Raw genomic sequence first — 60,948 nt, forward strand, 5'->3', positions numbered from 1 at the left:
GAATAGCATGTTGCTAAGGGCATTTGAGCCTGTTTATGTCAACTATAAAGTGCAATGATAATATCAACCACGTGGAATCACTAAGAATTACAACTTAGTGTGTGAAAATCATGTAACATGGTTGCTGTTAAATTGCATTGGGTACAAAATGATAGATATTAAATCGCTAACATAGTATTAGTAGCATATTTGTTGATAATAAAATAGAAAAAGAAATAGTAAAGTTGAAACTTAACAATATTATTTTGCAGAAAGCAGAAATTTGGAAATCGAAATGGATTTTAAAGAGAAGTTGACCACTCATGAATAAGATTGTTAGAGGTGGATAAAAAACCTACAATGGAATATGAAAGGGAAGTAGGGAGCAAGACATTCATAACATAGGCTCCTTACTTCTACTTTATCACAGAAAGCTGTTTCTGAGAAAGAAACATTAAATAAACTCATTTTTCTTCTGGCCAATAGATAACATGTTTGGGCTAGATAAGATTAACCAAATAGGGCCCGGTGAATGTGGAAACAGAATGTGCCTAAATTCATTTGCACCAATCAATGACATGGAAATAAGGGGTGCCAGTCTTTTGCATAGTATTACTTTGGAAGTAATCTTTATAAAATATTTATTTATTTATTTATTTATTTATTTATTTATTTAGTTAGTTAGTTAGTTAGTTAGTTAGTTAGTCATTTGGCACAAATTTGGTTAAACCTATTAGTAGGTTTTAAAGACACAAATATTTGATATTTAATTTAGACAATAACAGGATGACTGATGCTTAATTGAGTAAACCATCCTTCAAATTTTTCTTTAAATTATGGATCAAAAAGAAAATAATAACCTTGTTCTTTGCTCATCTAGACCTTACTCAGTGTTTTCCACACTTTATTGCATATTGGAATCACCTAGGGATCTCTTAAAAATATTAAATTTTGGTATAAACACCAGAAATTCCACTTTTGTTTGCATGGGAAATGGGCATTGGTATTGTTAAAGTTCTCAAGGTGGTTTCAATATGCAGCAAAATTTGGAAACTATTACCTTAACCATTTGACACACAAAAAACTCATTTTATATCACTATCTTCTATCTATCTATCTATCTATCTATCTATCTATCTATCTATCTATCTATCTATCTGTCGTCTATCTATCTTAGAAATGTAAATCCTTCTGCTTTCCCCACTGATAACATACGAAAACAATAATCTATCATTAAAAAGCCTCTCCATCACTCTTCCCTTCTCTCTTCACCATGGTGTTTAGAACTCTGTGATGGGAACTTGAGTCTAGGAGCTCCCTACAGGAAAGAGAGAACCAACATAGGCAGAATCCTGGTGCCAGAGGAGGTGGTAAGGACAGAATATACAACAAGGTCAGGTGGATTCTAATTTCAGCTGGTTTCAAAATGCAATACCAGATTAAAGGGCAAGGAGAAGCTGTTGAGCAACAGGTAGCCAGCCTCAGAGACCAGAGAGAACCCCAGAGTGTATGCAAGCTCTGCCCCAGGGATGGCCACCGACCTCTCAAAGTACCTTAGTCATTGCATTCTAGAGAACAGACTGGATGTAGAGCAAACATAAACAGTAAAAGTCAAAATACACATTAATATGAATAATTAAAATTAAAACAAATATTAGTTAACAAATTTATTTGCATTTTTAGGCACATGCACACACTAGAAGAAATACTTACATTTTTCCTTTATATAGTTATTTTTAAATTGGAGGTAGTTTGTATATATGCCGTATTAAAATGTATAAAAATGTATAAAAATTTCAATTTTCAGCAAGTCAATTGATGCCACTTACCAGCTTAATACCTCAAATACTAAAATTAAAATTTAAAGTGGATATGTCATTAAGATTATAAGAGAGTAAACAAACTAAAAATTTTAATATATTTGTTAAACTAAGGTAAAAATGATGACAATATGAATATTTAAAGCGGGAATTTACATTCATAAATATTTAATATACCATATTCTGGCCAAGCAGGTCTTCTAATATCTTAAATCCTTAGAATGAAAGTAATTATTCGATGAATTTACATTTCTAGAAGATAGAGACTAGAAAACAATATAATGATCTTACTTTTAGAGTGAATATTTATTTTCTTCATAGTAAATTATACCTTTGATTATAAATAGTGATTAGAGATTAGTAATTTTTAAATTGATGAATTGACATTTAAATTCAAATTTATCCAATGTACTGTTAACTAAACCTTTCATAAAATTAGTACAGTAATTTTTCTAAATTTCTTATGGTTACTTTTTCTAAAATAATCTTTTTACCTTTAACGTGTTGTTGACATTTTTCTCTCCCTGAGAAAAGACTGATTCCCTTTATTGTTTGAAGGTGGAAGCAGGTATAGGGCATGCAAGAAATATTGGTACCCTAAAAGCAGAAATGTAGGCCAGCATTATCTAGAAGAACTCTATGAAAATAAAGTAAATCTTTCTTAGAAAGATTTGGCCTTATCACTGTCATGTCAATTCATGTTCTAATCCCAGTAATACTGGGCATGTAGAAGGGCTCATTTTTATTAATAAAGGAAAATCATTGTTTCTCATAACAAGCTATTCTTTTGGGATACTTGCCTGATTTGTATGGTCTGTCACGATTTGTGAATTTTGTTCTTCTGAGATCCCTTCATCCATTAAATTTAGCCCATATTTGGTGCACTCCCCAGGAATCAGCATATCACTGAAGGTTAGATAGTGAAAATAATGATATCCTTAATAGAACATTTTAGTTATGATGCCCCTGTATCAAGAGAGTGAGAGGAAGAGGGTAAAGACATGTGGGACTTCTAGATTTCTGTCTTTCATGTGATGTTGACTTTATCTGTATAATTAGTAGAAAGAGTCTGCATTTCACCTTTTTCCGAGACAGGTTTATTAGTCACTTTACTGAACATTTCAAATGTTACTGTGAGAAGCGTTGTGAACAATTGTGGGAGTAGGCTCCTAGTGAGTATAGCATGGGAGATTACACTGTTTGGAAAATATTTTTTTCCTGCTGTTTTCAAAGTACTGGATTCTATATACAGATTGTACTCAAAAGAAAATATTATTCATTGAAAGAAAATTCTTTGATTAGCTGATTCTTTCTCCTTAATAGAAAAATAAGAGACACTTTTTGATAATCATTTTTACTTGAAAGTAAGAGGAATACCTATTTATTTATAACAGAATGAAAGGATTAGACATTGTGGACTGTCTGAAGTGTTGGATTCCAAAGATTCCACTTTCTTTTCGTTTAGGGTCTCCCTGTTTTATGGCATCAAGGAGATACAAGAGTTGGTGTGACTCTTGTACCTGAAATAAATTCATTAAGTATAACAGAACACATATTGAGAAAGTTAGACATTGGATATTTTGTCATCAGATTGCTCAACTTCCACAGCTGTAAAGTCACATATCTTCACCTCACTGGTCAAAGATGAGAGAAGGGATCAGGGGTCACATCTCTGCTTCTTGTGTAACATGTGGTACTTATTCTCCAAACGAGCAACTCCAAAGAGAGATACAAAGACTTCTACTTTGCAGTTTCTCCTGTAGTGGTATTTGTCATTCTATGGCCTGTGTAAGTGCTTTATTGGATTTTCCAAAGGCCAAGTGGTAGAAAACAGGTAGTTACAACCTAAGGAAAAACCAAATCTCAATATGGATTGCAGTTAGGAAGATGGAAAAGGAAGGTGTTATGAATGAGTTTTAAAAATGAGGAGTTTATTGTTGACTAAAGTTCTCAGGATTATCCTGAGGAGACCAGGATTGCATTGACATTTTAGGGAAACAATGGGAAAAATGTAATTATTACCTCCTTACCGAAATGTTATAAACTTTCCTATAAATACAGCTATCTTTTCTTTCTCTGCCCCAATTACACGAATGAAGTATCCTTAACCCCTGTTAAGACAATCAATTTATTTTTATTAGTTTCAGTTGTACAAAGCAGCATAACAGTTAGACATTTACACTCCTCACAAAGTGATAACTCCCCTTCCCCAAGCTACTATCCCTCTGACATCTTTTATATCTTGTATAACTGTTACAATACCATTGACTATCTTCCTTATCCTATATTCCAGCTCCTGTGAATGAATATATATAGACATATAAATATATTTTATAGTTGACATATACATAATTTATAGTTGACATGCAATATTATTCTACTTCAGCTTCAGTTGTAGAGCACATTGAAAACCAATCAATTTGAAGAATATTGATGATCCTTTTTTATATCTTTATTGGCTCTTTTACAGTAAGAGGTATACGTTCATGAGGTATATATAATGTAATTTTTAACAATATTTACTCTGATCTCTGTCTGCTTATGGTCTCTCTAGTCCACCCTTCAAAACAATTTTAGAAGTCTTTTTCTGGATTGGTCATCAGAGCTGTCGTCGTATTGCCCTTGATGTCCTCCCCCAACCACTAGCCAGTAATATGCCATTGGGAAAATTATTTAAGTTATTTGTATGTCAGTTTCCTTATATGCAAAACATGTATATTAATAATGATTGCTGTAAGAATTATTTGAATATATTTAGAGTACTTAGAATTATGTCAAATATTTCACACTTAATGTTATGAAGTAAAATACATATGTGGACATATACATGTGATCTTGATGGCATACATTCCTGAGGCTCCATGTTACCTCCCTTTCCCATTCACCCTCAAACAGTTTACTTCCTAACCTGAATGCTACTTTATGAGAGTTGTCTACACGTTTTGTCTTATTTTCTTGTCTCCCATGTTGTAATCTAGTTTCTGCCCCACCATTTCCCTGAAATAGATTATACTAAGTTTAGCAACAGTATCTCAAATCAGATAAAAATGCATCAGTAGTTTTGTTTACATAGCCTAGACTTTATTACTATTTTACTTCATCTATTACACTTATTACTGTGGTTCCTAACTCATTATACCCTACCTTCTATTTGCTCTACTCAGTGTTTCTTTTTCCTTTTTCTGTTATAGTGACCTCTGTCTGTCTAGTAAATATAAGCACTCATTATTCATTCAGTAATTCAATTAATAATAATCAAGTTCATTTATCTTTCCTATCAACTATGGAAAATAAAACATCAAGTAGATATATGATTGAGAGTATGAGAGGGCAAACTTACTGCAATGTTTCACATGTTTGTTAAAGTAATGTATAGCTGATTAAAATATGAATATTAACCTTACATTAGATAAAATGATAAATTACATTGATAAATATTTAATATGCCATATGTTGGTGAGGCAGGTCTTCTAATACCTTATATTATTAAATAACAACTAATTGATGAATTTACGTTTGTAGGAGGTACAAATGATCTTACATTTAAAGTATATGGCTTTTCTGTAGGAAATTATTTCTTTGATTATATGGAATTATTTAAATTAAGAATACTACAGATTTTTAAATATAATGAATTAACATTTAACTTTAAGATTATCAATTGTACTGGTCTTTAAAAATTTCATTAGAATTAGTGAAATAATTTTTCAATGATTCTTTATTTCTCCTAAAGTAACCTGTTTACCTTTAAAACAGTACTGACATCCTCATATGCTCAAAAAAAAAATCATTCCATTGATTATCTTTATTATTTTAAGGAAATTCTCAGAATTGTCCCTTGTACATAAAAGTCACACAATAAATATTTGTTGATTAAAGGCAGAAACATAGGCCATGATTTCTTGGTAAAGCTTATTATGCACTGAATTGTGTCCCCACCCCTTTCAAATTTATATGTTGAAGCCTTAACCCCCAATGTGACTATATTTGGTGATAAGGCCTTTAACAAAGTATTTAAGATGAAATCAGGTCATAAGAGTAGGACTCTAATCCCACAGGACTTGCATCCTTGTAAGAAGAGGAAGAGACACAAGGCATCTTTTTCTCACTATGAGAGCACAGAGGAAAGGCCACGAGTGGAAATTTTGTAAACCTTCCGAAGCATAATATCTCATCATCATTATTTTCAATTTTGGCCTAATACCAGTAACATTGGGCAAGTAAAGAGGCATGCTTTTATTAAAAAAGGAAATCATATTTTTCAAAGCAAAGTAATTTTTGAGGATACTTTCCTGATTCATATGATCTGTTGCAACTTGTAAAATGTACCATTCTAAGCTTCCTATATCCATGAAATTCTGCTCATGTTTTATTCTTTCCAGCAATCGCCATATCACTTAAGGTTATACAATTAAAATAGTGTTAATATAAATAGAACTTTTAGAATTATTAATGTCACTGTGTCAGAAATTGGGTAAAGCAGAAGAGGGTAAGAACAGCTGGGACTAGAAAAAGGAAGAATGGGACATGCTCACTAGTTAATGGTCTAATAGAATTCTTGGCTTTTTCTTTTGGCTAAAATAGAGAAATGGAAAAATTTGAAAACAGGAAGGAGGGGTGGTGTTTTCATTAAATAATTTGTGGCTGAGTTGAACAGGATTGTCCACTCAGGACTTTGCCAAACATGGAAGGATCTATTTCTTCTTTTTCTTCTTTCCTGTTTTACCCAATTTTCTATAAGAAAACAGACAACATTTGGTGACTAAGAATATAGCAGATGCTGCAGAGGCCAGTAGAAATCCAATCACATCCAAAGAGTGGTACTGAAACCAGGTGAGGTCGTGGATGGCTGGCCGCAGGTGTTTGGCTCCTTTGTGGCGCATGACAAACTCGATCCAGAAGATTGCTCTATCCAGGGGCTTTACAGGTTGATCATGGTGAATCCTTGATAACCTCATAGCATTCCTTTTATAACTGGAAGGAAAATACAAAGGAAAAATTAGTGAAGTTTTGTTTTTGTTAGTTATATGATACATGCTATAAAAATTAAACAATCTAAGGGCCCTAGAAATTGTTGTTATAACTCTGCTCTTTATATAGAATTTTAATAGGTGTAGTAGGGAGATTGTAAAAAAATATATATTCTTAACAGAATGTGGTTAAATGCAGATATAGGAAATAAACCAGTTAAACCAGTTGTTAATTCAAGAATAAACCAGTTGTTAATTCAAGACTAATTTTACCAAGAAGGACATGTGACATTGTCTGAACTATACTTTTCAGGAGTTTTCCAAGACCAAGATGGTGAATGACTCAAGATTGGGAAAGTGTCTGATATTAGGTTCATAAGCATGGTCTTTAACATTTTCTTGTGTGGGGCCCAACACAACCAATGGGGCCCAACACAACACAATCCTTTAGAAACTAATTGTACTTACGAAGGATCATTAATGACTGTTCTCAAGGCGCTGAGCAAATCTGCACTGGTCATTGTGTTCATGTTCAACTCCACAGCCACTCCTTTGGCCTTCATGTGAATGATGTTATCGTGCTGATCACTAAATATGGGGATGCCCACCATAGGGACTCCATGATAAATAGCTTCATAGATCCCATTTATTCCACCATGAGTAAGAAAAGCTTTGGTTTTTGGATGACCTAGTTTGGGAATAGAATGTGAAGCAGGTGAAAATGTCATTATAGCACATTAACACAATGTGTCACTGAAGAAGGCAGTATTTTCTACTGAAGCTGAGCATATGGGGCACTGCCACCACAGAAAATTGCTATCCTAGGAAAAGGAGGCACTAATTTTACTATGTTGCCTGAAATTCTTATCTGAATCATAGCAAGTATGAATCTATAAATGTAATGGTCAAATCTGTAATTATATCTTTTAAAACTTAAGGTAAAATGAGAAACATTTACAATTGTTAAATATTTGTTGATATTAATTATAGTACATTAACTGTTAATTAATCAACTGTTAATTAAGAATTAATCAACTTCTTCATGAACTTCTACACAGCGTTTTTTCCCCATAGTCTTACCAAGAAGATCATTCTGGGGTATCCAGTCATAGAGCCGAGTATTGGCTCCTAATGTGGCCGGTTTCTTTCCTGTGTATCTCCATAAAACCTGTGGAAGACAACAAATATATTTCACAAGTAAAACCACAGTGTAGTGACATTTTCAGGTTGTAGAATTACTTGTAAATCATGCATCCACCTTACTCTATGTGATGGTTGAAAAGGGACTGTAAAGATATACTTTGTAAACACTGAAAGAAATAGTGGGACTGTTTACAACCACCATTTTTAAAGAGCTTATCGTAGTTGCCCATTAAGTATACTATTATTTTGTCTATTACCACTTAAAAGCTTGTGGGAATGAGACCATAAATGAAGAAGAAGAAAATTCATCAGTATTGGCCTATTCACTCAGAATGTGTAAAATTTTTATGACCACATTGCTTCTGTGTAAATTTATGTCCCTTACCATCATAGCTCTATCTTTAAATTAGTGCTTCTAACAAATACTATTGCTTTAGATTTTATCTACTTGTTTACTTGGATGTTTGGTTATCCTACCATCCTCCTTTCTATCTTCATGTTCCTCCCACAAATTCTTTTTCTTTCTTTTAATTAAGAATGAAATATTACATTTGCTTATATTCCATTGTCCAATTATGTATCTTGTTTGTTTTTTATAATTAGCATATTTGCCTTTATATAGAATTTTATATAGTTTCACAGAATTTAACCAAATATAAAAATAAAAGGACTCTTGAATGTTTAATAAGCACAATATAATAAGAGATGAAGTATAGAATTGTGGTGATAACATAAATTAATTGAATAGCATAAATTAGAACATTCAAATTGACAGAGTATAACATTAAAATTTCTAGGGCCTTTTAATACTAGAAAAAGCAAATTAAAAAGACTGAATGGAGGGTGATTGGTTAGCTCAGTTTGTTGAAGCGTTGGGCTAAAAACACCAAGGTTGCCATTTAGACCCCACATGAGCTATGAGCTGCACCTCCCCCCCCCAAAAAAAAAAAGAACAACTGAATGGATCTAACCTTCTACTTCTATGCACAGCTATAATGAATCAAGTTCTAATACAACCAAAGATGTGGAGAAAATTCTTGAGTGTGTTTCATCTTTATCTCTGTCATTTCAATTCTCCCTTCTCCTGGTCCTTAGAGTGATTATACTTCAGATCTATTTTGGGAGTAGTCAGTACAGGCTTTAAGATTTCAAATACTAAAAAAATGAGCAATGGACTTAAAGTTTTCATCTCTATTTTATTAAAATAAATTATTCCAAAGACATGTGTTTCCATAGTAACAGCAAAACTCAGAAGTCAAGGCTCAAATGTGCCAAAACTCATTTTTGTGATGGTCTACAAATTTTTACTTGATATTAGTACCTGATATATTAACTGTAAAATGAGATTCAACTTTCACCAGGAAAGACACCATTAACCCCACTCTCTCTCCAGTTGGTAAATAGCTGCCCAGAAGGACCAAAGTTTGTACTAACCTTCTGTGGAATCTGGGCTAGGGCTGAGGCAATAAGATTGGCCTTCTCTTCTGGGAGATTTTGGATGATTGAACCCAGAGAAAATACCACAATACCATGTTGGCCTGATTTCTGGACAAATTCTTCTATTTCCTGGAGAGAAAACATTCCTGGTTTATAAAGGTACAGCATCACAGGGAATAAAAAAAAGTTCACTTATACTTCTAACATGAAGATTCAAGGGGATTGCCAGAGGCATGTTTAGACTGCTTTTATCTTTTGACACCTAGAGCCACTTAGTCTCTTTAGGAAGAAGTATGTGTTGAAAACCTATGCCTTAAATATATAATAATTGATTTGTGAATAGCCATGGAACCAAACCATTACACAAAAAGATTAGATGATAAGAACATAGTATTTTTCATGGTTGATGGGCACTGTTACTCACCCAGTTTAATTTTATGAAAGTGATTAGTGATGTCAGACACATGGCAGTGTGAGGGGTCCACCTTGATCTCTCCCCTTGAAGTTGAACAGCTATAATTCAACAGAGGATTCCTGTGCACTCAGATACACATCTGACAGATATGGACATTAAAAATGGGCAAACTGGGGTGATCATGGGAGGAAGGAAGGGCAAAGATCAGAGACAGGTGTGCAGATACAGCCCAGAGCTCACTGCTGCAGACACAGCTCCGAGCTCACTGTGGGTCGAGGAGAGAGGAGGACTCAGTCTGCAGGTGCCTTTTCTGTGGCCCTGAGCATTTCTCCTGGAGTGGTCAGCATATAATACAGCTGAAGCCAGCAATTGGGGCAGAGACCTTCGGGAAGAGGTCAAATACAGAAGTGTGACAGCTGTGATGCAGTGGCCTTCACTGCCAGTCCCCAAAAAGCCATTGAGCCTGGCTGCCTCTCTCTACCCTCCCAGAGCTTGCCTTCCTGTACCCTCCCAGAGCTATCAGCAGGCCCCAGAACAACATGTATCAGTGAGTATAGCGTTAAAGAGCAGAATATCTATAATCCTGAGAACTAGAGAGATAGCTCCTGAGTGGCAGACACACTGCAGCTAATCCCAGTGACAAAAGTGGAGATATAGAAGTGAGGCAGCTGTTGTCTGGGAGTCACCATTACTCTAAGGAGAACAAAGCGAGAAACACATCAGCAGCCTCTCCCAGCCCACCATGATTCCAACTTTCATAGCTGATCCCAGTGGGGGTACCTAGGACTGCTCAGACAGCACAGCTCAGCTTGTGGCTACAGGGGCGGTACTGGGACTTCAGGGGTTCAGAACACCATTGCCCACCACATTCTCCCATGGCCCTGAGATGGAGATGACCTGGTCATGGAGGAGACGCGAACCTCCCCAGGGAATCTTGCAACACGAGCAAGTACAGGGCAAGATAAAATAAAACACTCCAGCACCACCTACTGGAAAACAAAAGAAAAAACTTTTGTATCAATCTGCAGCACAGCTCATTTCCGTAAATGCCTAGGAGAAATAAACCCTCGAACACCATGAACAACCAAGGTAACAAGGCAACTCAGAAAAAAATGAAAAGTCTGTAGAAAGTAAACTTAAAGAAATGCAAATGTGTGACTTAAATTACAGAGAATTCAAGATTGCAGTTCTGAAAAAAACTTAACGAGATGAAGAAAAACTCAGATAGGCATTTTAATGAACTGAGAAAATCAATGAAGAGAATACCAAAGAGATTGAAATTTTAAAAAAGAACTGAGTAGAAATTCTGGAGCTGAAGAACTCAATAAAAAAAGATGGAGAATGAAATATCAAGCTTAGGATATAGAGCTGACCAGATGGAGGAAAGACTTAGTGATATTGAAGATAGAAATCTGGAAATGATGCAGATGGAACAAAAGAGAGACTTGAGTGTTAAAGAAAGAATGAAAGAACTCTACAAGAACTATCTGACTCTATCAGAAGGAGCAATGTAGAAGATATGGAGAAGTTATCAGAAGGAGAAGAGAGAGGGAATCGCACAGAGAGCCCATTCAAACACATAGTTAATGAGAACATCCCTAACCTATGGAAAGAACTAGATCCTAAAATCCAAGAAAAACAGAACATCTAACTATCTCAATCCTGAAAAGCCTTCTCCAAACCACATTATGTTGAAACTGTCAAAAATTAATGACAAAGAATTCTCAAGGCAGCCAGGGAAAAGAACATGGTAACCTACAGATGAAAGTGCATTAGATTACCATCAGGTTTTTCAGCTGAAATTCTACAAGCTAGGAGGAAGTGGAATCAAATATTCAGAATATTGAAAAAGAGAAAATACTAGGCAAGAGTAATATACCTAGCAAATTTATCCATAGGTATGAAGGGATAATAAAGATCTCTCCAGAAATACAGAAGCTGAGGGAATTTTCCACCCCAAGGTCTGCATTACAGGAAGGGGCTTATTCTACCTGAAACAAAGACAGAAGAATACAAAATTATGAGAAAGATGCATAACAGTCTGACAGAAGCAGGGATGGCAATGCTTATTCAGAATAAGGCACTATACACTTAAATATAACATAAAGAATAAAGCAGATAAAAACATAAAAAAAAGAACACACTTTGCCAATGCAACTCAGAAATGAACTCAACAGCATAAGTAGATACTTTGTGACAACAAAAACATAAAAGAGTAGGGGTAAAGGTTTGATTTTAAAAGACCAATGGAGATCAAATGCATGCTGAAGAAAATGAACTGCTATGTGTATGAAACTTTATTTACATAAACTTAAAGGCACTCAACAACAACAACAACAAAATCCAGAACTGCAACACATAATATATATAAAAAAAGGAGGAAACAGAGGAAAAGAATCATAAAATATGACCGAACTAAAATAACAGTCAGAAACACAAAGACAGGAGAAACAATGGAGATTTCAAGCTACTGGAAAAGAAAAGATGAAATGGCCATAGGAATTCCTCATCTATCAATAATCACCCTAAATGTAAATGGACTGAATTCACCAATATAAAGGCACATAGTGACAGATTGGATAAAAAAAAAAAAAAGCAAAAAACCCAAAAAACCCAACCATATATTGCCTTCGAGAGACACATCTCAGCTGCAAGGACAAATATAGATTCAAAGTGAAAGGGTGGAAAATGATACTTCAAACAAATGGCACCCAGAGAAGAGTGGGTGTAGCTATACTTATATCTGATGATATGGACTTGAAGATAAAGAAAATAAGAGACAAAGATGGACATTTCATAGTGATAGAGGGGACAATATATCAAGAAGACATAACACTTATCAATATATATGCTCCCAATCAGAGAGCACCAAAATATATAAAGCAACTACAAATAGACCTAAAGGGAGAAACTGACAGAAAAATAATTATAGTAGGGGAAATAAACACCCCATTGACAGCTGTAGATAGATAATCCAAACAGAAAATCAATAAGGAAATATCAGCTTTAAATGACACATTAGGTGAAATGGACATAATTGACATTTACAAATGCTTTCATCCCAGAACATCAGATTATACATTCTTTTCTAGTGCACATGGAACATTCTCAAGGAGAGACCATATTTTGGGACACGAAACTAGCCTCAATAAATTTAAGAAGATTGAAATCATACAAACATATTCTCCAATCACAGTGCTTTGAACTTGGAGATGAACTGCAAAAAGAAAGCAAGAAAAATGTATGGAGATTAAACAATATGGTCCTAAAGAACTACTGGGTCAAGGAAGAAATAAAATGAGAGATCAAAAGATGCATAGAAACAAATGAGAATGAAAATACAACATATCAAAATTGTTAGGATGCTGCAAAAACAGTAGTAAGAGGGAAATTTATATCATCACAGGCCTATCTCAAGAAACAAGAAGAACCCCAAGTAATCAACATTTCATCTTAAGGAAGTAGAAAAAGAACAAGAAGTAAAACTCATAGTCAGCAGAAGGAAGAAAATAAAAATTAGAGCAGAATTAAATGAAATAGAGACAATAGAAAAAAGACAATAGAAAAAATTGCTGCAACAAAGAGCTTGGTTCTTTGAAAAGATTAATAAAATTGACAACCCCTGGCTAAACTCACTAAGGTAAAAAGAGAAAAGACAAACAAAATCTGAAATGGAAGAGGAAAAGTTATGACAGTTACCATAGAGACACAAAGGATCATGCAAGAATACTATGAAAGTATGCCACCGAATTTAATAATCTAGAAGAAATGGACAAGTTCTTAGAAATACATAATCTTCCTAGACTGAATCCTGAAGAACTGCGTAATCTAAATAGACTGATCAACAGTAAGGAAATTGAAGCAATCATACATACAAAACCTCCTCAAAAGAAAAACTCCATGACCAGATGGCTTCACTAGTGAATTCTACCAAAAATTCAAATGGTTTAATACTTGCCCTCCTCAAAGTCTTCAGACAAATGGAAGAAGAAGCAATATTTCCTAATACATTTTATGAAGCCAACATTACTCTGATACCAAGTAACAATAACACCAAAAAGGAAAACTATAGACCAATATCTCTGACGGATATAGATGCAAAATAAACTAAACGTTAGCAAATCAAATAGAAAAATACATCGAAAAGATTATGCATCACGATCAAGTGGGGTTCTTTCCAGGGGTGCAAGAATGATTCAATTTATGCAAATTAATAATTGTAATACACCACATAAAATACAGGATATATGCAGGAAAAACATTTGAGAAGCTACAACAACTATTTATAAATAAAACACTTAATAAAATGGGCATAGAAACAAAGTACCTCAACATAATAAAGGCCATATATGACTAGCCCTTGGCCAATGTCATACTTAATGGTGACAAACTGAATCCTTTTCCTGTACGATAAGGAACAAGACATGGATGCTCCCGCTCACTCCTGTTATTCAACATAGTACTGGAAGTTCTAGCCAGAGCACTCAGGCAAGAGAGAGAAATAAATGGATCTAAATTGGGAATGAAGAAATCAAATTGTCCCTTTTTGTAGATGATATGATTATTTACATAGAAAACCCTAAAAACTCTACCAAAAAACTATTAGAAGTAATAAACAGATACAATAAAGTTGCAGGATAGAAAATCAACTCACAAGCTTCCATTGTGTTCCTATATAGTGACAATAAAATTTCAGAAAAAGAAATTAAAAAAAAAGCAACACTTCCTTTTGCATTGGAAATGAAAAAAAAATAAAAATACCTAGTAAAAATCTTTAAAAAAGGTGTGAAGGACATATACACTGAAAACTATAAGAGATTATTAGAAGAAGTTGAAGAACACACAAAGAAATGGAAAGATATTCCATGTTCAAGTATTGGAAGAATCAATATTTTTTTTAAATGGCCATATTACCCAAAGCAATATACAGACTTAATGCAATCCCCATCAAAATCCCAATGGCATTTTTTTCAAGAAGTAGAACAAAAAATCATCAGATTTGTATGCAATCACAAAAGATCATAAATAGCCAAAGCTAAGAAAATCCTAAGAAAAAAGGACAAAGCTGGAGGTCTCATACTCCCTGACTTCAATTTATATTACAAATCGACAATAATCAAAACATTGTGGTATTGGCAGAGAAACAGACACACAGGCCAATAGAACAGAATTGAGAACCCAGAAATAAATGCACATCTATATGGACAGATCATTTTTGACAAAGGAGACAAAAACATACATGGAGAAAAGAGCCTCTTTAATAAACGGTTCTGGGAAAATTGGATAGCCAAATGCAAAAGAATGAAACTAGATTGCTACATGTCACCAAATATGAAAATTAACTCAAAGTGCATCATAGACCTAAACATAAGACCTGAAACAATAAATCGCATAGAAGAAAGCATAGATACTAAACTTATGGACCTTGGGTTTGTAGAGAATTTTAGGAATCCCAAAGGCAAGGAATGTAAAAGCAAAAATAAATGAATGGGACTATATCAAACTAAGAAGCTTCTGCACAGCAAAAGGAATCATCAACAAAGCGAAGAGGCAGCCAACCTAATGGGAGAATATATTTGCAAACAACACCTCTGATAGGGGGGCTAATATCCAAAATATATAAAGAACTCATGTAACTTAACAGTAGAAATCAAACAGCCAATTAAAAAATGGTCAGAGTACCTTAACAGACACCTCTCCCAAGAAGACATACTAACAGCAAACAGATTTATGAAAAAATGTTCAAATTCACTAGCTATTATGAAAATGCAAATCAAAACCCCAATGAGATTCACTGCACACCTGTTAGAATGGCTATTATCAACAAGATAAGTAATAACAAATGTTGGAGAGTCTGTGAAGAAAAGGAAACCTCATACACTGTGGGTGGGAATGTAAATTTGCATAGTCACTATGGAAAACAGTATCGAGGTTCTTCAAAAATTAAGAACAAAATTACAGTATGACCCAGTAATTCATCTTCTTGGTATCTACCCCAAAATTCTGAAAACATTTATTTGTAAAGCTTTATGTACCACTATGTTCACTGCAGCATTATTTATGGTGGACAAGACAGGAAACAACCAAAGTGTCCTTTGATAGATGATTAGATAGAGAAGGTGTGGTGCATATATAAAATGGAATAACCCCGGGACATTAAGAAAAGATGAAGTGCTGCCATTTGTGACAACATGGATGGATCTTGAGATTATCATGCTAAGCAAAATAAGTCATACAGTGTTCAGAACCATATGATTCATTCATATATGGCATATAAAACTAAAAGGAACAATCGAGCAAGACAAAAAATCATAGACACAGACAACACTTTAGTGGTTACCAGAGGGTAAGAGGGGGATGGGAAAGGTAGAAAAGGGTAAGGGGGATCAAATATATGGTGATGGAAGAAGAATTGATTTTGTGTAATGAATACACAATGCAATATATAGATGATGTGTTATGGAATTGTACATTTGAAACCTATTTAATTTTACTAACCACTGTCGCTCCAATAAATGTATTAAAAATTGAAAAAACAACAACAAAAAGCCCCCAAAATAGTAACAACAACAACAACAACAAATACCTGAGTGGTTTGCAAGCTCATGAAAATATTCCTCAAATGTAAGTTTTTAAATGGGTCTGAATTAGGTGTCTAACAGTTGACAACAAATAAATCATCACTGTGTTGATCTGCCTGTTTTTTACACATAACTTCTATGGTAATTTTCTTGTGATTAACTTTTCTCTTAAGAGGGCTAAGAAGATATTTGTTAGAATTGTGACACATAGTGATGTATTGTAAAAGGAGATAACATATTTAAACTACTCTATAATCATAAATTATTTTAGGAGACAGTGATTGCCTGTCTTCCTGGTGTATAAAACTTGAATCTCAGTGGACACAAGCTGCATGTTCTTAATTTGAGCCTTAGCACACAATTGATATGTGGTTACTTCTGTAAATTAAACCCCTGCTTCACCATTTAGAGTTGTGCAAGTTGTCCATGGACTCTGGGGTTGGTCGCAATCAAATCATATTCTGTGAGAATGGCATCATCTAGATTTGTCATGTATTTCTTGTGAAATCTTTTGTGGCAGCTCTGGAATCACTATGTTCCCCAATTAAAGGCTGTTAAATGATTAGACAAGAGATGATGTCAAAGTTGAAAGTAACTGAATTTTCAGCTTCATTAATGTTAGAACATATCTGACATCACACAAATTATTGTGTTATTATTGTTATTCGTCTTCCCAAACACATGGAATTTGAATAAACTTTTGAAAATATATATATATATATGTATTTATATGTGTGTATGTGTGTATATATACACATGTGTGTGAATGTATGCATATATGTTTTATATATAATATACTATGTGTATATACACATACACACACACTAAATTCTTTGACTTTTTGATTGGAGGACCTATAATCGCTATTTTTTTCTTTAAGTATAAATTTTTTATTTTATTTTATCTTCATATTTTATTAAATTTATTGGGGGTAACACTGATTAATAACATTACATACCTATCAGTTGTGTAAGATTATGAATTCAATATCTGTGTACCTGATTGCATGCCCCTACCTGAAGTCTAGTTTTGTTTTGTTACCATGTATTTGACCCCCTTTACTCACTGTTTATTTATGTGTTTATTTATGCATTTATTTATTTACTTATATTAGTTGCAGTTGCCATGGGGATATGAAAGACAATTTGGGGAATATAATCAATAATGTTGTAAAGATTTGGTAGGGTGTTAGATGGACACTTGTCTTATTAGGGAGACCACTTCATGTACGGTGTAGATGCCTGATCACTGCACTGTACACCCTTTACTCACTTTAACCCTCCTTCCACTCTTTTTATCCTCTGTTAGCCACCATTTGTGTCCGTATGTGTGAGTTTTTTTTATTTTCTTAGTTTGTTACTTTTTTTTTAATATTCCACCTAAGATTGAAATCATGTTCTTTGTGCTTTTCTGTCTGACTTACTACTTAGCATAACACTCTCAAGATCTATGTTGTTGGAAATGGCAACATTTCATTTTTTTATGGCTGAAAGTATATATATGTACACACACACACATGCACACACACACACAGACACACACACACACACTGAGATGCCAAAAAATGTATACACATTTTAAGAGATATTATCTATGTATTACTTTTTGAAGTTGAGTTGAATTGTGGTAGGAATATTCAAAAGATGGCATTAATCAAATGAATGCTAGCGTTACCGTGCAACAGCCAGGACAGTCAAATAAAATGGCGGAAGCATGATTGTTGTTTGGAAGTGCAAGACCATTTTGAAGTGGTATTTGAAATTCCAGAACGTTGTGGAAGTACAGTGACAATGGAGGTGTGAGTATGCAACAGAAACTCCAACACACCTAACAATTACAGGCATTCGTGATAAGTTTGAGATGCATGGTACTGTGTATGATGTACACAAGGGAAGATCCAGGAGGCCTCGCATAGCAACAAGTCCTGCTGCTTCTGCTATGTTGTTGGAACAGTTTACACACTCGCCACAGAAGTCTACCAAACAATGTCTGTAATCAGAAGTGTCTGAATACTGTTGGTAACCACTTTGAGCACCTGTTGTAATTACAGCAGTCAATTGTGACTTATATTCATCTTTTGTTTTTGGTATATATTTAGTATCACAATTTTAATGCACTTTTTTCTTTCTTAAAATGTCTATACATTTTATTGGCACCCTCTGTATTCAGTCATCTTCTTTCTCCAATCATCTGTCAATGTGGATACATTGTTTGTTTCCATGTCTTGGCTATTGTAGTTAATGCTACAATGAGCATAGTGGTACATATATCTTTATGAACAAGCATTTTTGTATTTTTTTTTTGGTAAATACACAGAGGAGGAATAGCTGGGACAATGCTAGTTACAGAGTTAATTTTTTGAGGAACTTTCATACTGTTTTGCCTAGTGGCTACACTAAATTACATTCCCATCAACAGAGTATGTGTGTTCCCTTTACTCCACATTTGTTTGGAGAACAAAATACAAAGGATCATCCAAGAATACTATGAAGGACTATATGCCACCAAATTCAATATCCTAGAAGAAATGGACAAGTTCTTAGAAACATATAGCCTTCCTAGGCTGAACCATGAAGAAGTGGAAAATCTAAACAGACCAATCACCAGTAATGAAATTGAATCAGTCATCTTTTTGATAATAGCCATTCTAATGCGTGTGAGGTGGTATCTCGTGATTTTGATTTGCATTTCTCTAATAACCATTAATGTTGAATATCTTTACATATGTCTGTTGGCAATCTGTATGTCTTCTGTGGGAAAATGTTCAGATCCTCTATCCATTTTTAAATTGGATTGTTTGGGGTTTTTGTTGTTGTTATATAGTTGTGTGAATTCTTCATATATTTCAGATATTAGCCCCTTATCAGAGATATTGTTTAAATATCTTCTCTCATTCTTTTGGTTGCCTTTTTGTTTTGTTGATGGTTTCCTTTGCTGTGCAGAAGCTTTTTAGTTTGATGTTGTTTCATTCATTTATTTTTGCTTTTGCTTTTCTTTAGGTCAAATTCACTAAATCTCTGAGACTAAGGTCCATAAGTTTCATGCCTATGTTTTCTTCTATATATTTCATTGTTTTGGGTATCACATTCAAGTTTTTAATCCATTTTGAATTAATATTTATGTATTGTGTAAGATGCTAGTCTAGTTTCATTCTTTTGGAAGAGGCTGTCCAATTTTTTCAACTTCATTTATTGAAGAGACTTCTTTCTCCATTGTATATTCTTTGTTTAAAAGCAGTTTCCCATGTACATGTAGGCTTATTTGTGGGCTCTAAATTCAGTTCCATTGGTCTATGTGTCTATTTTTCTGACAATACCATGCTGTTTTGATTACGGTTACAAGTCAGGGATTGTGTACTTCCTGCTCTGTTCTTTTTGTCTCGGGATTGCTTTGCCTATTCAGGGTCTTCAGTGGTTTGTACAAAATTTAGGATTTTTTGTTTAATTTCTGTGAAAAATGCCACTAGGATTGTGATAGGGATTGCATTGAATCTGTTTTCTTTAGGTAATATGGACATTTTAACAATGCTAATTCTTCCAATCCATGAAGATGAAATATCTTTGTATTTCTTTCTGTTTTCCTCAATTTCTGTCAACAGTGTCATGTAGTTTTCAGTGTACAGTTTCTTCACCTCCTATGTTAAGTTTATTCCTAGGTATTTTATTTATTTTGTTGGGATTGTAGATGGGGTTGTTTTCTTCATTTCCCTTTAAGATATTTTGTTAGTATATACAAATGCAACAGATTTTTGTATATTGATTTTGTGTCCTGCAACTTTACTGTACTTGTTTATTGTTTCTAACAGTGTTTTGATGGCATCTTTAGGATGTTGTATTATAGAATTGTGTCATCTCAAAGTACTGGTAGTTTTACTTCTTCACTCCCATTTTGAATGCCTTTTATTTATTTTTCTTGACTAATTGCTTTAGCTATGACTTCTAGTACTATGTTAAATAACAATGATGAGAGTAGGCATCCTTTTTCCTGATCCTGATCTTAGAGGAAAAGCTTTCAGTTTTTTGCCATTGAGTATGATGTTAGCTGAGGATTTTTATGTGTGGCCTTTATTGCATTGAGATATTTTATTTCTATATCATTTTATTGGATGTTTTCATCTTAAATGGATGTTAATATATTGTCACATACTTTTTCTGCATCTATTGAGTGAATTGTATAATTTTTATATTATATTTTATTTTGTTGATATGGTAGATTATATGATTGATTTTTGTATGGTCAGTTATCTTTGCATCCCTTAAATGAATCCTACTTGGTCATAATGTATTTTAAGGTATTGTTGTATTGTATTTTCTAGTATTTTGATTAGGACTTTTGTATTTATGTTCAGTAAAGAGATTGGCCTATATTTTTCTTTTTTTCCCCTGTGATTTCTTGACCTGGTGTTGGTGTCATTTTGAGTGGTTTGACCAAGGTAATGTTGGTCTCAAAATGAGTTAGGAAGTATTCCCTCCCCTTCCATTTTTCATTAGAGGTTCAGAAGAATTTGTATTAAATCTTTTAGATATTTGATAGAATTCACTAGTGAAGCCATTTGGTCCTGGATTTTTGTTTTTTGGGTAGATTTGATTGCTGTTTCAATTTCCCTACTAGTGAGGAGTCTATTTAGTTGTTTCAGTTTATCATGATTCAGTCTAACAGGTATATGCTTAAAAAAACTAGTCCATTTTCTAGGTTATATAATTTTGTGGCATATAGCCTGTTATAGTATTGTTGTATAATCATTTATATTTCTGTGGTGTCCTAGTGACTTCTCGTCTTTCATTTTTGAATGTAGTTATTTGAATGTTGTCTTTTTTTTTTTTTCTCTTAGTGAGTCTAGCTCAAAGTTTGTCGGTTTTGTTTATCTTTTCAAAGAACAAGCTCTTCTTAAGTTTTTTTCTGGTACTTTTTTGTTCTCTATTTCATTAATTTCCACTCTGATTTTTATTATTTTCAATTCCTACTGACTTTGGATTTCATTTGTTCTTCTTTTTATCATTCTTTAAGGTGTAATGTTAGATTTTTTATTTGATCCTCTTCTTGTTTCTTGAGGTAACCTGTATTAGTATAAGCTTTTCTCTTAGTACTGCTGCTACATCCCCAAAACTTTGGTATATCGTATTTCATTTCTGTTGATTTCTATGTATCTTTTGATCCGTTTTTCAATTTGTTCTTTGACCCAGTAGTTGTTAAATAGCATGTTGTTTAATCTTTACATATGTTTCAGTTTTCTTCTTGGAGTTGATTTCCAGTTTCATACTATTGTGGTAAAAAAAAAAAAAATGCTTGGTATCATTTCAGTCCTCTTTAGTTCGTTGAGACTAGTTTCTTGTTTCAACATATCCTCAATGGTTGAGAATGTTCCAGGTATACTTGAAAAGAATGTGTATCTGTCATTTTGTGATGGAAGTAGTATTAATATTAATTAAGTCCATTTGATTTAATGTTTCATTTAAGACTAAAATTTTCTTATGGACTTTCTGTCTGAATGATTTATCCATTGCTGTAACTGACATATTGAAGTCTTCTACTGTAATTGTATTTTTGTTGGTTTTTCCCTCTAGGTCTTGTAATAATTGCTTTGTATATTTAGATACTTCCAGGTTTGGTACACATGTATGGATAAGTATTATATCTTCTTGATGAATAGGTCCTTTATCATTATAAAATGTCCACCTTTGTCTCTTTTACTTTTTGGTCTTGAAATCTATTTTGTGTGATATAAGTATAGCTACATCTGATTCTCACTGGATGCCATTTGCTTAGAATATCATCTCCCACCCCTTTACTTTGAGCCTATGTTTGTCTTTGGAATGGAGATGGGTCTCCTGAAGGCAACATATAGTTGGATCTTGCTTCTTAATTCATCCCACTACTCTTGTCTTTTGATTGGTGAATTCCATTTACATTTGGGGTGATTATTGATACATTAAGACTTACTATAGCCCTTTTATTTTTGTTTCTTTTCTTTTCTTTGTTAACCAATGGTTAATGGTAATGCTTTGCTTCCAGAGAGCTGTGGGTGAAGATTTTGTGCCTCCTGGGTGAAGAATTTTTGAGAGACTTGACTGTGAGCCAGAAGTTGGAGTATTCACATGTTTGAAATAAATGAAGTATGGGTTTGGCCAATATTTGTTGTGGAGAAAATTTTATTAGTAGATGAGTTCTTTTAGAAAATACAAGTTTGAAGCTCCTGTTTGACTTAATCTACTAAGTGTATGTATGTGTGTATGTGTATGTATTTCAGTTTGGACGTATGTACTACTGGGAATTGGTAAAAAAATATTTTAATTCTTTGTATTATAAAATTAGTTTACATTGTCATACAAATCCATGCTTTATTCATCTCTGTGAACCCATAAATTATTGAGACATAAATATATAGCTGTAGTGTCACGTTTTAAATGAAATACTGAATTTCTATGTATTGTTGTTGTAAACCACTTAGACATTTTTAGCTTTTATAAATATTTAATAATTTTATTCCGATCTCCTGCCCTCTTCCGCTTTGGCACCCATCAAGTTGTTCTGTATATTTATGTATCTGTCTCTGCTTATCAATATGTACAGGGCACACTGATGCTAGATGCTGCTCCTTTGGGGTTTGTGAACCTTTAGAAAACCTTTTTTTAGGAAAGTATACAGCATGAGTGAGGTGCGTCCATTTGTACGGGAAAGACACTGGAAGCAGCTTGGGTGGGTCTGCATGTTTGACTGGGGTGTTCTCAGGGAATCACCAGTGTGTGGCTAATGGTGTTAGGCAGGTTGATGGACACTCAGATATGGCGGCTAACTGCAGTTGTACTCTGGATGCGGGAATGCTTCAAAAAAGAAACAGTGGCTTTGCCACCACTCTGGGAGAAAGCTACCCCTCCACTTCTCAACCTGATGCCAGACAATTCAGTTCCTCCCTATGTGTCCCTGGCACCTTTAAAGCTGAGCCCTCAGTACTGGAGCTCAGAGTGGTGAGTCCATCAGTGACTAAGTCCATGTGTGCACCCTTTAAGGAGAGCTCCTGGGACTCCAGCTGCCCTCCATCTCACTTAGCCACAATCTCTGCTGGTTTTCATAGGCAGAAGTGGTTGGGACTTCTCTTCCTGGCACCAGAACTCTGGGCTGGGTGCTTGGTGTGGGGCTGGGACCCCTTACTCCTCGTAGCTAAGATATCCCTTCTGATTCTCAACTGCTGCATGTGGGTATGGGACTAGTCAGATTCACATCTCTGCCCTCCAACCCATCTCAGTGTGGCTTCTTCTGTATGGCCTTAGGAATTCTATTTAGCTAGAGTTCAGTGCAGGTTGTTAGGTAGTTTATCTGCAATTTTGATGTGGTCATGAAGAGGAGGCAAGCACAAAATTTACCTACTTTGCAATCTTGACCAGAGTTCTGCATGTGTCTTTTCAAATTAGTGGTTTTGTTTTCTTCAAATACCCAGAAGTGGAATTGCAGGATCGTTTGACAGCTCTATTTTAATTTTTTGAGGAATCTCCATTCTGTTTTCCATAGTGGCCTGCACTAATTTACCATCCTATCCACAGTATATGAAGGTTCCTTTTTCTTCAGAACCTCACCAGCACTTATTATTTGTTGATTTGATGATAGTCATTCTGTCAGGTGTGAGGTGATACCTCATTGTGGTTTAATTTGCATTTTCTTAATAATTAGGGATGTTAAGCATTGTTTTCATATGTATTTGCCATGTGTATGTTCTCTTTGGAGAAATTTCTATTTAGGTCCTTTGCCAATTTTTAATTGGATTGTTCTTTATTTTTTTACTTTTTTTTTTTATTGAAGAACAATGTGATTTTCCCAGGACCCATCAGCTCCATCCAAGTCAAGTTGTTGTCCTTTCAATCTTAGTTGTGGAGGGTGGAGTTCAGCTCCAAGTCCAGTTGTTGTTGTTAGTTGCAGGGGTCATAGCCCCCATCCCTTGTGGGAGTGGAATCGGCAACTTTCTGGTTGAGAGCACATGCTCCAACCAACTGAGCCATCCCGCTGCCTGGGAGCTCAGTGGCAGCTCAGGTGTAGCTCATTGTCTTCATTCTAGTTGCAGAGGGCACAGCTCGCTAACCCATGTGGGAATCGAACCGGCAGTCCTGTTGCCCAGAGCTCGCACTCTAACCAACTGAGCCACCCGTCTGCCCCCTAATTGGATTGTTTTTGTTTGTATGTGGGTTTTGGTGTTTTTTGAGTTCCTTATATTTTGGATATTAACCCTGTGTTGGATACATTGTTTGCACATATCTCGTTCCAGTCCATAGAATTGTTGAAGGTTTCCTTCACTGTGCAAAAATACCTTTTGTTTTCTGGTTGTTCTGTATCTCCATGGTTTTGTCTTTTTCCCTTGCATTTCTCTCTGACTTTTAAGTTTGGTGGTTTACTATTTTTACCTTCTGTTTCCTATTTTTATTATGATAAAATAAAAATAACTCAGCTCTGGAGTTTTCTTTTGTGGATACCATTAGATTTGTGTAAAATGTTCAAATAGGTCAAAATAAGTTCAAATAATACATTTTCCTGTACTTGCACTTGTCTTCATTCACTTCTACATGTTCAGTCATTTTCCTCCTTCCTTTTTATATTTTTGTTGTTACAAATTATCATCTTTGATGTTGTGTGTTCATTACCACATTACAATATATTTCTAATGCTTTTACTTTATCCTTTATCTTATAATTTAATGTTTTATTTTCAAGTAAATTTGCACTGTATTGCTTCTGTCTGTCTTGCTTTTCATCTTACTCAGTTTTGTATACTGTTGTCTTTTTGTTTCTGATAGAATAGTTACTTTCTATATATCTTTCACCGCGTGGTTTAGGGTGGTAAATTCTCTTAACTTTTGTTTATCTAGGAAAGCCTTTAGTTCTCCTTCATATCTGCAGGATAACTGTGTTGGATGTATTATTTTTGTTCATGATTCCTCTCGTTCAATATTTTGAATATATATTTTTTTTACCCTCTCTGGACTTGGAAGTAGTCTGTTAAAAAATCTGATGATAATCCAATTGCGTTTTCTTTGAGATTAGTTTTATTTTCCCCTGGTTGCCTTGAGAATTCGTGTTTTTGTCTTTACTTTTTGACAGTTTTAATATAATGTGTCTTGAGAAGTCTTTTTTGGGTCGAGATAGTTAGGTGTTCATTTAGCATAGTGTGTACAAATGTCTAACTCTACCCATACATTTGAATAGACTCTCTGTTCCCTTCTCTCTCCCTTCTTCTGGAATATATATTATTCTTATGTTGCTCTTTCTATTGGAGTCAGATAGTCAGAACTCTCACAGAGTTCTTTCATTTTTTAAAAGAACTCTTGATTCTCTCTCTACTTACTTCTGTGTCATTTCTATGTTTCTATCTTAAAGGTCGCTAATTCTCTCTTCCACGTGCTCTGCTGTTTTTCTAATACTCTATGATGCATTCCTTGTCTCATTTATTAAGTTCTTCAGTTCCAGAATTTTTGTTGAGTCTTTTTTTATAGCTTCAATTTCTTTCATAATGTTCTCATTTCATTCATTAATTTGATTCCTGAGTTCACTGAACTGCCTTTCTGAAATTTCTTATATCTCATTGAATTTTTTAATCAGTCCCATTTGAATTCTCTGTCACTGAAGTCATAGTCTTCTATGTGTTTTTGTTTGATTCTTGGAGATTTCAATTTCTTTTTGTGCTACCTTATTACTTTGCTTTTATTTGGTACTTGATGGATTGTTTCCCTGCCTGCACGTTCAAAAAAACAAACTTTTTCTTGTTTAGAACTGTTTTGTTCTTAACTCAGCAGGTTGAGGGGTAGAAATCTTTTTTGTTTTCTAATAAATGTTGCTATAGTGCAAGTTTTGTTTTTTTTTAACTCACACTTAGCTTTTCCAGGATCTCAGTGGGATGGTGCTGCCTCTACAGTGGGAGATGCCCTGCATTTCCTGGGGAGGAGGGCATCCCATTTGTGTCTGGGTCACCTCAGTCTTGGAGCACCACTCCTGTGCTCCAAGTGGGATATTGCTGGCATTAAGGCTTGATGCCTGTGAGCACCAGGTGTTGTCCCTTGTAACCAGTGGCCAAGATGTATTTCTGCTGCCGCAACTTTTTTCCACCTCTACCCGCTTCTGCACCAATGGTGTAAGCATGGAGAGGCAGTTTCATGATTTTTCTGCTTTATGTTAGTAATGGCCGTCAGAAGACCAGGTTTTGCCTTTTGCCCATAATGGCTGTGAATAGCTATTTTGTCTGCCAGCAAAATTGTTGAAGTTGGGCATATATATTAGCCACCATTAACAGGTTTGCATTAATGGGAGCTGCCTTTCAGGCAGGTATGTTGTTTTTGCTTCTACGGCCCTCTGAGTTGCAGTGTGAGAGCAGGTTGCAGTTTGCTCTGAACTGTATCTGCAGCCACCATCTCTGTTCTTCCCTCTTTTCCACCTACCCTGCTTGTTCCAGTGCTGCCACCTTCAGAGGTACTGATGCATGCAACTCTGAGATGTGTTTGTGTGTTTAGCAGAGGATTGTTTGCAATCCGTTGTAAGTATAAGGAAAGCTATAAAGGGCCTTTTATACTCTGCCATGATGCTGATGGCAGTCTCACTCATTGCTTTTTGATCTGTGTATCCAGTGACTGGAATAAGTTTTACATAATAACTATAGACAAGATTAGTATTGTTACTGCGCAAACTTCTTATCAGTAGGAAAGTTGAATTTAGAAAGATAAATTTTGCTCCTTTTTATCATTTTATTTGAGATGATTTTGTGAAATTATGTGGCTCATTACTCTGTGTGTGTGTGTGTGTGTGTGTGTGTGTGTGTGTGTGTGTAAAAGTGGGAATGTCAGGATAAACCATAGTTTGGCATGGGAGTTAATCTAGAGAGCCACAGAAATTGTCACCTCTTTTTAAAATTTCTCTAGTTAGACATTGGTTCATTATACCAAGACTTACTAGAGCTTGGATTGTAGCTATTGCTCAATTGCTAAGAAAATGCATATTAATAATCCTGAAATGAAATGTCATTCAACAGTATGCATCTTACCATACAAGAAATCAGGATTTAACCCCAGAACTCCATTTACCACGCAAACTTCCTAAAGGGATTTTGTTAATTTTGCCACAATACAAACAAATGAGAGTCTCCTCAGTCCCTACTGATGGTTAAATGTGGTATCCTTATAATGATTATCTATTAGCCGCTTTTGTTTCACAATACTGTTTCCTTCCAATATCCGGGGCACTCACCCTTTTTCGTTGAAGATACAGGGATATGGTATACATTTATTTTTTCATTCCAAAAGAAACCATCCGTTTGGTGAAGAATCAGTCAAAGTTTGCATCTCTCATTTTCATGAACTCTTTGCTGATGCCCCCCAATCTTTCCTTTGCTGTGTGCTGAGATTGAAACCTTGTGTTACCCAAATGGCTTCTAGAAAATTCTACCTGAAAATCCTACTGGCTCCTTTAAGTGAATAGTCACCAAATAGAATGCATTTCGTTAATCTAAAACAAAGTTTAGTTCCACATGTTTCCTATTTCAGTAGAAGCCATCACTACCAAATTTCCTGCAAAGGGAAAATACAGGAGTCTTTCTTATTTTCTTCTCTTCCCTTAACTTTTCCTCCTCTCACCCGCTAAATAGTGTGGAGCTTACCCCAAAGTGTCTCATGTTTATCTCTCTACCGTCATGATAGATGCTCCTGTTAATAACTCCATCATGTGTGTGAGGAAGATTATAGCAGTCTTAGAGATCTTCATGGCTCTAGTTTTCTGTCACTCCTATCAATGGTATTTTAAGATGCACTTTAATCGTGCCATTTTCAGCCTTATTTCTCAATAGGATGCCTGAAAGACATAGGTCTGTAACTCACAAGAGCCCCTCTGACATGGAAAATGGAAATGGAGTGGCCTATCAGAGATGTTCACATCAAGTCCCTGTTATTAAGACTGTAATCGTTAAAAAAAATTCAAGTACCATATTATAAGATACATAAAGTCCTTCAATGTACCATGTTTCCCCAAAAATAAGACCTAGCCAGACAATCAGCTCTAATGCGTGTTTTGGAGCAAAAAGTAATATAAGACCTGTTTTTATTTTACTATAATATAAGACAGGGTCTTATATAATATAATATAATATAATATAATGTAATGTAATGTAATGTAATGTAATGTAATATAATATAATATAATATATAATATAATATAAGACCTGGTCTTATTTTACTGTAATGTAAGACTGAATTTTTATAATAATAATATAACATAATACAATATAATATAATACCTGGTCTTATATTAATTTTTGCTCCAAAACATGCATTAGAGCTGATTATCTGGCTAGGTCTTATTTTCAGGGAAACATGCTAATGTTCCTACCTTAGGTAAAGGTTTTGCAGGTTTGCAGTGCAGTCCTCCAACAAATTCAAAATTAGGTAGGTATGGACGAGGAAATTCAAAATCCCAATATGTTCTAATTAGCCAAATTTCAGCTTTCCCCAGAGTCTTACATAATGTAGTATGTCTTCCTAGAGAAAAGTAAAAAAAGTTGGGTAAAACAAAAATGGCCTGTAACTTCAATGGGAAAATCTTACCATTAATTTAATAATAAGCTATCAAGGGAAAAATAAAGTTAGTTATTCTAGAATAATATGGCTTCTAGATGTAAAATAAAAGGGTGCATTAATAGAATATATGGACTAAAAAGAGAGAAAATAGTAAAGATGAAGAAAGGAGGAAAAGAAAAGAAAAAAATAGTTATATGCAAGTTTATTTTTACAATATAAAATAAAGCAACCATTTAACCACACCTCCAAACTACAAATGAATATATTATTAATTTTTTTCCTCTAATGAAATGGCAAATGATAGATTAGCCTCGCAATATCTGCACCAAAACACCTCTCAATGGTTTCTAGTCAGGAATATGTCTGTGACTCCCAGCACGTTATAATGTCAGGATTACTCATGTTGTTATAGGATCTGTCAATATTAGTCCACTTTATACTTCTAAGTTATCTCTCGTCACTTCAATTGATGGGCCACTATTTTATTAGTAAGAACTCCCTTTGTAATTCATACTCATGATGACCCTCTTTTTAGTATATTAGGCACACAAGTACATACTAAAATTATCACACACTTACTTTACTGCTGTCTTAAATGATGCGTTTTGAAAGGGACACATTTAAGGTTAATCTCAGAAATTTTATGCAAAAGAATGACTAATTACAAATAACCAAGTCAGTCTTTTCTATTTACAAATATATATATATATATATATATATATATATATATATATATATATATATATATATATATATATTTGTGACATAGAAAGGGAAAAAACTGAGATGAGAATCCTTTTCATGTTAGGATTCTAATCTAATTTGGTGGTGATATACACCCAGGGGATGAGAGCCTCATTTTAGAGTCATTATTTTTTAATGTTTGAAATTATATCCAAAGTAATACAGTCTAAGAGCTATAATTTAATAGTAAAGAAACTTTGTTCAGGACACACTGTTTGAAATTGCCAAAGATAAGATTAGAACTTCACCTCTCACCTCTTAGCTTCCAATTGATGTGTTTTTGTGCTCTAGATGCCTATTTTCTTGGAACTCAAATCCTACCTTGATTACAAACCCCTAGATGATATTTTTATTAGTCATTCTCATATTTCTCTTAATAATTTCTCTCCTTAGGTAACTTATTTTATATGACCATAGGTTTCATTTTAGAAAGGCAGTGCTTAAAGCAATTAGGAAAATTCTATATTTAAAGCAATGATTCAAATAATGAGTATAGATGGCATAAAAGGAGGAAAATGGAAGTGTATTTAAGTATAAAAATAGGTTGCATTTGAAATGTTCTGCATGGGGAATTACGTACATAAAACAGTGAGAGAAAATTGACAAATACTCCTTTTCCTTTAGTTGTATTTTTCATATAAAATTGAGTCATTATGAGAATGGACAATTCTAAAAATGTATATAATTAGTTGGTTATTAAATTTGAGCTATCCAGTAGATATTATTATCATCAAAAATGACTCTGTTATGTTAAGTACCCAGTTAGTCAAGTGGGATGGTTTTTAATTTTGAAGACTTTTTAAGGGTTGCATGAATGCATGTCAACTACAAGTCTTGCTTAATAGAAGATGCTCTTTTTTTTCCCTTTCTCCTTTGATAATGCTTAGGTCCTCTTGTTCTCAACTGGAGTCTTTTCAGGTCTTTACTTGTAATCCTATTATATCAAAATGTACCAGTGACCTATTATAGTTCTCAGTTACTTCCAAGGGTAGTCTTGAGGCAAGATCCGTGTACTTTTTCCTCAACCTACAGAGTCTAGCATGCAGTCTGCACCCAGGAAATGCATACTGAATATTAACTCAATTAATTAATTGATAATTATAGAAAAATCAATACATTGAAATTCTAATCATATCTAAATCAATAAATTTTTAAGTGGTTTCGTTTGAATAGTAGTTTTGTGAAAAATAGGATAGTGAAATAAATTAAATAATGTATTTAGTGTCCGATATGAGCTTTTGTATGTTAGTTCATATTAGTACTTCTTAAAGACAGTTTAAATGTAAGCCTGTCTGAGTTAACTGAATCAGATTAGAGCAGAGTATGAAATTGCAAAGCAAAGCATTTTTATGTAGAAAAGAGAATAAATTAAAAATAAGTAGAATAAATGTATATCAGTGAAATAAAAAAAATAGAGTTTAAATGGAAGACAGATATTATAAAATGTACTCCATTCATTTCATAGTATTCATTTAAATCCTTAAATTTATTTTGATGACAAGCTTAAAATGTAAAGTAGAGTCTCTTACCTAATGCCTCAGTGTAAAACTGGTCCCAAACATGAATGTCATAATCCTGGACCCAGAAGTCAAAGAAAATTGAAAGCATTGTATTCTTTACTCTTTCCAGAAAGGTCATTCGGTCTGTTAGGCCCACCATTTGAACAGGTACATAGGAAAGTGGGGCTGGAAGTTTCCCACAGTGCTTCTCCTTCATGCCTGCTAAAGAGGCTCTTAAAGTGAACACAAAAGGGACTGCAAGCAATTCAGCCACTAGCTCTCCACAGGGCATCACGGGGTCTATAATCATTACATCATACTTGGTTTCCTGGAGCTTCTTCATGAGTGTTTGATTGTAGACTGTACTCTCACACATGGATTTTAAAATCTGAGTTATTTCAACAAAGAATTCCTTCATTTTAATCACTGATTGCCAGAGTGTTACATTTGGTAAGACATTAAGAACTAGGTTGATAAATTTATCATTTACATTCTCAATTAATTCTTTGTCGTATGGTGAATGAAATACCTCAAAGTTCAGTCGGGAAGGCTTCTTGTAGTCAATGAGCTGAGTATGTTCAGGAGTCAACACTGTCACCTCATGTCCTCTCTCTGTGAGTTCCTCCAGAATAATCTTTAGATTGAGCCAGTGGCTCATGTCACAGGGCCACACCAGAACCTTCCCACAGAATCCACAGTCAGTGCTGCAGAGCTGCAGCAGCAGAATCACCAAAGCCCACTTGTCAGACATCGTGTCAGCAGCTCCCTCACATGCTGCTCTGCAGGAGTTTCGTGTGTTTCTGCTGGGCACAGAGATGAACAGCAATTAAGACACATAGTAAGTTAAAAATTAACTTTTAAAGTTTAATGTTTATTGAAGGACTAAAACAGAAATGCAAATATATCTGGGAAAAATTCTTCCAGCTTTAGAACATAAAATGAAATAAATGACTTAGAAATACACTGATTCTCTAGATTGGCAATAGGGCAATGAATAGTACGAACTCCCTAAAGTTCATACACACACACACGAACTCCCATTCCACTCTGTGTTCAAAGGTGCCAGGAGATTAGGTGAACACATACTGCACAGTGTTTTCCCTGTGTGGTGTAGCGAAATAATTTGCTTAAGTAAACGTGGCTGCCTATGGGGAAAATTTTAACAGTCATCTGAATACAGGATGTTCAAAATACCAAAGGAAAAGCAGTTGATTTTCTGCGGAATTATTGGGACCAGTTTTATTAAGGCAAATAACATATGAGGTAAGATAAAAGCCTTGATAAGATCTAGGCGGAATGTGGCAAAAGGATAGATTTCACAATGAATAGAGGAATGAGAGATGTTCATGGGACATTTGGAAAACATCCCAGTGGGTATGGATCACAGAGAAAGATCTGGGCAATAGTTTATAGAAGAAAGTTCGATTGAACTAGGAGACATAGGTAGTCTTGATAGATATACTATGGGTTTTAAAATAGGCAAAATATATTTAATCAAATTCAGAAGACAGGCAGTCACAAGATCAAATATTTTCTTTAGCAAACAATTCTAGAGGCTAAATATAGATTGCATACAAAGACAATTTTGTTGTTGTTTTTGTTGTTTTTTAATTTTTATCGGGGAATATTGGGGAACAGTGTGTTTTTCCAGGACCCATCAGCTCCAAGTAGTTGTCTTTCAATCTAGCTGTGGAGGGCACATGTGGGAATCCAACTGGCATCCCTGTTGTTAAGAGCTCACACTCTAACCAACTGAGTCATCCGGCCACCCTAAAGGCAAGGATGTGAAAGAAGGGAAAATGATTAAAGATGTGTATTAGTAACTTAAATGTGGAATCATAATAGTCTGAAACAAGGTCTGAAAATAGTAAATGTGAGGAATACAGTTGAAACTTGTGATTAGTGATTAGATCTGAAGCTAGAAACAATGCCTAAGAGCAAAGTTGTGGTTTTGTAGAAAGATGTAAAGAATCAGGATTTCTGCCTTAAAGACCAAAAGGTTGATAGTATCATTAGGTAAAATATGATATACAAAATTGGTAGCAATTTAGGAATCAATATGATCTATGGGATTTTTTTTTCCTGAAGTGACTGCTTTAATAAGACAACTCTATGGAAATGTTTATATGCCCCTGGGATATTCAGATTTAGGCAGGTGATAAAGTTTCAAGATATGAAGTGGTGGGTAATCATTCATCCTCTACTCATCTGTCTATCCCTCTACATTAATAATTAATATACATTAATGTAATTACTTTTGCATAAACTCTCAATAAGCAGTTGGTACCTCCTACTATACCCAGGTGTTATTCAGGAGAGCTGTAACTCATGATGGGTATTCACCTTGCACAAGCTTTTATATTAACAGATGTTTTTTGGGGAAGAGAACAACTTTTTCCATCTTGCATCACTTACATGAGATGACTTTGTGAAGGACTGGACTGCGGTTCATTGTGTGGTATGTGTGCACGTATGTGTGAAAGGTGAGAGTAGAAGAGTCAATATTATATTATAGAATGGGAGATTATCTAGAGAATCAAGAAATATCTCAATCTGTATGTTTAACAAATACTGATTCATTATCTCCAATAATATGATCTCTTAATAGAGGTTGGATTGCAGTTATAACTTGACTAGGAAAAAAAAAAGGATAGTCAGATTCTTGAATGAAATTTCAAATCTCAATGCACATTTATGATAAAAACAGAAATCAAGAGCTCTCCTGGGAACACTATATACCTTGCAAGCTTCCTAAAGAATTTTGCTCACATGCCTACAACCCAAGTAAAAGATGGTCCCTCTTCTCAGTCCTCATTGATTGCTAAGCACATTATTGTTAGCATATTTATATTGCTGGCTTTTCCTTCACTATACTGTTTCCTTCTAAAATCCCTAACACTCTGCATTTCTTCAAAGTCTTGGAATGTGTTATATAGTTTTCTTTATTACTTAAAAAAGTCAATCAACACGCTGGTAAAGAAGTAACCCAATATTTGGGTCTCTCATTTCCATACACTCCTTTATGCTGTTTATCCTTAATCTACTTTTTTGCCTTTGCTAAAATTGAGACCTTGTGTTAATCCAAATGACTTTTTTTTTTTAAATAACTGTTTAAAAATTTTTTAAATTACAGTTGACATACAGTTGATATATTCGTTTTTGGTGTACAATATAGTGGTTAGACATTTCTATAACTTACAAATGATCACCCTGATAATTCTAGTACCCATATGACCCCATACGTAGTTATTATAATATTATTGACTATTTTCCAAATGACTTCTAAAAATCTCCACCTAAATATTGCTTTGGCTCCTTGAAGTAAATAAATCCAAAAGAGAATACAACATATTCATCTTAAAAAGTTGTCTCTCCAATTGTTTTCTATTTCAGTAAGCCATCAATATGCAAATAAACACACCAGATAGAAATCCAGGAGTCCACCTGAAGTCCTTCTCTTCCCTGAACACTTAACCCCATTCACTTACCAAACCTTTGAATTGACTTTAAAGTGTGCTGTGAAAGTATCTTTATCTCTCTACCATAATGGTAAATACCCTTTTTTCCTGATCTCAATTGTGCTTGTCAGGATTACTACAGCAGTCTCTCTAGTGATCTATGTGGTTTATACTTTCTATGCTTACAATCCACTATCTACACTTTAATTCCACTGGCATTTTAAGATGCCAGTTCATTCATAAAATTCTCAATGATATGTCCATATGAGCTAATATTGCTTAAAAGATCTTCTGTTATGTGGAAAATTATCTTGGAGTTGCAAACCAAAATGTCCAGTAGCATGTCACTCTTATTGAGGCTATATTCTTTAAGGGAATATCAGGTGTCATATCATAGGGGATTTAAAAATGTCACTGAAATAGGCGTACCTTAAGTAAAATTTTGGTGGATTAGTAGTGCAATTTTCCAACAAACTAAAAAGTAGCTAAGTATGGATAAGGAATTCAATATCCCAATATATTCAGATTAGTCAAATATCCACTTTCTCCATCACTCACATAATGTAGTGGTTTTTCCTAAAGAAAACAAAGAATGGTTGAGTGGAACCAATTCACATATAACTTAAATGGGAAAATTACACCACTTACTGATGCAGCATTTGAGGGAAAAATAATCATAAATTTAGGTCCTCTAGAATAATTATGGCTTATAGATATAAATAGAATAAATAAATAGGTGGAACTAATTCATAGGAAGAAAGGAAAGTAGGTAGGAAGGGAAAAAGGAATGAAGGAAGGAAAGTGAAGGAGAGAGAAAGAGAAAGGAAGAAGAAGAGAAAGGAAGATGGAGCAAGGTGTAAAGGAGAATAGGTAGTGAAAGAATAGATATGTGTTAGTGTACTTTCACTATAAAAAAGTCAATCCACAATTAAAGCACCAGACTACTAATGAATTTAAAGCTCATTTCCGCCCCCCAATTAAGTTGAATATAATATTTTTTTTTCAGTAGTTTCATGTGCACAAGACAAAGTAATACTTAGACGTTTATCATTTATATCCCTCACACTGTGGACCCCCCTCCCCCCATCCACTATCTCTCTGACATCGCACAGAGCCATCCCATTTCCACTGTCGCCACTCCCAATGCTGTACTCCGCCTCTTGTAAGTTGAATATAATAAATTAGTCCCAACACATTTGCAAGGAATCCCTATCAGTGATTTTCCACACTAGTCAGGGATATGTCCCAGTTCTTATCTTGTTATAGTCTCTGGTTGACTCCTATGCTTGAAGGATTTTGAATATTATTCCATCTCATCCTCCCAAGACTCATCAGGTCTCTTGGAAGGCCACTATTTTCATAGCAAGAATTCTAGTATTTCACGCCGAGGACTACCATCCCTTCGGAATGTGAGGGACGTGTGTATATGCAGCAACTGCCGCATGCTTATTGTACTGCTGCCTTTAATTGATGTTGTTTGAAGACAAACACATATTAGGAATTTTAGGATAAAGCCTTTACAATCGCTTCTCGGCCTTTTGGCTAAGATCAAGTGGATAAAGCCTTTACAAATAAATATCAACTGTTTAATATGCACAAAAAAGGTTCTTTTCAACTGAACTAAAGAGAAAAATTCAGATGAGAATCCTTTTTCTCTTTAGGTTTCTAATCAAAATTGGTGATGAAATACATCCCAAGATTGAAAGTCTCCTTTGAGAGTCATCACATTTTAGCATTCAAAGTTATGTCTGAAGTCATACAGTTCAACGCTTTTAATTTGATAACAAAGAAATTTTTCCTGAGGACACTCAGCATGAAATTTTAGTGATTAGTGAGAACCCCACTTACAGAGGACATAAAATGTGTTTATATCCTTCATATGCCTTGTTTTATGTGCCTCACATTCTGCCTTCACTACCAAACCCATTGGTGATTTTGATTTTCAAGACCTTTAGGTCACATTTTAAGAATGACTGAGCATATAATGTTTATGAAAATTGTGTATTTAGGAATTATCCACATTAATAAATATAGAACATATCTAATAAAAGAGAATGAAAGCTCATAAAAGTAATTATTACATGAAGTTTATTTAAAATGTTACATGTGAGGTATTGTGGATCAAAAGAGTGAATTATAAGTGACTAATAACCATTTCCTTTACTTATATTATTCGCATACAATTGAGTTATAAAGACAATGTATTAATCTATAAAACTAATAAGTGGTAGTTTATTTTTGAGAAGTACAAAGTGCATATTTTTTATGTAATGATTATATATTTAAGCTCACATAGTAATTCAAATGAGATGGTTTTAATTTCAAAGAATTCTTGGAATTAGCCTTAGCACATATCAAATGCCTTCCTGTAGATAATTGCTTCAATTGTTAGCAATTATCAATATTTCAGATCCGAGTTATATTAGGTAGATGGATATCTAGAGACAACTTTTACTAGGCTGTTTAGGTATGGCCATGTTACTGAGTTCTTGTGTACAATATATTGATCACATGATCATAAAAATAAAATATGTCAGTTTACTTTGCAAATGTAACTAAATAGAATTCCCAAGTAAAAGATATAAACATGTTAGGTTGTAAGTATTCAATTGTGTACTGGTTAAAAGAGGCACGACTAAATATTAGTACAGCGTGTAACTTCCAGTAAGTAGATGAAAAAATTGGAAATGCACAGCAAAACAAAGAAAAAAACTCCATCAGTTCTAGGGAACAACAGAAAAATGGGGAAATATAATTTAAAAAACCCCAGAAAATCCATCAAAAGATACTGAAAATGAAATACAGTGGTTTCCAAACAAAGTACATGAAATTTTTGTGTTTAGAAATATCTATACAGTTAATTTATAAAACTCTAGTTATAGTCTGACTAAAAAGAAAACACATAAAACATTGAGACATAAGAACATTTAAATATATGAAAAATGTCATATATACACTTGACAAAAGAATGTAGATATTGTATTAGAAAATAATTGATTTTACCTCAAAAACAGTACCAAAAATGAAAGTCAATAAAAAATGATAACAAAATGTTTCATTCATTGGGACATTATATAATTTTATATAAATGAAGCCCTTACCATCTTAAAATCTATAAAACAAGCATTGAATCATAAAGAGAATGGCCTGCTTTACAGATCTACAGACTCATGAGCAGTGACTAATGGATTAATTAATTGGTATAAGACTTGGGAAGATTTAGAGGGAAGATTAAAGGCAAGAAGATCTGGAGTAGAATTATGTGGATAAACTTTTTTGGGATTTGCATAGATTATGAAGGTTTTCATAATTCACTGGAATTTCCTTCAGGAATCAAGTGTTGTAGGCAAATGTCTCAGTAATAAGGTGTTCTGGATGAGCAGTCTGGTGTATGCCACTGTCTTTTATCAGACTTTCCAGAATTTTATCATAAAACTCATGTACAGAGAAGCAATGGAGAATGGGATGGAAACTCTGCATGAACGCACAGCATTGAATTCACCTCACCAAGGCTCATAATTCTACTGCAGCTGGTTATATAGTCAGTCTGTTAAGAGACAATATTTCTCCACTTCGTTCTCCATATGACACCACTCCCTAGGGTTCTATCCATCCAGAAGGTAGAAGATTGCATTGGTCACCTTCCTTCCTAGAGGATGCATCCATTTTCTCCTTAGAAGTAGTTATAATTTCTAAATACAAAGTACCGTCCCAACCCCCGGTCTCTGTAGTATTTTTGCCAACATCACAAACCACGGGCATGGAGTCTTAGTAAAAACCATAGTTTGATATTATCATTGTGTATGTCTAGGAAACATATTTATAGTTAAGGAAATGCGACAAAATCTAATACGGATGCAATTTACTGATTTTACCAAGTTCCCTGTTCGCTAATGAAAGCTTTTCAGGATTTTAGTTGAGACAATACGCTATGTATTACTAATGTCTCTGTGACAGAAATTGGGTAAAGCCAAAGAGAGTAAGAACAGCTGGGACTAGAAAAAGAAAGAATGGGACATGCTCACTAGTTAATGGTCTTATGGAATTCTGGGCTTTCTGTTAAGGCTAAAATAGAGAAATGGTAAAATTTGAGACAAGAAGGAGGGGCTGTGTTCTTATTAAACGTTTTGTGGCTGAAATGAACAGGATTGTCCACTCAGGACTTTGCTAAACTTGGAAGGATCTATTTCCTCTTTTTCTTCTTTCCTGTTTTACCAAATTTTCTACAAGAACACACACAATATTTGGTGACTAAGAATATAGCAGATGCTGCACAGGCCAATAGAAATCCAATCACATCCAAAGAGTGGTACTGAAACCAGGTGAGGTCGTGGATGGCTGGCCGCAGGTGTTTGGCTCCTTTGTGGCGCATGACAAACTCGATCCAGAAGACTGCTCTATCCAGGGGCTTTACAGGTTGATCATGGTGAATCCTTGATAACCTCATAGCATTTCTTTTATAACTGGAAGGCAAATACAAAGGAAAAATTAATGAAGTTTTGTTTTTGTTACTTGTATGATACATGTTATAAAAGTTAAACAATCTAAGTGCTCTAGAAATTGTTGTTATATTAACTCTGATCATTGTATAGGATTTTCATAGGTATAGTAGGGAGATTGAAAAAGAAATATATTCTTAACAGAATGTGGTTAAATGCAGACATAGGAAAACTCAGAATAAACCAGTTGTTAATTCAAGACTAATTTTACCAAGAAGGATGTGTGACATTGTATGAACTATACTTCCCAGGAGATTTCCAGGACCAAGATGCTGAATGGCTCAAGATCGGGAAAATATCCAGTATTAGGTTCGTAAGGTTGGTTCTAATATTTGCTTGTGTGGTACCCAACACAACCAGTGGTAATCCTTTAGAAACTAATTGTACTTACGAAGGATCATTAATGACTGTTCTCAAGGCGTTGAGCAAATCTGCACTGGTCATTGTGTTTATGTTCAACTCTACAGCCACTCCTTTGGCCTTCATGCGAATGATGTTATCGTGCTGATCGCCAAATATGGGGACGCCCACCATAGGGACTCCATGATAAATAGCTTCATAGATCCCATTTATTCCACCATGAGTAAGAAAAGCTTTGGTTTTTGGATGACCTAGTTTGGGAATAGAATGTGAAGCAGGTGAAAATGTCATTATAGCACATTAACACAATGTGTTACTGAAGAAGGCAGTATTTTCTACTGAAGCTGAGCATATGGGGCACTGCCACCACAGAAAATTGCTATCCTAGGAAAAGGAGGCACTAATTTTACTATGTTGCCTGAAATTCTTATCTGAATCATAGCAAGTATGAATCTATAAATATAATGGTCAAATCTGTAATTATATCTTTTAAAACTTAAGGTAAAATGAGAAACATTTACAATTGTTAAATATTTGTTGATATTAATTATGGTACATTAACTGTTAATTAATCAACTGTTAATTAAGAATTAATCAACTTCTTCATGAACTTCTGCACAGTGTTTTTTCCCCATAGTCTTACCAAGAAGATCATTCTGGGGTATCCAGTCATAGAGCCGAGTATTGGCTCCTAATGTGGCCGGTTTCTTTCCTGTGTATCTCCATAAAACCTGCGGAACACAATGCATATATTTCACAAGTAAAACCACAGGATAATAACATAGCTTTCAGGTTGTAGAATTACTTGTAAATCATGCATCTACCCTACTCTAGGTCATGGTAGAAAAGGTAGTATATAGATATACCTTGTAGACACTGAAATAAATAGTGGGAATGTTTACAACCACCATTTTTAAAGCACTTGTGGTAGTTGCCTATTAACTATACTATTATTTTGTCTATTATTAATTAAAAGGTTGTGGGAATGAGATCATAAGTGAAGAAGTAGAAAATTAAGCAGTACTGCCCTATTCATTTAGAATGTGGAAGTTAAAATTTTTATGACCACATTACTTCTACATAAATTTATGTCCAAGGCCATCATAGCGGTATCTTCAACTTCGTGTTTTAACAAATACTCTTCCTTTAGATTTTTTCTACTTGTTTATTTGGGTCATTGGTTTTCCTTCAATCCTATTCTTTCTACTTTCTTTTTTTCCCCCACACAACTTCTTTATTTTTCTTTTTTTTAAAGTAAGGATGAGGCAGTACATTTGCTTATATTCCATTTTCCAATGAAGTACCCTGTTTCTTTTGTTTCTGTAATTAACATATTTCCCTTATATGGAATTTTATATGGTTTCATGGAATTTAACCAAATATAAAAATAAAGGGACTCTTAAATATTTAACAAATAGAAATATATAAAGAGTAGAAATCCAGATTCGTGGCGATAACATAAAAAAATAATTGAATGTCATAAGTATAACATACAAATTGATAGACTAGAAGATTAAAATTTCTATGGCCTTTTAATTCTAGAAAACTCTAATTAAAAAGACTAAGACTAAAATAATCTAGGCTTCTACTTTGATGCTCAGCTATAATGGATCAAGTCCTAATACAACCAAAGATCTGGAGGATATTCTTGAGCATGTTTCATCTTTATCTCTGTAATTTCAGTTCTCCCTTTTCCTGGTCCTTAGAGTGATTACGCTTCAAAACTATTTTGGCTGTAGTCGGAAGAGACTTTAAGATTTCAAATATGAGAAAATGAGCAATTTACTTAATTTTTCAATTTATTTTATTAAAAACAAATGATTCCAAAGAGATGTGTTTCCATAATAACAACAAAACTCAGAAGTCAAGGCTCAAATGTGCTAAAACTCACTATTATGTAGGTCAAGAAATTTTTACTTTATATTGTTACCTGATATAATAACTGTAAAATGAGTTTCTGCTTTCACCTGGAAAGACACCATTAGCCCCATTCTCTCTCCATTTGGTAAATAGCTGCCAAGAAGGACCAAAGATTGTACTAACCTTCTGTGGAATCTGGGCTAGGGCTGCAGCAATAAGATTGGCCTTCTCTTCTGGGAGATTTTGGATACTTGCACCCAGAGAAAATACCACAATACCATCTTCACCTGAGTTCTGGACAAATTCTTCTATTTCCTGGAGAGAAAACATTCCTGGTTTACAAAGGTACAGCATCACAGGGAATAAAATAAAGTTCACTTACACTTCTAACATGAAGATGCCAGGGGATTGCCAGAGACATTGTTAGACTATTTTTATCTTTGGTTATCATTGATTAATTTGCATAAGTTGAATAATTCTTGCTCCCTGAAAGGAACCCCACTTCATTGTGATGTATAATCTTTTCAATGCATTGTTGTATGTGATTTGCTAGTATTTAGTTTATTTTGCTTCTGTATTCCTCAGAGATATTGGTCTATAGTTTTTCTGTATGTGTTATCTTTACCTGTTATCAGAGTAATTTTGGCTTCATAAAATATTAAGAAGTATAGCTTCTTCTTCCGTTTCTCAGAAGACTTTTAGGAGTACAGGTATTAAATCATCTTTGTATTTTTGATGAAATTCTCTAGTGAATCCATCTAATAATGGAGTTTTGCTTTTGGAGGGGTTTTGTGTGATTGTATCAATTTCCCACTGTTGATCAGTCCATTTAGATTTTCCAGTTCTTCATGATTCAGTCTAGGAAGGTTATGTATTTCTAAGAATGTGTCCATTTCTTCTAGGTTATTAAATTCAGTGGTGTACTTTCATAGTATTCTTGTATGATCCTTTGTGTCTCTATGGTATCTGTCATAACTTCTCCTCTTTCATTTCGGATATCGTTTGTCTTTTCTCTTTTTTCCTTTGTGAGTTTAGCCAGGGGTTGTCAATTTCATTAATCTTTTCAAAGAACCAGCTCTTTGTTGCATCAATTTTTTCTATTGTCTTTTTGGTCTCTATTTCATTTAGTTCTGCTTTAAGTTTTATTATTTCCTTCCTTCTGCTGACTTTGTGTTGTATTTCTTTTTCTTTTTCTAGTTCCTTAAGATGAAATGTTGATTATTTGGGATTGTTCTTGTTTCTTGAATTAGGCCTGTAATGATATAAAGTTCCCTCTTACAACTGCTTTTACTGCATCCCAATAATTTTGATATGTTGTATTTTCATTCTCATTTGTTTCTATTTATCTTTTGACCTCTTCTTTTATTTCTTCCTTGACCCAGTAGTCTTTCGGAACATATTGTTTAATCTCCATGTATTTGTGGTTTTTCTTGCTTTCTTTTTGCAGTTCATCTCCAATTTCAAAGCATTATGGTTGGAGAATATGCTTTGTATGATTTTAATCTTCTTACATTTATTGAGGCTAGTTTTGTGTCCCAACATATGGTCTATCCTTGAGAATGTTCTATGTGCACTAGAATGTATAGTTTGGTGTTCTGGGATGGAAGGCTTTGTAAATGTCAATTATGTCCATTTTGTCTAATGTATCATTTAAAGCTGATTTTTCCTTACTGATTTTCTGTTTGGATGATCTATCCATAGCAGTCAATGTAGTGTTTGGTTACCCAAATTAATGGTGTTTATGTTAATTTCTCCTTTTAGGTCTATTAGTAGTTGCTTTATATATTTTGATGCTGTCTGATTGGGAGCATATATATCGATAAGTGTTATGTCTTCTTGATGTTTTGTCCTCTTTATCACTATGAAATGTCCATCTTTGTCTCTTATCTTCTTTATTTTCAAGTCCATATCATCAGATATAAGTATAGCTACACATGCTCTTCTCTGGATGCCATTTGTTTGGAGTATCATTTTCCACCCTTTCACTTTGAGTCTGTTATTTATCCTTGCAGTTGAGATGTGTCTCTTGAAGGCAATATACGGTTGGGTTTTGTTTTTTGATCCAATCTGTGACTATGTGCCTTTGTATTGGTGAGTTCAGTCCATTTACACTATATAAGGAATTCCTATGGCCACTTCATCTTTTGTTTTCTAGTAGCTTGATGTCTCCATTGTTTCTTTGCCTTTGTGTCCCTGTCTATTATTTTAGTTTGGTATATTCTATGATTTTTTTCCTCTGTTTCCTTTCTTTTTTCAAGTGTGTCTCAGTTCTAGATTTTTTTGAGTGGTTACCTTTAAGTTTATGTAAAAGAAAGTTTCATATATACAGTACTTCATTTTCTTCAGTATGCATTTGATCTCCATTCCTCCTTTAAAATCAAACCTTTACCCCCTCCTTTTTTATGTTTTTGTTGTCACAAAGTATATACTTATACTGTGAGCTCATTTCTGAGTTCCATTAGGAAATTGTCTTCTTTTCTTTTTCTTTTTCATTGTTTTATCTGCTGAATCTTTGTGTTATATTTAAGTGTATAGTGCCCAATTCTGAATAAGGGCTGCCAGTCCCTGCTTCTGTCGGTCTGTTAGGCGTCTTACTCATAATTTTGTATGCTTTTATCTTTGTTTCATGTAGAATAACCCCCCTCCAGTAATGCAGGCCTCATGGAGGAAAATTCACTGAGCTTCTGTACATGTGGAAAGATCTTTATTATTCCTTCATATCTAAAGGATAACTTTGTTGGATATATTATTATACTCTTGGATGGTAATTTCTGTCTTTCAATAGTTGGGATATTTGATTCTACTTCCTCCTAGCTTGCAGAATTTCTGCTGAGAAATCTGATGATTAATGTGCTTTCCTTTGTAGGTTACTCTCTACTTTTCCCTGGCTGCCTTGACAATTCTTTGTCATTAATTTTTGACAGTTTCAACATAATGTGGTTTGGACAAGGCCTTTTAGGATGGAGATAATTAGATGTTCTGTTTGCCTTTTGGATTTGAGGATCTAGTTCTTTCCATATGTTTGGGATGTTCTCATTGACTATTTGTTTGAATTGGCTCTCTGTGCCCTTCTCTTTCTCTTCTCCTTCAGGTATACCCATATTTCCTATATTTCTCTTTCTGATGGAGTCAGTTCTTGTAAATTTCTTTCATTCTTTTTTTAATGCTCAAGTCTTTCTTTTCTTTCATCTGCATCATTTCCAGATTTCTATCTTCAATATCACTAATTCCTTCCTCCATCTGATCAGCTCTATTTCCTAAGCTTGATATTTCATTCTTCATCTCTTTTATTGAGTTCTTCAGCTCTAGAATTTCTATTTGGTTCTTTTTTAAAATGTCAAATTCTTTGGTACTTTGTTTTTTGATTTTATTTCTGACCCATTAAAATGCCTATCTGAGTTTTCTTGCATGTTGTTGAGTATTTTTTCAGAGCTGCAGTCGTGAATTCTCTGTCATTTAAGTCACACATTTCCATTTCTTTAACTTTATTTTCTGGAGATTTATCATTTTCTTTCTGAGCTGCCTTGTTACCTTGTTGTTCATGGTATCTTATGGTTTATTTCTCCTCCTCTGCATTTATGGGAATGAGATCTGGGAATGATATGAGAGTTTTCTTTTGTTTCCCACTATGTGGTGGTGGAACATTTTATTTTCTCTTACCCTGTTCTGGCTTCTTGTATGTAGATTTTCTGGGAGTTGTGAATCTCATCTCTGATCAGACCATGTCAATCTCCTGGCACCGCCACCTTGGGAGAATGTGGTGGGCAATGGTGTTTTGAAACCTGAAATCCCAGTGCAGGCCCTGCCACCAGATGCAGAGCTGTACAGCCTGAGCAGTCGTAGGTGCCCCCACTGGGATCAACAGTGAAAGGTGGAGTCGGGGTGTACTAGGAGTGCCTGCTGGTGTGTGTGGCTTTGTTCTCATTAGAGTAATGGTGATACCATGGCTGCCTCACTTTGATATTTCTACCCTTGTCACTGCAATTAGCTGTGTTGTGTGTCGGTCACTGAGAAACTCTCCAGTTCTCAGGGCTGTAGATGTTCTGTTCTTTAACCCTACACTAACTGCTACATGTACTTCTGGGGCCTGCTGCTAACTCTGGGAGGGTATAGGAAGGCAAACTCTGGTAGGGAGAGTGGAGGCAACCAGGCTCATGGCTGTTTTCTGATTGCCAATGAGGGCCACTACATCACAGCTGTCACACTTCTGTATTTGGCCTCTTTCCCAAAGTCTCTGCTCCCATAGTTGGGTTCAGCAGTATTATATGATGACCACTTGGCCATTGGGGACCAAAGACAGTGCATCTGCAGACTGCATCCTCCTTTCACCCAGGACCTCCAGTGAGCTGTGAGCTGTGTCCGTGGCAGTGAGTTCTGGGATACATCCACACACCTCTCTCTGTTCTTTTCCCTTCCGTCTTCCCATGTTCACCCTGATTTGACCACTTTCAGATGTCTCAATGTACAGATATCTCAGACGTGTTTCTGTTTTGGGCAGGGAATCCTTTGTTGAATTATGGCTGTTCAACTTGTTGTAACTTCAAGGGGAGAGATCAAGGTGGACCCCTCACACTGCCATGTGTCTACATCACTAATCACTTTCATAAAAACCTGGTGAGTCACACTGCCCATCAATCATGAAAAGTATTGTATTTTTATCATCTAATCCTTTGTATAATGGATTAGATTATACAATCTAATCAATTCACTAATCAATGATTACATATTAAAGACAGGTTTTAAACACATACTTCCTCCTAAAGAGGCTAAGTGGCTCTAGGTGTCAAAAGATAAAAACAGTCTAACCATGCCTCTGGCAATCCCCTTGAATCTTCATTTTAGAAGTGTAAGTGAAATTTATTTTACACCACATAAAATACAGGAAATATGCAAAAAAGCATTTGACAAGATGCAACATCTGGTTATGATTAGAACACTTAATAAAATGGTTGTAGAAGCAAACTGTCTCAACACAATAAAGGCCATATATGACAAGCCCTCAGATAATATCATACTAAATGGTGAAAAACTGAAAGCTTTTCCTTTATGATCAGGAGCAAGACATGGATGCCCCCATTCAACCCTGTTATTCAACATAGTATGGGAAGTCTTAGCCAGAGCAATCAGGCAAGAGAGAGAAGTAAATGACATCTAAATTGGGAATGAAGAAGTCAAATTGTTACTTTTTTGCAGATGATATGATTCTGTTTATAGAAAACCCTGAAAACTCCACGGAAAAACTATTAGAAACAATAAACAGATACAGTGAAGTTGCAGGATACAAAATTAACGAACAAAAATCCATTGTTTTCCTGTATACTAACAATGAAATTGCAGAAGAAGAAATGAAACAAAAAAACAATTCCTTTTGCATTGCAAAACAAAACGAAAAACAACAACAACAACAAATAATAAAAATACCTAGGAATAGACTTTAAAAAAAAAGATGTGACTGACCTATACACTGAAAATTACAAGACATTATCAAAAGAAGATGAAGAACACACAAAGAAATGGAAAGATATTCTGTGTTCATGGATTGGAAGAATCAACAATTTAAAAATGGCTGTATTACCCAAAACAATATACAGACTTAATGCAATCCCCGTCAAAATCCCAATGGCATTTTTTTTCAAGAAATAGAACAAAAAATCATCAGATTTGTATGGAATCACAAAAGACCCTGAATAGGCAAAACAACCCTAAGATAAAAGAGCAAGGCTGGAAGTCTCACACTCCCTGACTTCAATTTATACTATAAAGCAAAAATAAGCAAAACAGCATGATATTGTCAGAGAAACAGACATGCAGGTCAATGGAACAGAATTGAGAATCCAGAAATAAACTCACATATATATGGGCCAATCATTTTCAACAAAGAAGTCAAAAACATACAATGGAGTAATATTGCATTGTATAAGTATGCCACAGTTTCTTAATCCAGTCGTCTACTGATGGCCATTTGGGTTGTTTCCATGTTTTGGCTATTGTGAATAACGCTGCAATAAACATAGGGTGCATATATTTTTTTTGAATTAGCATTTTGTATTTCAGTGGATAGACACATAAGAGTGTAATTGCTGGGTCATAAGGTTGTTCCATTTCCTTGTTTTTTGTTCTTTCACTGTGCAAAAGTATCTATTGTTTTCTAGTTGTTCTGTATCTCCATTGTTTTGTTTTGTTTCTCTTGCGTTTCTCTCTGTTATTTGATTTGATTTTACTATTTTACCTTCTGTTTCCTATTTTTATTATGCTTTGTATCTCAGCTCTGGAGTTTTCTTTTGTGGACATTATTATGTTTGTTTAAAATGTCTCATATATTTAAATAATACATTTTCTTGCACTTATCTTCACTCACTTCTGCATGTTCAGTCCTTTTCCTCCATCCTTTTCATATTTTTGTTTGTCACAGATTATCAGCTTTAATATTGTGAGTTCATTACCACATTACAGTATAGTTATTTTTAATGCTTTTACCCCTTTGACCTTTATGTTATAATTGTTTAATATTTTATTCTCAAGTGAAGTTTCACTGTATTGGTTCTGTCTGTGTTGCTTCTCATCTTACTCAGTTTTGTCCGCTTTTGTCCTTTTGTTTCTGGTAAAATGGCTACTTTCTATATATCTTTCACTGGGGACTTAGGGTGGTAAATTCTCTTAACTTTTGTTTATCAGGGAAAGCCTTTATTTCTCCCTCATCTCTAAATGATAACTTTAATGGATATACTATTTTTGACTCATGGTTCCTCTCTTTCAGTATTTTGAATGTTTCCTTTCTTTGAATATACCCTCTCCAGGCTTGAAAGTTTTCTGTTAAAAAATCTGATGATAATCCATTTGGGTTTCTTTTGTAGATTAATCTTTTTCCGCCCTGGTTGCCTGAAGAATTCATGTCTTTGTCTTTACTTTTTGACAGTTTAAATATAATGTTTCTTGGTGAAGTCCTTTTTGGGTCGAGATAGTTAGGTGTTCAGTTAGTCTTGTGTGTACAAATGTCTAACTTTTCCCATATGTTTGGGAGGTTTTCATCAATTATTTCCTTGAGTAGACTCTCTGTTCCCTTCTCCCTCTCTTCCTCTGGAATATACATTATTCTCATGTTGCTCTTTCTAATGGAGTCAGATCATTCTCACAGAGTTCTTTCATTTTTTAAAGAACTCTTGATTCTCTCTCTACTTACTCCTGTGTCATTTCTGGGTTTCTATCTTCGACGTCTCTAATTCTCTTTTCCACGTGCTCTGCTGTTTTTCTAATACTCTATAATGCATTCCTCGTCCCATTTATTGAGTTCTTCAGCTCCACAATTTTGGTTGGGTCCTTTTTTATAGCTTCAGTTTCTTTGGTGAAGTACTCCTTTAGTTCATTAATTTGATTCCTGAGTTCACTGAACTGCATTTCTGAGATTTGTTATAGCTCATTTAATTTTTTCATAACAGCTATTTGAATTCTCTGTCATAGAAGTCATAGTCTTCCATATGTTTGAGTTTGGTCTTTGGAGATTTCAATTTCTTTTTGCGCTACCTTTTTACCTTGGCTATTCATGGTACTTGATGGATTGTGTCTCTGCCTGCACATTTGAAAAAGTGAACTCTTTTCTTTTTTAGAACTGTTTTGCTCTTAACAATTCAGCAGATGGACAAGAAGTCTTTCTTTTGTTTTCTAAGAGATGGTGCTATAGCCCGAGTTTTGTTTTTTCTTACTTACACTTAGGATCTCAGTGGGGTGGTCTCGCCTCTCTCATGGAATATGCCTGCATTTCCTGGGGTGGTGGTGTCCCTTTTGTGTCTGGGTCACCTCAATCATACAGCACCACTTCTGTGGTGGGATATTGCTGACATTGAGGCTTCATGCCTGTGAGATCCAGGTGTTGCCCCTTGTAACCAGTGGCTACCAGGGACCCTGTATTATCAAGACTTGTCTCTGCTGCCTCCACTGGTTTCCACCTCTACCCAGTTCTGCTATAATGGTGTGAGCATGGGGAGGCAGCTTCATAATTTTCCAATTTGCTTATTGTTAGTAATGGCCGTCATAAGACCAAGTTTTGCCTTTCTTCCCATAAAGGCGGTGGTTGGCTACGCTTGTCTGCCAGCAAAATTGCTGGAAGTTGGACACATCTCCCCCACCATCAACAGGTCTGCATGAATGGGAGCTGCCTTTTGAGGCAGGTATGTTGCTTTTGCCTCTACGGCCCTCTGGGTTGCAGTGTGAGAGCTATAACCCGATTGGTCCATAAGTACAGGTTGCGGCTTGCTCTGAACTGCATCTACAGACACCATCTCTGTTTTTGCTCCTATTCCACCTACCTGGCTTGTTCCGATGCTGCCACCTTCAGAGGTACTGATGCATGCCACTCTGAGATGTGTTTGTGTGTTTAGCAGAGGATTGTTTGCTAAATTATAATTGTCCAATTTGTTGTAAGTATAAGGGAAGCTATAAAGGGCCTTTTATACTCTGCCATGATGCTGATGGCAGTCTTGCTCATTGCTTTTTGATCTGTGTATCAGGTGACTGGAAGAATTTTTACATAATAACTATAGCCAAGATTAATATTGTTATCATGTGAACTTCTTATCAGTAGGAAAGTTGAATTTAGAAAGATAAATTTTGCCCCTTTTCATCATTTTATTTGAGATGATTTTGTGAAATTATTTGGCTCATTACTGTGTGTGTGTGTGAGTGTGTGTGAGTGTGTGTGTGTGTGTGTGTGTGTGTGTGTAAAAGTGGGAACGTCAGGATAAACCATAGTTTGGCATGGGAGTTAATCTAGAGAGCCACAGAAATGGTCACCTCTTTTTAAAATTTCTCTAGTTAGACATTGGTTCATTATACCAAGACTTACTAGAGCTTGGATTGTAGCTATTGCTCAATTGCTAAGAAAATGCATATTAATAATCCTGAAATGAAATGTCATTCAACAGTATGCAATGCATCTTACCATACAAGAAATCAGAATTTAGCCCTGAGCACCATTTACCCTGCAAACTTCTCAAAGGGATTTTGTTAATTTTCTCACAATATGAGCAAATGAGGGTTTTCTCCTCAGTCCCTATTGGTAGTGAGTTAAATATAGTATCCTTATAATGATTATGCATTACCTGCTTCTGTTTCTCAATACTGTTTCCTTCCAACATCTCTGGCACTTAACATTTTTCTTTGAAGGCTTAGGGATATAGTATATGCATCTTCTTAAATTCCAAAATAAATCATTAGTTTGGTGAAGAATCAATGTTTGAGTCTCTCATTTTCATGAACTCTTTGCTGATGACCACCAATTTTTCCTTTGCTGTGTGCTGAGATTGAAACCTTGTGTTACCCAAATGGCTTCTAGAAAATTCTACCTGAAAATCCTACTGGCTCCTTTAAGTGAATACTCACCAAATAGAATGCATTTTATTAATCTAAAACCAATTTTACCTCCACATGTTTCCTATTTCAGTAGAAGCCATCACTATCAAATAAGCCTGCAAAGGGGAATACAGGAGTCTTTCCTATTTTCATCTCCTGCCTTAACTTTTACCTCTCTCACCCACTAAATAGTGTGGAGCTTACCCCAAAGTGTCTCATGTTTATCTCTCTACCGTCATGATAGATGCTCCTGTTAATAACTCCATCATGTGTGTGAGGAAGATTATAGCAGTCTTAGAGATCTTCATGGCTCTAGTTTTCTGTCACTCCTATCAATGGTATTTTAAGATGCACTTTAATCGTGCCATTTTCAGCCTAATTTCTCAACAGGATTCCTGAAAGACATAGGTCTATAACTCACAAGAGCCCCTCTGATATGGAAAATGGAAATGGAGTGGCCTATCAGAGATGTTCAGTATCACGTGTCTGTATTAAGACGACAATCTTTAAAGAAAATTCAAGTACCATATCATAAGGTACATAAAGTCCTTCAATGTAATAGTCTTACCGTAGGTAAAGGTTTTGCAGGTTTGCAGTGCAGTCCTCCAACAAATTCAAAATTAGGTAGGTATGGACGAGGAAATTCGAAATCCCAATATGTTCGAATTAACCAAATTTCAGCTTTCCCCAGAGTCTCACATAATGTAGTACGTCTTCCTGGAGAAAAGCAAAAAACACTTGGGTGGAAAAAAAAGAAAAAAGCCTGTAAGTTCAATGGGAAGATCTTACCACTAATTTAATGATAAGCTATCAAGGGAAAAAGAAGTTTAGCTGTTCTAAATAGTATGGCAACTAGATATGAAATGAAAAGGGGCATTAATACAACTAAAAAGAAAAAGAGTAAAAGTAGAAAAGATGAAAGAGAGAGAGAGAAAGAGAGAGAGAGAAAGAAAGAGACAGAGAGAGAGAGAGAAAGCAAGGAAAACATAATTATATGCATTTATTTTTACAACATAAAATAAAACAACCATTTAAGCACATCTTCAAAGTACAAATGAATTTATTACTAATTTTTCTCTCCAATGGAATGACAAATGATAGATTGGCCCTGCAATATCTGCACCATAACACCTCTCAATGGTTTCTAGTCTCCCACTCAGGAATATGTCCGTGACCCCCAGCATGTTGTAATCTCAGGATTATTCATATTGTTATAGGATCTAACAATATCAGTCCACCTTATCCTTCTGAGTAATCTCTCATCACTTCAATTCATGGGCCACTAGTTTATTAGTAAGAACTCCCTGAGTAATTCATACTCATGATGACCCTCTTTTTAGGAATGAGTACACGAGTACATACTACAATTATCACACACTTATTTTACTAGTGTCTTAAATGGTGTGCTTTAAAAAGGACACATTTAAGGTTAATCTCAGAAATTTTATGCAGAAGAATGACTAATTACAAATAACCAAGTCGGTCTTTTCTATTTACAAAAATATATGTTTTGTAACAGAGAAAGGGAAAAAACTGAGATGAGAATCCTTTTCACGTTAGGATTCTAATCAAAGTTGTCGGTGATATACATCCAGGGGAGGAAAGCCTCATTTTAGAGTCATTACTTTTTACTGTTTGAAATTACCTCCAAAGTCATACAGTCCAAATGCTATAGTTTGATAATAAAAAAACTTTGGTCCAGGACACTCTGAAATTGCTAGAGATAAGATTAGTCCTCCACGTCTTAGCTTCGAATTAATGTGTTTTTGCGTTCTAGATGCCTGTTTTCTTGGGACTCAAATCCTGCCTTGATTACAAACCTCTAGATGATATTTTTATTATTCATTCCCATATTTCTCTGAATCATTTTTCTCTTTAGGTAATTTACTTTATATGACGTTAGGTTTCATTTTAGAAAGACAGTGCTTAAAGCAATTAGGTAAATCCTGTATTTAAAGCCATGGTTAACAATAATGAGTATTAGGAGATATAAACATAGAGAATGTAGGTGAATTTAAGTATATATAATTGTGTAAATAATTTCATAATTTGAAATGTTCCACATGAGGAAGTATGGACATAAAACAGTGAGAGACAATTGACAAATACCCCTTTTCCTTTAGTAGTATTATTTATATAAAATTAAGTCACAATGAGAATGGATAATACTAAAAATATAATAATTAATTGCTTATTAAATTTTTAACTACCAAATAGGTGTTATTATCAAATGGCTCTATTATATTAAGGTATCTGGTGAGTCAAGTTGGATTGTTTTTAATTTTGAAGACTTCTTAAGGGTTGCATGAATGCATGGCAAGTACATGTTTTGCTTAATAGAAGATGCTCTGTTTTTCCCTTTCTCCTTTGATAATGCTTCTGTCTTCTTGTTCTCAACTGGAGTCTTTTCAGGTCTTTACTTATAATCCTATTGTACCAAAATGTGGCAGTGACCAATTATAGTTCTCAGTTACCTCCAAGAGTAGACTGAAGCCAAGATCTTTATATCTTTTACCTAAATCTATAAAGCCTAGCATGTAGCCTGCAGCCAGGCATTGCATAAGGAATATTAACTCAATTAACTAATTAATTAGTTAATAATTGTAGAAAATCAATGCATTTAAGTTCAATCATGTCTAAATCAAACGAATTTTGAAGTAGGTTTCTTTGAACATTAGTTCTGTGAAAAATTAGATATTCAGTGAAGTAAATTATGTAATATATTTAGTGTTAGATATGATCTTTTGTTTGTTAGTTCATATCTGTACTTCTCAAAGGTAGTTGAAATGGAAGCCTGTCTGAATTGACTGACTCAGATCACAGCGGAGAGTATGAAATTCCAAAACAAAGCATTTTTATGCAGAGAAGGCAAAGAATTAAAAAATAAGCAGAATAAGTGTATATCAGTGAAGTAAAAACAAAAAATCAACTCTGTTACTGCTGAAGACATGTCTTTTTCAGATTTTTAATTCCTTTTTCAGATTTTTGCGTAGTACTCCCCCAAGAAGTATAAAGCATCCTAGTAATATTTCTATGACCAGCTATGTTGTAACAGTCCAAATAGGGTTTTCTGAAGTTTATGAGAGGGATAAGAATGGGGGGCATCTCGTATATAAGATTGAGTATAATCATCACTAATTATCAAAAACTGTTGAAGCAAATTCAGAAGGATTAAATATTATCTTTACTAATAATGATCATAGTTCAGTGTGTTATTGATATCAGGCAAGTAGGTTATCTTACTCTTAGAAGAAAAATTATTCTCTCTTTACCAAACCTAGCTATGAATCCTCTAATATGGGAACTCATATATAGTACACATATAAGTGTACTAAACTTATATGTAATATCCAGATATGACATAGAATCCATCTTCCAGAGGATTAACATCTTCTTTGTGTTCTATATTGTTTTGGAATGAACCTAACAGTTATCAAGCTATCTTATGAGAAATAGTTTAATGACTGTAAAGAAAGAGTAACCATCTCAAGATATTTCTTTTCTCCATTTACACTTAGTTTTTGACAACCGGTACATTGCTATCACTTACGGAATTTAAATGGAAGACAGATATTATAAAATGTACTCCTTTTATTTACATAGATTTCCCTTAAATCTTCTCAAATTTCTTTTGATGACAAGCTACAAATGCAAAGTAGAGTCTCTTACCTAATGCCTCAGTATAAAGCTGGTCCCAAAAATGAAAGTCACAATACCTGTCCCAGAAGTAAAAGAAAATTGAAAGCATTGTATTCTTTACTCTTTCCAGAAAGGTCATTCGGTCTGTTAGGCCCACCATTTGAACAGGTACATAGGAAAGTGGTGCTGGAAGTTTCCCACAGTGTTTCTCCTTTATGCCTGCGAAAGAGGCTCTTAAAGTGAACACAAAAGGGACTGCAAGCAATTCAGCCACTAGCTCTCCACAGGGCATCACGGGGTCTATAATCATTACATCATACTTGGTTTCCTGGAGCTTCTTCATGAGTGTTTGATTGTAGACTGTACTCTCACACATGGATTTTAAAATCTGAGTTATTTCAAAAAAGAATTTGTTCATTTTTATCACGGATTGCCAGAATGGTAACACATTAAGAACTAGGCCCATAAATTTATCATTTACAATCTCAATTAGTTCTTTGTCGTATGGTGAATGAAATACCTCAAAGTTCAGTCGGGAAGGCTTCTTGTAGTCAATGAGCTGAGTATGTTCAGGAGTCAACACTGTCACCTCATGTCCTCTCTCTGTGAGTTCCTCCAGAATAATCTTTAGATTGAGCCAGTGGCTCATGTCACAGGGCCACACCAGAACCTTCCCACAGAATCCACAGTCAGTGCTGCAGAGCTGCAGCAGCAGAATCACGAAAGCCCACTTGTCAGACATCGTGTCAGCAGCTCCCTCACATGCTGCTCTGCAGGAGTTTCGAGTGTTTCTGCTGGGCACAGAGATGAACAGCGATTAAGACACATAGTAAGTTAAAAATTAACTTTTAAAGGGAAACGTTTATTCATTGTGTGTAAGTTTAATGTTTATTGAAGGACTAAAACAGAAATGCAAATATATCTGGGAAAAATTCTTCCAGCTTTAGAACTTAAAAATGAAATAAATGACTTAGAAATACACTGATTCTCTAGATTGGCAATAAGGGCAATGAATAGTACGAACTCCCTAAAGTTCATACACACACACACGAACTCCCATTCCACTCTGTGTTCAAAGGTGCCAGGAGATTAGGTGAACACATACTGCACAGTGTTTTCCCTGTGTGGTGTAGCGAAATAATTTGCTTAAGTAAACGTGGCTGCCTATGGGGAAAATTTTGTTAACAGTTATCTGAATATAGGATATTCAGAATTCCAAAGGAAAAGCAATTACTTTTCTATGGAATTATTGGGACCAATTTTGTTAAAGCAGATAACGTATAAGGCAAGATAAAGCCTTGATAAGATCCAAGCAGACTGTGGCAAAAGGACAGATTTCACAACGAATAGAGGAATGAGAGAAGTTTATGGACATTTGGAAAACATCCCAGTGGGTATGGATCACAAAAAAAGATCTGGGCAGTAGTTTATAGAAGAAAGTTAAATTGAACTAGGAGACATAGGTAGTTTTGATAGATATACTATGGGTTTTAAATTGTAGGCAAAATATATTTAATCAAATTTGATAGATATATATGGGGTTGGATTTTAAATTACAGGCAAAACTTAATCAACTTTTAAAGAAGGGCAGTGACAAGATCAAATATTTTCTTTAGCAAACAATTCTGGAGGCTAAATATAGATTGGCATACAAAGCAACAGTTTAAAAGAAGAGAAAATGATTACAAATGTGTATTAGTAACTTTTTAAAATTAGTTTCAGGTGTACAAAACAATGTAATAGTTAGACATTTATCATTTATATCCCTCACACAGTGATAAGCCCCCGTATCTACTACTCCTCTGACATCGCACACAAGCCATTACATTTCCAGTGTCTCTATTCCTAATGCTGTACTTCACGTCTTGTAAGTACACACACACACACACACACACACATATATGTGTGCATGTATACATGTATATATGTACATATATATATATATGTATATATATATATATATATGTAATTGTAGTTGACATTCATTATTGTTCAGTTTCAACTTCAGATGTACAGTGTAGTGATCAGCCATCTACATCATCCCTGAGGTGGTCTCCCTAATGAGACAAGTGTCCATCGGATACCCTACAAAATCTTTACAACATTATTGATTACATTCCCCAAATTGATTTTCATATCCCAGTGGCAATCCTGTGGTTACTGATTGTGCTTTCTAATCCCCTCACCTTCCCCTTTATCCCAACCCCCCATCTAGCAACGCTCAGTTTTTCCTCTGTCTCTGAGACTGTTTCTGATTAGTTTATTCATTTATTCTTTTCTTTAGATTACACATATAAGAGAGATCATATGGTATTTTTCTTTCTCTGTCTGACTTATTTCACTTAGCATAATGTTCTCTAGGTCCATCCATATTGTTGCAAATGGTAAGATTTCATTCTTCTTTGTGGCTGCATAATACTCCATTGTATAAATGTACCACAGTTTCTTAATCCAGTCATCTACCGATGGGCATTTTGTTTTTTTCTATGTCTTCGCTATTGTGTATAGTGCTGCAATAAACATAGGGGTACATACATTTTTTCGAATTAGAGTTTTGGATTTCTCCAGATAGATACCTAGGAGTGTAATTTCTGGGTCATAAGGTAGTTCCATTTTCAGTGTTTTGAGATACCTCCATACTGTTTTCCACAGTAGCTGCACCAATCTGCAATCCCACCAATAGTGCACAAGGGTTTCCTTTTCTCCACATCCTCGCCAGCACTTGTTGTTTGTTGATTTATTGATGATAGCCATTTTGACTGGGGTGAGGTGGTATCTCATTGTGGTTTTTATTTGCATTTCTCTAATGATTAGTGAGGTTGAGCATTTTTTCATATGTCTGTTTGCCATCTGTATGTCCTCTTTAGAAAAATATCGCTTCATATCCTCTGCTCATTTTTTAATTAGGTTGTTTGTTTTTTGGAATTGAGTTGAGTGAGTTTTTAAATAAATTTTGGATATTAACCCCTTATCGGATATATCATTGGCAAATATCTTCTCCCATTCAGTAGGATCCCTTTTTGTTTTATTGATGGTTTCCTTTGCTGTGAAAAAACTTTTTAGTTTGATGTAATCCCATGTGTTTATTTCTCTTACTTCCCTTGCCTGAGGGGATATATCAATAAAAATCTTACACCAGGTAATGTCTGTAAACTTTCTTTCTATGTTTTCTTCTAGGAGTTTTATGGTTTGAGATCTTACATTTAAGTCTTTAATCCACTTTGAATTTATTCTTGTATATGGTGCAAGGAGGTGGTCTAGTTTCATTTTTTGCATGTGTCTGTCCAGGTTTCCCAGCACCATCTATTGAATAGATTGTCTTTACCCCACCGTAAATTCTTGCTTCCATTGTCGTAGATTAAATGACCATATAGGCATGGATTTATTTCTGGGCTCTCTATTCTGTTCCATTGATCTGTGTGCCTGTTTTTATGCCAGTACCATGCTGTTTTGATTACTGTAGCCTTGTATATAATTTGATGGCAGGTAGTGTTACACCTCCCACTTTGTTCTTATTTCTCAAGATTGCTGAGGCTATCCGGAGTCTTTTATGGTTCCATAAAAATTTTAAGTTTATATATTCTATTTCTGTGAAAAATGTCATTGGTAGTTTGATAGGAATTACGTTGAATCTGTATATTGCCTTAGGCTGTATGGACATTTTAACTATATTAATTCTTCCTATCCATGAACATGGTATGTGTTTCCATCTATTCGTATCTTCTTTCATTTCTCTCTTCATTGTCTTTAATTTTCTGAGTACAGATCTTTTACTTCTTTGGTTAAATATATTCCTAGGTATTTTGTAGTCTTTGAAGCAATTGTAAATGGGATTGTTTTCTTAATGTTTCCTTCTGATATTTTATTATTAGTATATACAAATGCAACTGATTTCTGAATATTAATTTTGTATCCTGCTACTTTACTAAATTGATTTATCAGTTCTATAAGATTTTGGTGGAGTTTTTAGGGTTTTCTATATATAGTATCATATCATCTGCATATAATGACAATTTTACTTCCTCCTTACCAATTTGGATGCCTTGTATTTCTTTTTCTTGTCTGATTGCTATGGCTAGAACTTCCAGCACTATGTTGAAATAGAAGTGCAGAAAGTGGGCAACCTTGCCTTGTTCCTGATCTTAAGAGGAACGTTTTTTAGCTTTTCCCCAATGAGTATGATGTTAGCTGTGGGTTTATCATATATGGCCTTTATTATGTTGAGATGTGGTCCCTCTATTCCCACTTTCTTAAGAGTTTTTATCATAAATGCCTGTTGGATTTTATCAAATGCTTTTTCTGCATCTATTGATATGATCACATGATTTTATTTTTCATTTTATTAACATGGTGTATCACATTAATTGATTTGCAAATGTTGAACCACCCTTGAATACCAGGAATGAATCTCAGTTGATCATGGTGTATGATTTTTTTAATGTATTGCTGAATTCTGTTTGCTAATATTTTGTTGAGGATTTTTGCATGTATGTTCATTAGGGATATCGGCCTATAGTTTTCTTTTTTTGTAATGTCTTTGTCTGATTTGGGAATCAGGGTGATAGTGGCCTCATAAAAAATGCCTTTGGGAGCCTTCTGTCCTTCTGGATTTCTTGGACTAGCTTTAGGAGAATAGGTGATAATCCTGTTTTGAATGTTTTGTAAAATTCACCTCTAAAGCCATGTGATGCAGGGCTTTTGTTTGTTGGAAGCTTGTTGCTTACTGATTCAATTTCCCTGGTGGTAATCAGTCTAGTCAGGTTTTCCCTTTCTTTTTGAGTTAGCTTTGGAAGATTGTATGCTTCTAGAAAATTGTACATTTCTTCCAGATTGTCTAATTTGTTGGCATATACTTACTTGCTCATAGTAATTTCTTAGAATTTTTTGTATTTCTGTAGTGTCTGTTGTCACTTCTCCTCTTTCATTTCTGATATTTTTAATTTGGGTCTTCTCTTTTATTTTTTTATTTTTTTTGATGAGTCTGGTTAAAGGTTTGTCGATTTTGTTTATCTTCTCTAAAAACTAGCTTTTGGATTCATTGATCTTTTGCATTGTTTCTTTGGTCTCTATTTCATTTATTTCTGCTCTGATCTTTATTATCTCCTTCCTTGTACACCCTTTGGGCTTATTTTTCTGTTCTTTTTCCAGATCCCTTAAGTGTGAAGATAAACTGTTGATTAGCGATTTTTCTTGTTTCTTTAGGGTAGGCCCACATTGCTATGAATTTCCCTCTTAGGACTGCTTTTGCTACATCCCATAGATTTTGGGTCATCGTGTTTCCATTTTCGTTTGTCTTGAGATATCTTTTGATTTCTTCCTTGATCTCATTGTTGACCCATTCATTATTTAGTAACTTGTTATTCAGCCTTCATGTATTTGTGTGTCTTCCAGTTTTTTTCCTGTAGTTGACTTTAATTTCATAGCACTGTGGTCAGAGAAGACAACTGGTATGATTTCAATTTTCTTAAATTATCAAGACTTGTTTTATGGCCTAACATGTGATCTATCTTGGAAAATGTTCCGTGTGCACTTGTGAAGAACGTGTATTCTGCAGCTTTGGGGTGAAATTCTCTGAAAATATTGATTAAATACAACTGTTCCAATGGGTCATTTAAGGCCATTGTTTCCATATGATTTTCTGTCTTGAAGACCTGTCCCTTGTTGTCAGAGTTGTGTTGAAGTCCCCTAATGTGATAGTGTTACTGTTGATCTCTGCCTTTATGTCAGTCAATATGTTTTATATATTTAGGTGCTCCTATGTTGGGTGCATAGATGTTTACTAGGGTTATGTCCTGTTATCAGATCAATCCCTTTATTATTATGTAGTGTCCATCTTTGTCTTTTAATATATTCTTCATTTTAAAGTCTATTTTTTCAGATATAAGTATTGCAACTCCAGCTTTTTTCTCATTTCCATTTGCATGAAATGTCTTACTCCAACCCTTCACTTTCAGCCTGTGTGTGCTTTTGATCTGAGGTGAGTCTCTTGTATACAGCATATGCAAGGGCCTTGCTTTCTTATCCACTCAGCCACCCTATGTCTTTTGATTGGAGCATTTAATCCATTTACATTTAAAGTGATTATCGATAGGTACATAGTTATTGCTATTTTTTTATTTGTAGTTAGATTGTTTTCATCTTTCTTCTGCTTATAGTAGCCCTTTTAATATTTTCTGCAATACTGGCTTGGTGGTAATAAATTCCTTTAGCTTATTCTTTTCTGGGAAGCCATTTATCTCTCCTTCAATTTTAAATGATAGCCTTGCTGGATAAAGCAATCTAGGTTGTAGGCCTTTGTTTTACATCACTTTGAATACCTCCTGACACTCCCTCCTGGCCTGCAAATTTTCTGTAGAAAAGTCATTTGACAGTCTTATAGAAGTTCCCTTGTACGTAACCTGCTGTCTTTCTCTTGCTGCTTTTAGGATTCTCTCTTTGTCTTTAACCTTTGCCATTGTAACTATAACGTGTCTTGGTGTGGACCTGTTGGGGTTTATCCTGGTTGGAACTCTCTGCACTTCCTGGGCTTGTATGTCAGTTTCCTTCACCAGGTTAGGGAAGTTTTCGGTCATTATTCCTTCAAATGTGTTCTCGATCCCTTGCTTCCTCTCTTCACCTTCTGGTATTCTTATGATGCGCATGTTGTTGCACTTGATGTTAT

General features: G+C 34.7%; 1 protein-coding gene across 1 annotated transcript; it reads right to left on the reverse strand.

Annotated features, from left to right (window-relative positions):
* Positions 1–5,472: 5,472 nt before the first annotated feature.
* Positions 5,473–55,029, reverse strand: LOC117022071 (uncharacterized). Its single transcript, XM_033105744.1, has 12 exons — positions 54,318–55,029; positions 51,217–51,365; positions 41,487–41,618; positions 40,087–40,174; positions 39,475–39,694; positions 38,772–39,047; positions 31,157–31,926; positions 28,696–28,844; positions 9,347–9,478; positions 7,850–7,937; positions 7,238–7,457; positions 5,473–6,773 (listed from the first exon to the last, which is right to left on the reverse strand). Exons 1-12 carry the CDS (start codon positions 55,027–55,029, stop codon positions 6,494–6,496), a joined length of 3,216 nt encoding a protein of 1,071 aa, XP_032961635.1. The 3' UTR covers positions 5,473–6,493.
* Positions 55,030–60,948: the final 5,919 nt, after the last annotated feature.

The sequence above is a fragment of the Rhinolophus ferrumequinum genome, chromosome 5, assembly GCF_004115265.2.
Source record: "Rhinolophus ferrumequinum isolate MPI-CBG mRhiFer1 chromosome 5, mRhiFer1_v1.p, whole genome shotgun sequence".
Classification (NCBI taxonomy): Eukaryota; Metazoa; Chordata; class Mammalia; order Chiroptera; family Rhinolophidae; genus Rhinolophus; species Rhinolophus ferrumequinum.

What these genes read in the sequence shown, in the direction of transcription:
- LOC117022071 (XM_033105744.1), bottom strand. Translation starts at nt 55,029, where the DNA reads ATGTCTGACAAGTGGGCTTTCGTGATTCTGCTGCTGCAGCTCTGCAGC. An exon ending in ACCCCAGAATGATCTTCTTG is followed by an intron (nt 39,695 to 40,086) that starts GTAAGACTATGG and finishes TTCCCAAACTAG; the next exon opens with GTCATCCAAAAACCAAAGCT. An exon ending in TAGCCCAGATTCCACAGAAG is followed by an intron (nt 7,938 to 9,346) that starts GTTAGTACAAAC and finishes TGTCTTCCACAG; the next exon opens with GTTTTATGGAGATACACAGG.